Genomic DNA, 70,342 nt, shown 5'->3' with positions numbered 1-70,342 from the left:
ATTATTAAACACACAAAATGAAAATACTAAGTATTTATTACCTATACTTAACAGAAAATACTTATAACATTACAGAATAACCATAAATTAGGAGAGTTTGATACATGGACAAATTATATGCCCCTAACATAAAATAAACTTAAAGGAAAACATTTAATGTTAAAATTAATGTTATACTTAACAATTGGGTACTTTTCAATTATTCAAGTATTAAGATTATCACTCTAGTAGAAAAAGGAGTTATAAACATGATGAGAACAAATTTTAAGCAAAACAACCTCTTATCTAAGATCAGTCGGTGTCACTCATTATGTTTCTGCTACATGGAAGAATCCTCAAAGTTCAAACTCATGACTCATAAACCATGACTATGCTTTCATAAACCTACAACAATAAAGGCACAAATTATGTATAATTGAAGCACTGACAAATGATATTGAAATACACTTTTTATGCTGTGCAATGAATAATTTCAAAGGTTGAATTCAAAACAAAGCTCTGAATACCAGTATGGAGCAACAAATGAAAATTTAACTTGTTCCAATACCACATATCATTAGATGAATAAAAAAATCTTGGTCCAAAAAACATGAAAAAAAAAACCATATTTAAAATCAAGTAACAAAGGACAAACCTCATAAGAGAGTAGTTTGTTGGATACTCATGGAGCAAAAATAGACCTTGAAGTACAATGTCATAAAAAACAGGGGCTTGGTTAGGACAATGAGGGCCATGGCTTGAATTCATCATTTTCTAGAGTTGGTCTTCTAAGGAAGCTGGTAACAAGAAAATGCTCATGCAATGAGATGGAATAGCTTGAGCACAGGATTTGATAAGAATTTCTTTACCAGCTTTTGATAGATGCTTCGTTGACCAATGGTTGATGCATTTCTTGAGTCTTTCCTTCAAAAATCCAAATACCGATTTCTTGCTTCTCCCAATAATAGAAGGGAGACCAAGATATTTGTCCTAGCCCATCTGGTTGGTAACACCCAAAAAAAGAGGAGATACTTTGCTTGTTAGAGTGAGGGGTGTTAGTTCTAAAGAAGATTTTTGATTTTTGAAAATTTATGAGTTAACCTGAAGCTTTCCCATAAATATCCAGAATATTTTTTTAAGATAATGGATATATTCCTTCTCATCAATCATTCGAATAGAAAACAACCATCAACAAATAAGAGGTGTGAAAGGAAAAGGACCCTCTACACACCTTGATACCATGAATGCGTTAACAAGTTATATTATTAATGTATTTTAAGATATTCATTAATTATACTTTATTAATAAATTTATACTATAAAACAAAAATATATGTTAACAAACTCTACTAGTATTTATTATCATATATAATTTTATTCTGTAGTATCATATATTATTGTATTTTAAGATAATATCTAACTATAACTTATTACCATATTAATGCTACAAAAATAATAGAGTGTAAATTAGCGAATTTACGGGGGTTCATATAATACTTTTCCTTGCTACCCCTGAATGATCTGATGGGGATGCATTGAAAATCAAAATTGGGGGCTTCAAGATTCTTAGTTCTAGTCATAAATAACCACTCCAACCACTCTGCCATCTCTCCTACATAATGATGTCCACAAATTGGGTGAATAGTGAATCATTATTCATATTTTTATGGGATTTTCTAAAGATTTTAAGAATCCCACAAATTTGGGAATAATTAATTCTTTGTTTTAGTCATATATGTGAATTGTGAAACTATCTGTTGCTTGTTATCTGAGTCCCGATCCTCTCCATTTCCCTTCCAAAATGGAGATCCCCAGTCTAAAGAATATGAGCATGACACAAGCATCAAAATTATTTAATGGCTGAGATTCAATATTTTTTATTCAGTTTAAAAATGAATGAAATGTCTTACTTTGTGTCCACCCCACTGTGCTAATTGAAATTCATTATCACTCTTGGAAGTTTTGGTGAATGTGTGGCATTGCCTTAGATTTTTCCCTTGTGTTTCGTCTCCCCTATTGTGACACCTCCCCTTCAACTCAAACAAAAAAAATGAGCAAGAGAAAATCAAAAGAAGCATGAAAAGAAAGTATAAGAAACCTTTATAAATCCCAAATCTCTATAAGCTAACTTGGTTACCTACATGCTACCTGAATCCAAACCCATTAAATTCTATAGCTTTGCAACTAACTAATTAATACCAAATTAATAAAAAAAATTGAGCTTCCAATAATCCTGACAAGGATAGGTATTCCATTAAGATCCTTGTTCTTATCAGATTTGGCAGAACTTTCTCACGGTGATAATCCTCCGTGAGTTCCTCCACAAATAAGGGTAGGGACACCTGCAAAGGTACTCCGATGCTCAAGTCAAAAGCATAGATATAAACAAGTAGGTAAGTATATGAGTTAGAATGCGGATGAATATGTGGGCTTTGATCATCATCCTTTTATAGAAGGGAAATTGGATATACAAATCTCAATTTCCCTTAAAGATAATGATAAAGATATAAACTTTATCTTATCTTTCCATGAATAATAATGATAACATATATCTCCTAAATTTAGAGATTATATGTTACCATTTAACTAATAGATAGTTTTCCTTCTTTCCTTATTTAAAACCTTGTTAGACTCTTCTTAAGTTATGGACTCGATTGAATGCGGGATACAATACCCTTCCGAGTCCAAGTGATGAACTACCGAGACCAAGTTAAAGGACTTGTCGAGTCCGAGTAGGACCTAAGCCCCTCAAGCTCTAAAGCAGACTATAAGAGCCTTAAATCTTTGTTGTGGACATACGTGGTGTCGAGCCTGAGTAATGAGATACTTGAAACATCATTCTATCAAGTGTTGTAGCTGTTTCAAACACATTTAATATTTTTGCGTGTTTTCAAAAAAGGCGTAATGATAGCATCCCTTGAATTTCGAAACGATGGATGGGACAACCAAGGGTTGTGTCTCTTCCCAACCGTTGATTTGGATTTTTGGAAGAGATTTATCATACCAGACTGGTGCATCTCTTTGCTTGCTAGAAGCTTCTAGAACACTATATAAAGGTGAGGAATTTCATCTCATTTCCACTAATCCTCTTTTTGGTCATCTTCCTTTTCTCTAATCTCTTATCTCTGATCAAACCTTTTCTCTCTGATGTCCCTTCCATTTATTTCTTCTTCCAAGTACATTGTCATCAACCCTCTAATATGTCCTTTTCTAGGGAGGGTTTTGTTCGCTTCGATCGAATGTTGTCGTGGGAGGTTCACCCTATAGAGAAAGTTCCAACAATGAGCCCACCCATCTTCATGGTGGTTCTGACGTTGCTAGGGACCAAGTCTCTGACATTCGCATGGGTGACGTCATCGTTGGTGGTGTCGTGGTCCCTCTTAATGCTGGTGTTTTCACCCATTTGGGTGGCATTATCACTGGAATAAGGCCTCGTCCCTAGCCTGGTGTGTGTTCAACACTTTTGGAGGATGAGGCCGAATCCCCTCAGCTAAATCCTCCTCCAAATGTTATAGATTTGGATTTGGAGGCAATAATTATCCAAGTGCTTCCTCGTCGGTTGTTCGTGCCACCTCCTCCCCTCTCCAAAAACATGTTTCAGGTAAGGGGTTTCCTCTTATTGTTCTCCTGGGCTACTCCTCGATTAATGATGAAGTTGGATTCTACACAAGTAGTTTCCTATCTTATGATTCTATTGTCGAGTTCCTTGAGTCGGTTGAATTTTTTCATATTGATCGCTCAGATTTCATGTTTGTCAAGTCTTGTCGGGAAAGTGAACGTGTATTTATGCGTACTTTTCTATGTGAGACTCATTTTATGTATATGTACTCATCTTTTTTCTCCACACTTCATCATATTGTCCCCTTTGACAAGTTTGAGGTTGATGTGTTAAGTGAATTAAACATTGCTCCTACCCAGTTGCATCTAAAAGCTTGGGCGGCCTTGTGTACCTGTAAGGTGTTATGCGATGTGTTTTCTATTATCCCAATTGCCCCCAAATTCATTTATCATTATATTATGAAGGAAAATAAGAAGGGTGGTTGGATTTCCCTTATCGGCATCATCGATAAGGCAATCATTACTAACTCGTATAAAAAATTTAAGGGTCATTTCTTTCAAGTATGCCTTAGCCCCGAATCAATGCCCATTTACTTTAGTTGACACGGGGTTCCAAGGTTTCCTTTCTACTAGACTTTGTCCCTTATGAAGTTCATAAAAAAGCATGTTGTTTACATGTCTAACTCAAATTAGGAGGACATGGTTATCCTCCACAAGCTTCCTAGAGGCCTTCATCGCAAACCTTGGTGGACCTCTTTTTTTCCAAGACTCCAGATACGGACAGGAATTGTGAGTTTTCATTCGGCCTTTTATCATTATTTTCCATTTACTTTTGCTAATGAATATTGCTCTTTTTCTTTGGTGATAATAGGCAAGTTTGACTATTGTTCCATTAGGAAGGCTCAGATTGAAAAGGTTAAGAATGTCCTTGTGGAAAAGGATAAGGAGAATTAGAAGGAAAATCCCCAAGATGACTTGGTGCCTCCTCCTCCTCCTATTGCTGCCAGTGTCATCATTCGGGGCGAGCATGGGCCTTCCAGTAGTGGTCCTTCATAAAGGCAGAGGTTGGAGTTGGTGCCTGTGGTTGTACCTTCAGTCGTTGAGAGCATCCCTACTTTTTTGCTAATAAAGGAAAGGGTTTCTTCTTTGTGGAGGAAGGACTTTAACACTAAGGCTCTCATTCAGGCCTCCATGCTTGGCCAATCCTACAAGGATATGCTAAGGGAGGTTGGTCCTCTTGTGTCGATGCATTCCATCATTTGCTTTGTTGCAAGGTCTTGGGGTATTGTTGAATTCTGGGGTAATGAGTTCGAAAGGGCTGAAGCCGAGTCCCAAAAGGCATAAGTCGATTGTGCTAAGGCTAAACGAGCTTTAGTAGAGGTCATCCGTGCCAACAAGACTTTGTTGCTATCAGCTGAGGAGTCTCGGGAGTCTCTTACTCATGTTGAGACCAAATTAAAGGAGTATAAGCCCCGAGAGAAGGCACTAAATATCAACCTCACTACTGCTAAGAACTTGGCTAAAGCTCTTCAAGAAAAGGTTGAGCATCTTAACAAATAGTTTGCTCTTTCTAAAGCTACTACTGAGAAGATGGAGGAAAAATTAAAGATTGATCTCAGTGAAGCCGAAGCCAAGATTATGAAGACTAATGAGGTCGGGTTCAATAAGGCACTTCTTCAAGTTAAGTATTTTTCAAAGATGCTGACACTTCCCTTTTTAATGTTGACAAGGATGTTACTTGTCAAGGGGAGTTAGTCATTGAAGTTGACATGCCTGCAAAGGAGGTGTTCGATTTGTCTTAATTTATTTTTTGTTTCCTTTTTGTAAAGGCGTAGGACTCAACCCATCAAATAGGGTTCCTTTATTTTAGGAATAAAAAATGCTTTCTACATTTTGCTTTTGTCCTTTGATTTTGTTTGGAGTTTTCGATTTTGTTTTTGAACGAGTGCTTTACATTTTAAGTTCTATAGCTTAGTTTCGCGTCGGTTTTTTAGCCGAGTAACTTAGTTCTTTTCAGTCAATTGTTAGCCACTTGAATTAAGTTATCCCTGGTCTAGTTTAACCGAGTAACTTGTGTTTTCAGTCTTCTCTTAGCCAAATTTCTAAGTTATCTACGATCTATGTTTAGCTGATTTTGATAGTTGGTCCATTGATAGCAAGGCAAACATTTGGTCTTATGCTTCAAGTTTTGGTCTTTAGTTGAAGGAATTTAATTCTACTCGAATTTATAAAGCCAATAATTCATGATTAAAAAAATACTTTTATTGATTGTGTAGAATAGGTGTGCCTCATTTAAACCTCTCTAACAAAAAACCTCTTGGCAAAAATGTTAGAGTAGGAAAAAGAGTATATTACCATTTATAGGCTTAACTATAATAAAACTTGAGATGAGTGATATTCCAAGTTATTGGAATTTCTTTCCCGGATAAGTGTTCTAGTTGGTATGCCCCATTTTTTATTACTTCGATAACCCTAAAGGGACCTTCCCAGTTCACTACTAGTTTGCTTTCTCTGGGATCTTTTGGGCTTTTCCACATTTTCTTAGTACCAAGCCACCTTTAAGGAATCTTCTTCGTTTGACTCTGTTGTTGCATCTTTTTTCTACCCTTCTCTTGTATAATTTGGCCCTTATATGGACTTTTTTAATGATCTCTTCAACTACATCCAAAGCTTCCTTTAGTATCTCATTGTTTTCTTCTTCTACGAAGTCCACATTTTGAAGTGACGGTTCACCCACTTTTATCAGTATAATTGCATTTGATTCGTATGATAAGCGAAAATGGGTTTCTCTTGTTGTTGATTGTGGGGAGAAATGGTAGGCCCATAAGATGACTGGTAGTTCTTTAGCCCAATTATCTTTAGCCTTTTTTACTTGCTTCTTTAGATCTTCGAGTATGACTTTATAGGCTGCCTCAGTCTGCCCATTACTTTGCGGGTGTTCTACAAAGGTTGCTCTGTGTTTGATCTCTAGGCTCTTGAGGAATTTTTCAACCCCTTTGTCAACAAATTGTGTTCCATTGACTGAGATCAAAGTGTTAGGGATTCTAAAGTGGTATACAATGTTCTTCCAAATGAACTTCCAGACATTGGCTACCGAGATAGTGGTGATGGGATCGACCTCTATCCATTTGGTGAAGTGATCAATGCCCACTAGGAGGTATTTCACTTGCCCATTTGATATGGGAAAAGGACCGATTATGTCTACTCCCCAAATGGAAAAGGGCCATAGTGTTATTATGTTGTGTAACTCTTTGGCAAACAAGTGGGAGACATTGTTGAATTTATGGCATTCTTCACACTTTATCACATAATCTGTGCAATCTTTTCTCATTGTCGGTTAGTAGTATCCAACCTTGAGGAATTGGGTTGCCAACTACCGCGACCCTAACTGCATTCCACATATTCCTCTATGCATCTCTTCTATCACATACTCAGATTAATCTCTGGTTATACACTTTAATAAGGGTATCATGAAGCCTCTTCTGTATAGGTCTTCGCCTTCTATTACATAGTACCTAGCTTTTCTTTTGAGCTTTTCTGATGCCATTGGATTATCTGGGAGTGAGCCTTTCTCCAGGAAGTCCTAAATTTTAATTATTCATTCTTGGTTGGCAGGAGTCACACTAGTCACTACTAGGCTTGATTATGAGATGGTTTCTTGGTTGATTATCCTATGTTGTCCTTTCTTCTTCGTACTAGCAAGCTTTGATAGTAAGACGGCTCGCTCGTTGTTTTCTTGGGAAATATGCTGAATTTTGACTTAAACAAAGGCCTCTTTGAGCTGAGTAGCTATGTGGTAGTATCTTGTCATCTATGAATCTTTGGTTTGGTATTCTCTGTTTAACTTACCAGTGACAAGTTTGAAATCCCTCCAACATCTTAAATATTTGGCCCTTACTTCCTTGGCCAATCTCAATCCGGTTAACAGAGCTCCATACTCGGCTTGGTTATTTGTGGTTTCAAATTTGAACCTTAAAGTCTGCTCTAGGATAACTTCATCTAAGCTTTCCAGAATGACTCCAGTCCCACTCCCTTTTTTGTTAAACGAACTAACTACACAACCTCCACCATTTGGATTCTGCTACTATGTTGGTTGATCGTCTGGCTACGAAGTAGGCTAGGTATTATGTGTAACGCCTTTAAATTTAGATAATTGAAAATAAATGTTTAATGTATTTCTTATATTTTTTTATTACTTGATTAATTTGGATTAGTTGAACTGTTGTGTCCTTGTGCGACTACTTGGTGTGGATGTTAGATTATGTGAAGTTTGATTGTGCTATGTTGGAACTGAGTGATTATGAGATTGACCAAAACCTATTTTGGTAAAACAACAATTCTGGACTCGTTAACCATTGGATCGCCTTTAAACTTGGATTGCAGGTTTATAACCCACATCTTCATGTTTTGACCATTGGGATTTGTGAAATAACACCTTTGGACATCTCGCTTAGGGAGACAAGTGTGCTAAGCGCAATTCCACATAGAGCAAATAATTCGGTCAGCGTGAAAATGTCTCACTCATCTCCAAAAATTGAATTTCATCTCGCTAAGTGAAATCTATGATTATAAATACGTTCTTCAACGTCAAAAATATGATTTTCACCTATCTCTTTTTCTAAACCCTCACTCAAACCCTAGAAACCCCTCATCCACCACCCACGACCACCAGTGATTGCCACGAGCCGTCGTTGCTTGCCACTAGATCACCGCACATAGAGGAACACTTTAATCGAAGCAGAATCTTCAAAACCCACCTTGAGGATTCGGTAGAGAACGAAGCTCTCAACCCTCCTTTCGTGGTTTCTTCGAGGTAACCATGATTTCCTTGCCTTTTCCTAGTTAGTTTGAGTCTCTCTTATTATCTCTTATGATTTGGGTACTGTTATTGGATGGTTTTACTCTTTCTTTGAAAAACCATTGAAAATGAGACGTTGTAAAAGTTGTCTTTTTATAAAATAGACTTTATTTTTGTGACCTTCATTGAACCTTAATCAATTGGCGTGATTGGAATTTTGAAATGACATCTCTTTGATGTAAACCCCAAAAACACCATTGTGTTCCCTTTTAAAATTGAATGGGTATTTAACCCCAAAAATTGATATTGACCATATATTTGGAATCTATACTGAATTATCTTCGATTTGGTATATAGAACTTTGTGTTAGGATCAAAGGACACAAACCTAAGGGATCTCAGAATTCCAATGAATGTGTCAAGGACGCAAACCTGAGAGATCGAAGATTTGATATATTGATCATATCTTTGGAATCTATAGTTCCTTGCTTATTCCCCAACCTTCATAACTTCTTGCTTGCCAACCAAATTTTTGAATTCCAATGCTCTTTCTAAAATAACTTGTGTTAAGGACAATGGTGTCAAGGACTCAGACCTCTCTTATCATATCCAATGACAAGTCTGTTATGTGAAAGTCAAACATGGGAACAACTTGTAATTCCCTACCATATAGTTTTTCCAGGATCTTAAAGCAGTTTTTAATTATTGGTTGGCATTAAGAGTTTAAACAAAAAGGGAGGCTAAATAAGAATTAGGGTAAATAGTCATTTTTGTCCCTAAATGTGTAATTCGCTCATAAATGCACCCCTAAAAGATGAAAATACAAAATTTAGTCCCCGAAAGTGTAAAAAGTGCGACAAATATATCTGACCGTTAACTTCCGTCTGTCACTATTAATAAAATAGTATACGTGGCACAGAAGAACGAATGTGTCTCTGAAATGATTGCTAACGTGGTCATGCTGACAAGATTAGACAAAAATGTCAGTAAGATACCATTTTTGGATGTAAATGTCAGTAATTTTTTGTTGGACGAAAATGTCAATATTTTTTTATTGGAGGAAAATATCAGTAATTTTTTTAACCTAATATCAGTATGTTTCTATTGCACTAATTTTAAGGGTAAAATATAATTTTAGGATAAATTTTCGTCATTTTTTATCATTACAAACATAACATTACAATAATCACTTAAAAAAATATATTGACAAACATAATTTAAAACAAACATAATAATAATGATAATATTGATTATCAACCATAATTTATCTGTCACAATAAAAATTATCTTAAATAAATATTGTACAAGTTTACCAAAATAAAAATTGTAACATTGTATCAATCATTACAATAAAAATGAAGAGAGAGATCCTATTTATTGATCCCAGCAAATAAAAAAGCCAATGAAATCCTTAAATACCCAAAGAGACTTAATATGCTTTTTATAGTTCTTTGATATATATATATATATATATATATATATATATATATATATAAGGACTAAAAATATATTTAAGGCTTAATTGCATATTTTATTTCATATCTTTTAATTTTTTGACAAATTTTACCTTCAACAAATTAATTTGACATATTCAAACAAATTAATTTAGCATATTTTACCCCATCTTTTAAGAAAATTGTAAATTTTATCCTCCATCATTTATTTATTAATAAACACAAAAATTGGGATAAAATTTGTCAAAAAGGGTTAAAATTTACCAAAAAAATTAAAAAGTTGAGTGTAAAATTTGTCAAAAAAAATAAGGATAAAAAGTGTAATTGTGTTAAGAGTAAAATAACGGAGAGTTATTCGTAAGTTTCTTAAGAGTTGAGTGTAAAATATACTAAATTAATATGTTGGGTGTAACATTCATCAAAAATTAAAAAATTAATGATAAAAAGTGCAATTAACTATTTTAAATGAATACTAGCAGTTTTATAAACAACCATAAATGATCTCTTAAAAATTTAACTATCTTGTAACTACTTAATTGAGAAATCTTAATGGCAAGGACCTAAAGCAAAAGACTTAATATATCATGGAACCAAAAAAAATTAGAAACTCAAAATAAAATCCTTTAATTTATCATGCACCTAAAATATACTTTAGTCATTAAAATATTATATGAACATATTATTGTTTGTGCATTATTTTTAATTTTGAATTTGTGTAGAAGTCAAATGACTCTAGTTAGTTTGAGCCAATTTTGATTTTTTGATAAGAGCTAATGTTCGCTACATCTAACAATTATTCTTTTAATGTTTCGTGAACTATAATCTCTATTTTGGTGCTTTAAATCCTAGTGGATTTGAGAGTGTTGTTGGCTTCTTGTTATGTAATATATGCTAGGTGCATATACTACCTTTTTTACTCCAATTTTATCCTCCTTTTTAATTTATTCTTCACATTTTCTCTTTCATTTCAATTTTTTTATTTAAAAATCAATTCTCCTTTTGCACGTATCTCCTTACAAAATAGAATAAAGATTATCAAATCACCTCTTTTAAAATCAAAGACTTCGAGAAAAATGAAGACTTTGTCATAAAATGAGATGCATAAAAAAAAGGAAGTTTCTTGGATATGTCACTTATTTGAGTATAATGGATATCTTTTTAGGCAATTGATGACACTAAGTTGTTGGCTTTTTTGTTGCCTCATCACACAATATAATGAGAAGATGGACCAAAGATATTAGAAACTATTAGTATAGAGCAATAAAAAGAAAAAGGAATAAGGAAAAGAGAGAAAACAAAAAGTTTAACGTGGTTCAGCACACAATGTATATGCTTACATCCACGGCTACACTAGGAGAACTTTTTATTACTTGTACACATATAAAAGCTTACAAGGTGTCTCTATATATAACACTAATGAGATACAAGTTTTTACAGACCAAGCGATGTGGGACTAAGACCACACAAGTTTTACAGACCAAGCGATGTGGGACAAAGGAACTAAGACCACAAACTCTAACAATTCTCCCACTTGGGGTCTAAGTTCCAAACTCTAGCAGCTCCTTGTAAGCAATGAGTTCATCGACTCTTTACCTAGTGTAGTGCCTTCATCTTCAATTATCCTTGAAGGCCAACTGAGGCAATGCAAAGCCTCAGCTTGTCAGTTGTAACAGCTTTAGTCAACATATCTGCTAGATTCTCTGATCCTAAGATCTTCAACAAAGATAAGTCTCCATCATTTATCAACTCCCTGATAAAATGGTATCTTAATTGAATATGCTTGCATCTAGAATGGAAGACTGGATTCTTAGTAAGACTTATAGCACTTTGACTATCACTAAACATTGAAGCATTATCTTGTTCTTTCCCTAATTCATCGAAAAAAATTCTTTAGCCAAATCATCTCCTTAGTTGCTTCTGAGATAACTATGTACTTGGCTTCCGTGGTTGAGAGAGCAACTCTATATTGAAGTTTAGACTTCCAACTCACAGCAGTTCCTCGCAAAGTAAAAATGTAGCCTGTGGTGCTTTTCTTGGTATCAAAATCTCTTCCCAGGTTTGCATCTAAAAATCCCTGTAAAGTGAGATTGCTTTTTCTGAAGCACAAACACATCTTTGAAGTACCCTTTAGATATCTGAGTATCCACTTTATGTCTTCCCAATGCTCCTTTGCTGGATTTGATAGGAACCTACTGACAACTCCCACTGCATGTGCTATGTCTGGTCTGGTACACACCATAACATACATCAAACTCCCAACTGCTGATGCATATGGTACTCTTGACATGTAACATTTTTCTTCATCTGTCTGCAAAGATTGCTTCTTTGAAAACTTCAAATGAGATCCCAAAGGGGTATTCCTGGTCTTAGAATCTTCAAGGTAAAACCTGTCAAGCAACTTGTGTATATATTTCTCTTGAGACAGCTTCAAAATTCCCTCTGATCCGTTTCTAAGAATTCTCATACCAAGGATTTGTTTAGCTGGACCAAGATCCTTCATTTCAAATTTTTTTTGCCAACTGCTGCTTCAACCTGTTAATTTCTGCCATACTAGATCTTGCAATCAACATGTCATCAACATACACGACAAGGATAACATAACTATTAGCATATTTCTTAACATAGCAGCAATGGTCCATGTCACATCTGTTGAATCCTGAGTTTCTCATAAACTCATTAAACTTCTTGTACCATTGCCTCGATGCTTGTTTCAAGCCATATAAACTTTTATGAAGCTTGCACACAAGATTCTCCTTGCCTGGCACTTCAAAACCTTCTAGTTGGGTCATATAGATGTCTTCCTCTAAATCTCCATGCAAGAATGCAGTTTTAACATCTAACTACTCCAAGTGAAGATTCTCTGTAACTACAATACTCAAAATAACTCTGATGGTAGTCATCTTTACAACTGGAGAGAAGATCTCTGTGAAATAAATTCCTTGTTTATGTTGAAACCCTTTCACCATAAGTCTCGCCTTGTATCTTCTTCTACCGTTAGATTCTTCCTTTAGCCTATAGACCCACCTATTCTGTAACGCTTTCTTTCCTTTTGGCAATTTAGTTAGAGACCACGTCTTATTCTTTTGAAGGCATGTCATCTCATCTTTCATTGCTAGCTCTCACTCAATAAAGTCATTCCCCTGCGTAGTCTCACTGAAACATTATGGCTCACCAACATCAGTTAACAACAAATAATGCAATGAAGGGGAATACCTATCTGGTGGTACTGAAATTCTGCTAGATTTTCTTGGAGGAGTTAATGGTTCTGGTTTTGACTCAACCTTTACACCTGTACTCTGGTTTCTGTTGGGTACATCACTTTCTGAAATTTCTTCAAGTGTTGCTTTCTCAGAAATTTCTGACAATTTACCTGCACATGTAGATTCTGCAGAAAATTTGTCCTTATAAAATAGGTTCTCATTAAAAGTAACATTCCTGCTTTTGATAACTTTCTTGGTTTGGTCATCCCAAAACCTGTAGCCATACATTTCAAATCCATAACCAATAAAATAACACTTCCTCGCCTTCGGATCCAATTTATCTCTACTATTAGAGACTGTCAGTATATATGAAACACAACCAAAAATTCTCAAATGTGAAAGTTTTACCTCTTTTCCAGACCATACTTCTTCGGGCAACTGATAATTTAAAGGAACTGATGGTCCTCTATTGATGAGATATGTTGTTGTGTTTATTGCTTCTGCCCAGAATGCTTTAGGTAAGCCAGATTGGATCTACATACACCTCGCTCTCTCATTCAAGGTTCTATTCATCCTTTCTGTAACACCATTTTGCTCAAGTGTTCCTGGTATTGTCTTGATCATTCTGATCCCATGTTTTGAACAGAAGTCTTTAAACTCCTGACTATCATACTCCCCGCCATTGTTAGATTTCAGACTTTTAACCTTTAGACCTATCTGATTTTCAACTTCTATTTTCCACCTTTTAAACACAGAAAACACATCAGATTTATTTTTAAGAAAATAAACCCATACCTTTCTAGTAGAGTCATCGATAAAGGTGACATAATAGCGTGAGTTTCCAATAGATTTCACTGGGGCTGGTCCCCAAACATCTGTGTGCACCAATTCTAGCCTTGCAACTTTAGGAGTCTTCCCTGCCCTTGAGAAGCTAACCTTTTTCTGCTTTCCAAGGATACAGTGTTCACAAACACCAACATCAACATGCTTCAGGCTTGGTAGCTTACCCTTTGTCGCCATAAGCTTCATTCCCTTTTCACTCATGTGTCCAAGTCTTTGATGCCACATGGTTGAATTATTGACAGCCTTAGTAACTGCTACCATATCCTCATTTGCAATTATGTAAAGATATCCTCGCTTCTTTCCACGAGCCACAATGAGATTGCCTTTTGTTACCTTCCAAGCTCCATCTCCAAAAGTGGTGTGATGCCCCTCATCATCCAACTGCCCTATAGATATTAAATTTCTCTTTAAGGCAGGAATATGTCTGACATTGTGAAATGTCCATAGGGATCCACTGGAGGTCTTGATGTCAATATCACCTCTTCCGACAATGTCCAGAGATTTTCCATCTGCAAGGTAAACTTTCCCAAATCTTCCAAAAATATAGTTAGACAATAAATCTTTACAGGGAGTGGTGTGGAACGACACACCTGAGTCCATGATCCATGAATCAACAAGACTATCCAAACTGCAAATTAATGCATCATCAAATTCATCAGTTGCTGCATTTGCGGATTCATCATCATCGCACTTCTTGTTTTTTTTAGACTTGTTCTTTGGTTCCTTGCACTGATTGCTAAAGTGACCTCTCTTGTCACAATTCCAACAAGTAATGTTACTTTGAAATTTTTTTTGACCTTTCCCTCTTGACTTTGATCTGCCTCGACCATTTTGACCCTTCTGGGTAGTCCTTCCCCTACCTTCAGTATTCAATGCTGAATTGGAAACATGACTGAAAGATTCTCCTGAATCTCTCTTGCGAACATCTTCGCTTAAGATCAAGTCACGAATGTCACTAAGCTTTAATGCGTTCTCCCTTGTAGAACTACTAACTGCAGTAACAGTTGCAGCCCAACTATCCGGTAGTGATGACAATAGAATCAATGCCTTCACCTCATCCTCAAATTTAATCTGCACTGATTTCAACTGGGCAAGAATAGTATTAAATTCATTAATATGATCAGTTATAGAGATACCTTCTCCCATCTTGAGGTTGAAAAACCGGTGCATCAAGTATACTTTGTTGGTTGCCGACGGCTTCTCGTACATATCTGATAACACCTTCATTAAGCCTACAGTAGTCTTCTCGTTTACGATGTTGAACGTGACGTTCTTGGCTAATGTCAATCTGATCACGCCAAGAGCTTATCGATCTAGCAAGTTCCATTCTTCTTGTTTCATCTCATTTGGCTTAACCCCTGATAAGGGCTGATACAACTTCTTCTGATATAGATAATCCTTTATCTGCATCTTCCAAAAGCTAAAATCTCTGCCATCGAACTTCTCGATCTTCACCTCCCCCTCTTTTAATGCCATTGCTCCCATTGCCTCCTCTAAACTGAGAAGACTCCCACTAATTCCTTTAAACTAAGGAAATCCTGTGGAGTAACCTAAAGCTCTTGATACCAGTTGTTAGTATAGAGCAATAAAAAGAAAAAGGAATAAGGAGAAGAGAGAAAACACAAAGTTTAACGTGGTTCAACATACAATGTATATGCCTACGTCCACGACTACACTAGGATAACTTTTTATTACTTGCACACATATAAAAGCTTACAAGGTGTCTCTATATATAACACTAATGAGACACAAGCTTTTACAAACTTAGCAATATGGGACTAAGACCACACAAGTTTTATAGACCAAGCGATGTGGGACAAAGGAACTAAGACCACAAACTCTAACAAGAAGCAAGCATCACAAAAGAAACACAAATGAAGATGTATGCTCTAACAACAAGAGAGATATGATTACTTATATCAAAAGGCCATTGATTTGCTTGAGGAAGGATCATTATCTAATGAGAGCTTCCATATTGCAAGTCATGCACTTGAAGAAGCCTTGAAACAATGTGCCGGCCTTAATTGATCTTTGAAAATTAACAAAGAAAGCACTGAAAATAGCATTTTACTTGAAAAACCACTCCTTGATCCTCCGGTGTCAAAAACAAAAGGAGTTCCAAGAAGAATAAAGAATGGACCGGATTGAGACAAGTAGTAAGAGAACATATAGAGGAAAAGTCAAGAAGGTTAGACATCTCTAGTTAAATATCATTTCAATTTAGCAACTTTTTTACACTATAATTATTTTAGTGTGATTTCTCATTTTTGTGTTCCTTGTTGTTGTGATTTGATCAATGAAATTGAAGTCTGAACTTGTTCAAAAAGAAGTAAGCAATGCACTTGATGTTCTCAATGATGAAGTGGTGACTATACCAACAAACTTGGTACGGAAATACATTTATTTCATTCTTTTGAAAATAACAATTTTGATTGGTAAACAACCTTAACATCTTGTGATGAAGATCAATTAAACAAGCTTGCAGGGTGAGTCAGAGAGGAAAAAACAAGATAACTTTGGCCATTAAGGTAGAGGAAGGTAATTTGGTTCTCTTTTGTGATAGTTGTGTGATATTTTCAGAGATAATTTACAAGGTGTCTTGTGGCTTAAGAGAGAACGGTTAATTATCCGTAATAATAATAATTAATAAAATATAACAAGAATATTAAATAGAGGTTAAACCTGTTAAACCAGTAAATAAGCAGTGTTTTAAAAAATATGGGAATATGAACCAATAAAAAAGAAAGTTCATGTCTAAGAGAGTCTTTCTAACACTTTTCATGACGGTAAACATATAAAATTTCAAAAGCCTTTTCTTTTGACCAATTTTGAACCCACAATCTACGCACCTTTTTCTTTCCTTGCACATATACAGCTAAAGAAATCCAAATACCAATAATATATATATATATATATTATATGGGTTGTTACAGTAACGAAAGATTTTAAAATTATGGTTATGAAATTATGAAGGAAAACACTTCTCAATGTTAATGCTTTAGTGTAACTGGTTTGGCAATGCTTTAGTTCTTTAGATATGGTATTTTATTTTTAAAATAAAAATAATAACTTGACAACATAACCTGTCGGAGTTGCTTGGGGCATCCAACGTTTTTGCTGGGGCACCCAGCAACTTTCTAAAATACCAAAAATACCCTTACAAATAGCAGCTTCATTTTTCATTTTTGTATTGCTATTTTTTATCGTAAATTTTCCGTAACTTAGTGTTAGTTGCTTCCATTAAGCATGGTTTGAAAGCGTATTTGATCTCCGGTGGTATATGTGTGTTTGTGAGGAGTATATGGTGAATTTTGGTCAATTTCCGTCATTGGAAAAGGAGAGGAGTGCAAAAAAAAATCAACGTATGTACAGATTGGTAATCCGTATGGTCATACAGATTGTCAATCCGTATGTACTTTAATTTTTTTTTTTGCTTAATCTTGCCTTTTTTTATATGAATTAGAATTTTTTTTTCTTTTAAATTTTACAATGATAAAACAAATCAATTAAATTTTGTAATGATAAAAGAAAACAATTCAAAAAATATTTTAATGATTAATTTTAATTCAGTTGTTGCTTAAATTTAGTTATTACTTTTACTATACTAATTGGATAAATTTAACAATGATAAAAAATTTCATTTAGTCATTAATTAAAAATACTTATTTTCAAAAACATGACTAGATTTTTTCAAAAACAATGGGATGATATTATACATGACAAAACAACTATTATGTATAAGAACATTGTTGCAACAAATTTAAAATCAACACATTATAAAACAACTAATATATAAATAAATTGTTCACAGTTAATTAAAATGTTCATAATAATAAAATTGTTCAAAGTAATAAAAATGTTCACAATCCTAAGGCAGTTCATAAACACGGCCAATAAAGCACACAATTAACATCGGGATCAATGAATTCGAAAACTATTTCCATGTTAGCGGTGAACGACAAGGTCTCGCATAAATGTTTTCATCTAACTCCAATTTTTGGTGTCTTCCTCCAATGATTGAATACGAGCCGGCATTTTGCAACGTCCTCCAAGTGCAAATGAGTTCAAACTTTGTCTTTCAAAAAATAATACATAGTACTTGAAACGTCCTGACAAATAAAGAAATGTTATGTCAACAATTTATGTTATGAAATTTAAAACTTCAAAAATAAAGAAATGAAATTAGGAAGTTGCTTACCAGACTGCTACAAGAAACTTTCTGCTCAGTGAGATAAACCTTGAAGGTCACAAAACCTGACACTTGATGATATAAGGAGTGTCATCTTGGAAATGATCTGGGTAGGCAAGGGGTCTTGAATATAGTAAGAAAAAATGCACTCTTACCATAATGATGCAAGGATACTAGATGATCTTCGGTCAACTGGTAAAAATCGCGCAATGTTGTCCACCCTGCTACAATGGCTGGTTGGTCCAAATCTTGGTTGTACACAATGTTATGATAATTTTCGTCTTTGTCAACCAAATGCCATACACTGTCAAGTACGTCCTTCCACTTGACAGCATATACCTTACCAACTTCACCGAAAATCTACATGTCATATCACAAAATAAGGTTGGTTAGTTACACGAAATAACAGAAAAATCAAATGTTAATTAAATCAAAATGAACATGACCTAGTCCCTGGCGCTAACGGTTTGGAAAAAAGCCTCTGGTGGAGCTGTGACATCTTGCATCATGTTTGCCAATTTCTTTCATTCCTCATACTCTTCAATTGTTAATTCTTATATGATTAACATTCAAGCAATTAACAGACATTCAAGCACAAAACAAAATTAACATTCAAGTAATTATATGTTAATTCTTACTGGGCATATTTGCAAGAAGGTGTTCAACTTCCTAATTCATGCTGGTCCAACATGATGATGACGCATGAGAGCATGACATTCTGAAATATATTTGACAAAAGAATATTTTATTATTTTTGTTCTACTTTTCCTATTTCTAATCTAATGTTTGTGTTAAAAAACTAATATAATCTAATGTAAACTGTAATCTAATCCTACTAACATTTTCCTATTTCTAATCTAATGTTGTTTGTGTTAAAAAAATAATCTAATCTAAATTGTAATGTAATCCTACAAACATTTCTTAGATAACCTAAATAATAAATAAATCATTGATAAAATCAATAATAAACAAACAAAAATCAATATAAATATCCTTCGTTTTTTCCTATTTTTTCTAATAAAAAACATTTTAAAAATTAAAAAACTTTTTTTTAAAAGAAAGGCCATACGGATTGGCAGTCCGTATGGCGTAAAAACATTTTTAAAAAAAAAGCTATACTGATTGTCAATCCGTATAGCCTTTTTTTTTTAAAAAAAAAAAAAGCCATATGGATTGGCAATCCATATAGCATAAAAAACATTTTTTTAAAAAAGCTATACGGATTGATAATCCATATGGTTGTTTTCCTTAAAATATTTTTTTTAAAAAAAAAACCATTGGCAATTCCTATGGCTTAAAACTATTTTTTTTTAATAAAAAATCATATGAATTGTCAATCCCGTATGGTTGTTTTCCTTAAAATATTTTTTTTTAAAAAAAAGCCATACGACAATCCGTATGGTGTAAAAACTTTTTTTTTTAAAAAAAAAGCCATACGGATTGCCAATCCAATCCGTATGGCGTAAAAATATTCTTTAAAAAAAAAGGCCATACGGATTAGCAATTCGTATGGCGTAAAAAACATTTTTTTAAAAGTCATACGGATTGTCAATCCGTATGGCTATTTTCCTTAAAATAATTTTTAAAAAAAACCATACGGATTGACAATCTGTATGGCTTAAAACAATTTTTTTTTAAAATCATATGGATTGTCAATCTGTATGACTTAAAATAGTTTTTTTAAAAAAAATCATATGGATTGTCAATCCGTATGACTATTTTCCTTAAAATATTTTTTTTAAAAAAAGTCATATGCATATGGCTTAAAATAGTTTTTTTTTTAAAAAAAAAAACCATAATCCGTATGGCTATTTCAATAAAGGAAAAATATTTTTTTTTTTTAAAAAAAAAACCATCCAGATTGACAATCCGTATGATTATTTCAGTAAAAGAAAAATATTTTTTAAAAAAAACCCATACAGATTGCCCATCCGTATGACCTATACGGATCAACAATTCGTATAGACCATACGGTAATCCGTATGACTCGTTTTTGCAAAACACCAAGAAAAATGCACTGAACACACGCAGAAAATGCCAATGAAGGAGAAGACAAACACAATGAACACCGAGAAAAACACAGTCAATAAGGAGAACAAGCACTAACAACCACAAACAAACAACAACAACAGAAAAAGAAGGATAACTAACCTCGAGGGAGAAGAAGAAGGAAGAAGCAGCAACAACACAACACGGTCACGACAACAACAGCAGCGGAACCACGAAAGGCATGGTCACAGAGGAAAGAGAACAAAGGAAGGAGGAAGGAAGGAGAGCGCAGAAAAAAAAAAGTTGAATAGTGACTCACCCGTACGAGTCACTATTTGGCTTTTATAGGAAAAGGTGAAGGATATTTTTGCCCTTTCACCTGGGTTTTTGGATGCCCCAGCAAAAATGCTGGGTGCCCCAAGCAACACCCCATAATCTACCTTCCTTACCCATGGATGAACCACTGGATTGGCTATATATAGGGGTTCTTACATAAATCCACTTAAAAATTATAATATGTATTTCAACATTCAACACCCTTTCATCTGTTATCATTCTTTTGTTACTTATCTCACTGTCACCCCATAATGAAAGGGGCGATCTCGTAGTTCTTGGTCTATGAAGATACGTTATTAGATGTTCCATTTTTTTCCATTGAGGTCAAACCGAATCAACATAAAATTAAAGGATAATTATGTATTTTTTTTAACCTTTTGGAAATAACTTTAAATCCTTTTTCTTCTTTCCCACCTCTCATTCTCTCTTTTATTGAATTGTCATCTTCTCTCTCTTTTCCGATTAATAACATGCTTACTGGGCCAAAAGAACAGAACAACAAAACTACCTGATAAAAGCAGTTGCTTTTGAATCACAGCAAACGAGAGTTTACTGACGTGCACACAACAAAACTACCTGATGAAATTGTACTTCAAAATATAATTTATTATTTATATAATTTTTTTAAAATACATTCATTATAGAATTTTTTTATAAAAAAAATTATCCCATTATGATAAAAAGTCAGATCATTTCTACGAAATTTTACTCCCACAAACCAAATTATGTTCACTTTTCACAATTAAACACCTCGAAAGTAAAATAAAATATTTCATCCAACACAACACACATTATCATTCCCTTTCACTTCCTTGCAATTTTCATTTCTGGAAAAAAAAAAAGTCAAACTAAAAGCAATTTAAGCAACCTTGAAGCTCAAATATTTTAACTAACAAATTTTGAATTTAGAAACTCATCTAATAATAAAAAAAACAAATAAATGGAAATAAAAAAGAATTTGTCTCTACAAAAATACGATCATACCAAACAACAACACATGTATAAATAATAATTTCCACATAATTTTACTCCCACCCTCCAAATAAGCAAAATTAAACACTTGTAACTATTTCATCCAACAACACAGATCATCATTCCACTTCATTTGCACAAAATTTCCTTCATATTTCGAGGAGCAAAATAAACAGTGTTGGACCTTGTGGCCTCAATAATCTTAAGAGGGATAGACTTAGAATGCAGAAGAAACAACAACAATCAATTTAATAATGTTCTATAAACATGCAAGGCAAAATTGATTGCTATAACATAAATGAGATAAGGGAAGAGAGAATGCAAACACAATTTTATACTGGTTCGGCCATTTCCCGTGCCTACATCCAGTACTCAAGCAACCCACTTGAGTTTTCCACTATCTTTGTAAAATCCATTACAAAGTCTGAACCACACAGGGACAACCCATCCCTTGTGTTCAGGAATCCTTTACAACAAGAGACTCACAGTCTCTTAACCAATCTCATTGAATAAGAAGAATTCTCTTTTCAAGAGAAGAATATTACAATGAAGATCCATGGATGAACTCTTAATGGATTTGCAAGTGTTTGCCCAAGAGTTCTTGAGAGAGCATTTGACAATGAAGTTCTCTTGGAATCTCTCTCATTTTCTTTTGAGAGGATAAGACATTTTGGACCAGCAAAACTCTCTATATAATTCGTGCCCAAGTCACCTATTTATAGGCCTTTGATGGTCATTCACAAATCTAATGAAAAGATGTGACTGTTGGCAGATTTTCTGAAAACTTTCCACTGGTAATCGATTACAATGTTTGTGTAATCGATTACACAGTTATAATTTGAAGGGTTATGACTTTTGAATTTGAATTTCCAAAGTTCCGTTGCTGGTAATCGATTGCAAACATATGGTAATCGATTACATGTTGAAAATTCAAATTCAGAACCTTTTTCAACAACTATTTCTCAACCCTGTCTTCTGGTAATCGATTACACTTCCTGGTAATCGATTACCAGAGCCTTGCATGTCTTGAAAGCACTTTGTTTTAAGGCAAGGCTTGGTCTTTAGTGAATCTTGAAACAAGGCTTTGTTTGTTGAAGCAATCTTGAATTATTCTTGCTTCAAATGCTCATCATTTGAAGCAGCCTTGTTAGATTCTTCTTTGACATCATCAAAATCATGTATACATACATTCACATTCTCCCCCTTTTTGATGATGACAAACATGTGATTTCTTCTCGACACCATCAAAGCTTGCATGATTTACATTCTCCCCCTTTCTCAAGCAAATTCTTCTTGATATCATCAAAATCTTCATGATTTACATTCTCCCCCTTTTTGATGATGACAACCACCTGTAGGTTAGGAGCAACAACAAAGAAAATATCTATTTGCATATAGTTTACTCCCCCTTGGTTTTACAATGATTGCTTATATGAGACAATTGAAGATTTCATATTTTTCATATATAAAAAGTTGTCTCATAAAAAATAGATAATTTTTTTTTTATTATTTTATCTTTTATTTTTCTCTCCCCCTTTGTCAACATCGAAAACAAATCATGAATAGAGAGGAGAAAAATTTTACCACTTGTTGTAATGCATGAGAATCAAGTGATACCAAAAAAGGCATTAAGACAATCATTCAATATTAATCAAGCAAAAACAAGTACAATAACACATCAATCAAACACAATCAAATACAATCAATCAATCATCAAACACAGTCAATCAAATTCAATCACAATCATCAAGAACAGTCTAAACTTCATGTAGAAAACAAGCATCAAAAGTAATCAATCAAAGACAAGTGACCTGTTGGTATCATTTGATATTACTTGTTGGGGTTGTTGATCAAGTGACCTTTGTTTGTTGTCTCCATATATCACATATTCACTTTTCTTGGGGAGAAATGTGGCCTTCGTTTGCTGTCTCCATAAATCACATATTCATTTATCTTGGAGAGAAATATGAATAAACTTTGATGCATGCCATGTGTTTGGAGAAATTGCTATCAATGTATCGACTTTGCTCTTCTCCATTTTCATAGTCTTTCATCATGATATCCAGACTTATGATTTTCTTCTCTGAATCACTTGAATAATTTATGACATTATCTTCCCAAGTGATATATCCTTTCTTTTCTTTCTTCTCTTTGAAATTCATCTTGTCGGATTTTTCCATTCTTCTTTTAAACACAGGACAATTGAATCTCATGTGTCCAAGTTGATCGCACTCAGCATTTTGGGGCTAAAGAGGAACCTTCTTCTTTCTTCTTTCATCATCATCTTCTTTCTTCTCTAGTTTTTTTTATGTAGTTGCATTTCTCTCTACCATTGTAGGAATAAATGAATCGAATTTAATGGCTTCCCATATCTTTAGATCTATGGCTTCAATAAAGATCTGCATTCGGGTTTTTCAATAATGATAACCCTCGCCATTGAACATAAGAGCCTATTGATAGAATTTTCCTCAGAAAATGGAAATTTGGATGAGGCCATATCTATTCTTGAAGTTTTTAAACTTTATACAAGAATCCCGCTCTGATACCACTTGTTGGACCTTGTGGCCTCAATAATCTTAAGAGGGATAGACTTAGAATGCAGAAGAAACAACAACAATCAATTTAATAATGTTCTATAAACATGCAAGGCAAAATTGATTGCAATAACATAAATGAGATAAGGGAAGAGAGAATGCAAATACAATTTTATATTGGTTCGGCCACTTCCCGTGCCTACATCCAGTACTCAAGCAACCCACTTGAGTTTTCCACTATCTTTGTAAAATCCATTACAAAGTCTGAACCACACAGGGACAACCCATCCCTTGTGTTCAGGAATCCTTTACAACAAGAGACTCACAGTCTCTTAACCAATCTCATTGAATAAGAAGAATGAAAGAAGAATTCTATTTTCAAGAGAAGAATATTACAATGAAGATCCATGGATGAACTCTTAATGGATTTGCAAGTGTTTGCCCAAGAGTTCTTGAGAGAGAATTTGACAATGAAGTTCTCTTGGAATCTCTCTCATTTTCTTTTGAGAGGATAAGACATTTTGGACCAGCAAAACTCTCTATATAATTCGTGCCCAAGTCACCTATTTATAGGCCTTTGATGACCATTCACAAATCTAATGAAAAGATGTGACTGTTGGCAGATTTTCTGAAAACTTTCAACTGGTAATCGATTACAATGTTTGTGTAATCGATTACACAATTATAATTTGAAGGGTTATGACTTTTGAATTTGAATTTCCAAAGTTCTGTTGCTGGTAATCGATTACAAACATATGGTAATCGATTCTCAACTCTGTCTTCTGGTAATCGATTACCAGAGCCTTGCATGTCTTGAAAGCACTTTATTTTAAGGCAAAGCTTGGTCTTTAGTGAATCTTGAAACAAGGGTTTGTTTGTTGAAACAATTTTAAATTATTCTTGCTTCAAATGCTTATCATTTGAAGCAGCCTTGTTAGATTCTTCTTTGACATCATCAAAATAATGTATACATACATTCACAAACAGTGTTAATAAATAAGCATTACTCCCTCAGCAAGCCAACCTTGAATCTCAAAACCTTTTATAATTAAGAAGATAAATAGTGATTTTCATCTCATAAAATGCTTATAAATTAATCACGATTAAAATTCAAATTTTAGTAAAAAAAAATACTATAAATTCATCTATTAGTTAAAAGTTAAACTTTCCATTAATTACCGTTAATAAGCCTAAGAGTATTAAAGAAAAAAAAACTATTTACTCAATTAACAATGAGAACCCCAAAACTAAACCCCAACAAAACCTAAAACCCTCTCTCATTTCCAATCCCCTAAACCCTAACCTCTCCTCAATGGGTAGAAACGAAGCCGCCATTTCCTTCCTCACCAACGTCGCCCGCACTGCCTTCGGCCTGGGCGCGGCGGCCACCGCCGTCTCCTCTTCCCTCTACACCGTCGACGGCGGCCAGCGCGCCGTCCTCTTCGACCGCTTCCGCGGCATCCTGGACTCCACCGTCGGCGAAGGGACCCACTTCCTCATCCCCTGGGTCCAGAAACCCTACATCTTCGACATCCGCACTCGTCCCCACACCTTCTCCTCCGTCTCCGGCACCAAGGACCTCCAGATGGTTAACCTAACCCTCCGCGTCCTCTCCCGCCCCGACACCGAGAAGCTCCCCACCATCGTCCAGAACCTCGGCCTCGAATACGATGAAAAGGTCCTCCCTTCCATCGGCAACGAGGTCCTCAAGGCCGTCGTCGCGCAGTTCAACGCCGATCAGCTGCTCACGGAGCGGTCACAGGTCTCCGCCCTCGTCCGTGACAGCCTCATTCGTCGCGCCAAAGACTTCAACATCGTTCTCGATGACGTCGCGATTACTCACCTCTCCTACGGCGGGGAATTCTCCCGCGCAGTGGAGCAGAAGCAGGTGGCGCAGCAGGAGGCGGAGAGATCGAAGTTTGTGGTGATGAAGGCTGAGCAGGAGCGGAGGGCCGCCATTATTAGGGCTGAGGGTGAGAGCGATGCGGCCAAGCTGATCTCGGACGCCACTGCCTCGGCCGGGATGGGGCTGATCGAGCTAAGGAGGATTGAGGCGTCCAGGGAGGTGGCGGCCACGCTGGCGAAGTCGCCCAACGTCTCGTATTTGCCCGGTGGACAGAACTTGCTCATGGCTCTCGGTCCTTCGCGGTGATCATTGTGGCGGTGATGGTAATCTGTTTGTTGAATTGATTTTGAAGTTATGTGATTTATGTTTGAATGTTTTTTTTTTTTTTTATCTAAATGCAAGTTAGTAGTAAAACTCAAGTATAAAATATGGTAATTGCATTGTTGGATTTTTGGGTTTTAATTTTTTTGCATTTGAGTTAATTAAGTGCGAGTCCTAACTTCGAGGAATCGTTGTGATTAGTGTGTTATGCAAATCCAATGCACATGGATGACAATGACATTGCACTTTTCGACACATTTTTAGTTGAGTGATGACTGCAATTTTGTTGTGCTCCTTGGTATTGTAGAAAATTGCCGACAAATGCGGCTGATGCAGCTTCAATTGCGATCGCAGACACATACAAAACCTTGATGTTGTGGACAAAATCATTGTGTCACTGATTAGTTTTTTAAAACCTCGTTGAAAGTACATAGAATTTAAACTCTTTAGTATTGAGTGTAAGGGTTTATAAATCATTGTGGCCACAACATCAAGGTTTTTGTGGTCTATAATTTTTTGCAATAGCAAGAATTTCAACTTGGAGGGATTATTGGAAATGTTGTCTAATGCATGCTAACAATTGCTTGATGAGGAATTTTATCAGTGCACTTCTTGATATTGTCTTTATTATTGGGTGGAATTTAATGCTGATCTTATTAATAAAGAGTAGACTTAGATTATTTTGTAGCGTCAACATGAGATTGCAGCTAGTAGAGAATCTCTTATTGATATAGATAGGTTGCAAGTTGGATAGGTTTATCTTAATACTAATGGAGTGGATTTTTTTTCTTACTGTTGCACTGCCTTGTCTTATTCATTGGAGGTAGTGGCTTCCTTTGATGTATTTAAATTAGTCGTAAGGGCTGGCTTAGTGTTCCACAACATTAACTTTTTAGTGGGCGTGGCAAAAGATAATTCATTAAGAGGGAAAAGAAATACAAGGATGGGTAATCAGAAATTCATGAACTGTGATCCAATTACAAGAGCACATTTCAATAGATCATATTGTCGCCTGTTTTTGCTCCATAAAAACTTGAAGAAGATGGTCATTGGACATGTCCAAATGCCCAAACAACACAGTACCCTAGCTACTACACTGTGCAAGAAGGGCCTTATTTGGTTGGTGCACCTACAACAAATCATTAGTGTTCACTCTGTTAAATATCATAGTCCAAATAATTTTTTAAAAGTAGCTTGAAACCTTTCAAAACAAATCTACAGCTAAATTGTCTGCAGACATTGTCGCACTTTTGCATACACTACCACACCCAGTCACCCATTAACATTTGAACTCAATTCTGTGCCTGTTTTTGCTTTTCTAATTAACAATATCTCTGCAAGTTTAGTTAAGTGTTTGCAGACTTTGTTCTGTGAAGTTAATGTCCAACCCTTTTTCTTCTGATATAATGCCTGGATGTTATGAAATTTATCTGGGATGCATTGGCTGACACTGTTCACTCAACTCTGCTAAGTTATTTTGGTTATATGTTAAGAGATAAACTTCCTGCTGCTTCCATTTTAAATTATTGGGATTATTTAGCTGTTACTTTTTGAGATTAATTTGCCCCTTCTGCCTCTCCAGATTAAAAAAAAGAAGACATTTTTGATGTCCAACTGTAGTTGATTCAAGTCTTTCACCATTGCCAAGCCCCCTAACACATTTCCTTCTCCATTTCAGGGCTCAAAGATGCTGTGTGATGACATGCTTGGATCATCATTGTCTTTAGTTTTTCCGTTGTTGGAAATATTTTTCTTGTGTTTTCACTTGTAGACTCTCTCATTTGAGCATAGTTCATAATGATTTTAGGAAGGTAATAAGTTAGAAATGAATTTGGACCTTCGTTTTTTCATGGTGAAAGGGTCTGTTTAGTTGCAGAGTAATAACTATCTCCAAAGTATATAAGGTGAGAGAGGAACTTGAATACTTGATTGTGTGGTTAATGTTGGTTCTTTGACCTTATCATCAATTTACCGAAGTATTTCAATACAGTCGGTGCCTTCGGTTCAATTTTATTTGTCAATTTGGCTATTTTTGCTTGGAAATCAGATAAACTTGTTTTGGTTGTGAATCAGGCAATGTAACTGTATATGTCCTTGAGCCCCCCAAAAAATTGAAAAACATTCTTCCCTGCCACCCTAAGCTATTGATTTACCTTTTTAATTACAGATAATCTTTTAATTACAAGTCATTGAATAAGGTGTGTTTAGAAACCTGTTAAGACTCGGTTGAACTGAGATTTCCCACTTTCCAATGCGCAAACTGAGAAGAGGAGAGTTGGAGTCACATTCAGTTCAACTGAACGGAAAAACAATAATGCACTAAGATAGTTAATGTGTCATTAATTGATGTGTCTGTATCTTTGGAAGCAAGGCTTTTATTTGGGATGCTAGGAATAAAAAAATATAACATATTTAGAAATTAGTGAAGAGCCGAATTTATGATGATTTTGTGGATTAAATGAAGTTGAGCAAACAAAAGTCCCATTATTTTTTTTGGGATCTTTGGTTTTTTTTTTTTTAAAGATGTCTTTAATCCTTCATTCACATCCATCATCAATTTTTTCCGCCTATGAACATATATTAAGTACGTGAATTTTAAATTAGAAATTGCATTAGAAAATGAAGTATATCAAATAATAAAATACATGTGTTATTTATACTTACATTGATTTGGATGTAAAATGTTAAACAATAATATTAAGTTTATAAAACATTATATAAAAGAAGCCATTCTTTTTTATTTGAAACCGCTTTTCTTGAAAAAGTAACCAACTACGTAGTGTTTATTCAATTTGTGCAATGGTTTTTTATATTTTATATTATTTTAAAATCATAATGTATCAATAATAACTTGTGCCACACGAGTTCAACCAAACTAATTTTTAAATGTTTTTTTTTTCATTTTACCAAAAAAAAAGACATTCATTAAATATGACATTTCATAGGTAACATTTGATAAATTGATTAAATTCATTATCTAGTGACATCTTTATATGACATTTCTATAATAATTCATTATTTGAATAATATTATAAAAGATGACATTCCACAGTTAACTTTATTTTTTTGCTTTCTAACTACGACTTTCACTATTTTAAGTTTCTTTTTTTCCAAAGCTATAAAATGAAATTAATATAATAAAATGTCTCTCTTTTTATATAATATCAGTTTTGATCTAGTGATGAGAATTTAACTAGGTTGTAAATAGTTTTAAATTCAAACTTGATTGCTGCACAAGAAAAAAAAAACTATCACTGTCGTAAAAAATGAATATATGTTATATTTTCTTCCCATTTAGAGAGTGGAATGGGACCAATTTTTTCTTATTTCAATTTATAATTATTCAAATAATAGAATGATAAAATTATTTTGAATTAAACATATTTTAATCCATGAAAGTATGTGATATTGATATATTGATATCTAACAGGTGAAAAATTAAAATTTAATCATCTAATGTGAAAAAATATGATAAATTTATCCCATCGAACATTCATGCTTACCTTACACTTCTAGACCCAATTATCATAAAAAAATGTGTTGGTTACTCAGTGGAACTAATTTTTCCGCATATATGATATGAAATAATATAAAATATAGAAAACTATTACACAAATTGAATAAACACTACGCAGTTGTTTTTTTTAAGAAAAATAATTTCAAATAAAAAGAATGACTTCTAAATAATATTTTATAAACTTAATATTATTGTTTAACATTTTACATCCAAATCAATGTATAAGTATAAATAACACATGTATTTATTATTTGATATACTTCCTTTTCTAACTTAAATTTTGAATTGTGGTATGTTAATAAAGAATACAAAATTTTAGTATAAAATTCACGTATATGTTCAAAGGTGGACAAAAATTGGTGATGGATGTGAATGAAGGATTGAGGACATCTTTCAAGAAACAAAAGATCCCAAAGAAAATACTGGGACTTTTGTTTGCACAACTTCATTAACTCCTCAAAATCATCATAAATTAGGCTCTTCACTAATTTCTAAACATGTTATTAAATTTGTTATTCCTAGCTTCCCAAATAAAAGCCTTACTACCCAAGGTACAGACTCAATTTTATATATACAATGGCCTTCCACTTCCATTGGAATCTGCATCAGCATGCAATGGTGATTGAAGCTCCCCAGAATGGGAGGACTTTTTCGACTTAGGGTACTTCGAAAAAGCTGCATAATAGTCTCCTGAACTGCTTGCAGAGTACATGGATGACGTTGGTAATCCATTAATTTTAGGTAAACCAGTTTTTTCAGGCAAACCATATCCTCTTTCAACTGTGTCAGCTTCCAGAGGCAGCTCCTCCAAGTCCTACCAAGATGAAATACAATTACCAGACAGTGGCTATATATTTTGTTGCACGAGTTATTAGGTAGAGAGGCTAGATAAAATAAATAAATCTTGGACCATATACATCTGGAAGTAATGAGAAGAGAATCAACTAGGCAATTGTGACAAGACAAAAGCATGCATGTAGAAAAGAAGCATCATGTCATATTGAAACCATAAACATGCATTAAGAAAAAGTGTTGTAACATGTTGCAACCTTGTCCTTTGAAATTGACTAACAATTTACGAAAAAAAAAAAAAACTTGGACCACATACATCTAGAGAAGTAATGAAAGGATCAACTCAACATTGACGACAAGTCAAAAAGCATCACGTCATCTTGAAACCATACACGTGCATTAAGAAAAGAAGTGTTGCATCAAGTTGCAACCTTGTCCCTTGCAATTGACATACAATTCACAAAAAACTAATTATGGTTGAGTACACTACGTGAGAACCAAATATAGTCAAAAATAGCTGATTAGAATCAATAAACAAATTTTTCTTTAGAGCAGTGGTTTATTGGGAAAGTGGGGAACAAATCTTGACTATTAGATTTTACACGAATTATTAAGATTAAAACACAATATCAGATAACTTTTTCATAGGGACAACTTTTAATTTTGACCATTTGTGTGTCGTTTAAGGGTTAGCATTTGTTTTTCTCACCTCTTACCATAGTTGTCAATCAAGTGCTATCACACAATGATTGCCGGTTGCAGAGCTGAACGGCCACCCCCGCTCATGAGGACTTCATTGCGGAGTGGCTCACTGTAGCTGCCAATCACGACTGATTGTGGAAATCACAGCCAAAAGTAGGCCACTCCTGTGTTTGGACCATTAAAAAACAGGTGGCAGCTTTCTATTTTTCTGAAAGAGAGGAAGGTGATGGTTGATGGGATGGGAGAAACAGATTAGTGTCTTTTAGGTTTTTTGGACCAGGGGATGTTTAGCCAAAAGTAGGCTGCTCCGGTGTTTGGGCCATTAAAAAAAAATCTTTAGAGCAGTGGTTTATTGGGAAAGTGGAGAACAAATCCTGACTATTAGATGTTACATGGATTGTTAAGATTAAACACATAATGTCAAGTAACTTTTAATTTTGACCATTCGTTTATGGTTTAAGGGTTAGGCTATGTTTTTCTCACCTCTTACAATAATAACCTACTGCTCTAACTAACCAAGCAACATAGATTGCAAACATCTCTACCATGATAAAGCAACCAATTTAAATGAAGTATAACTAAACATGCCATGTAAAGTAACACAGAAACTCGGTAAGTCTTAGCCATTAAAAGGTATTAGGACTGTCAACCTTAAAAGCCTGCTGATAAGCTCGGAGAAGTTCTCGACAGCGCTTTCTTTTTAGGGCTATCTCATCTGGTTCTCGCAACATCTCTTCAAACAGGTTGTCTCTGGTTTGAATTTTAACAAAGTACAATAAGCAATCAACATCAGAATCAATTACCACGTCACTGTCACAACCACTATGTTACCTGTATAGCTTTTTAATAAAGACATTGTGCAGCTCTCCCTTGGCCTTGTCTACCTGATAAGATTTAGTAAAAGTCACTCACTAGTATATGTTGAATGCATGAAAATTCAAGTATTCTCAACGACTACAAAATCAATAGCAGAGAGTATATAATGAAATATTATGAATGTTAGCAAAAGAACACCACCAACCCCAATCTCCCTCTAAAGAATAGCTTCCTACCAAAGAAAACCTAATAGATTTGAACTTATTGAGCAGACTCACCATTTTCCATAGGAGACAATATGCATATCTAGTAGACAATGTCACTTAGGTTAAGACGTAGAAATTCTTGTGAAGAATTTAGGTGGAAAAGAGAAAGAAACAGAAAGACAGAAAGAAAGAGGGAAAGAGAGAAGAAAACAGAATAAAGAGGATAGAGGATAGAGGAAAGAGGAGGAAAACAGAGGTCAAAGGATTGTGCACTGCACTTCTATGTAAAGTCTCAGTCTACATTCAGTCTGTCTAAATTACAACAGACCTACCTTATTTATAGACAGCTAACCAACAGCCATAAAATCTAACTAACAGTAGATGACTTCCTGACTAATAACTATCTAACATCCCTTTTACTTATTATATTTACATATCAAAATCAGTTTTTGAAAATATATTATTTCTCTTTGGATTTTCGCCTACTGTATCTTTCTCAATTATTTAGGATGGGTGACAGCTGTCACAGTAAGACAGTTGCCAGTTAGATTAGTTATATCAATTTCACCTGTCAAATCATCTGAGTTCTCTGCATGTATATATATGAATTAATCTAATTACTCATTGGTCTCAATAATTACAATAACTTTCCTTTTTAGTCTCTACTTAAAAACCCTATTAGTCCCTACACACACACACACACACACACACACACACACACACACACACACACACACACACACACACACACACACACACACATATATATATATATATATTCTTCTCTCTTTCACAAATTCCTATAATACATTTTAGGCTTAAATACATTTTCCGTCCCTGCAATTTAGTGCTTTTTTCATTTTTGTCCCTGCAATTTTTTTTTTTTCATTTTAGTCCTAGCAAAATGTGTTTGTTTTGTTTTTCGCCCTTGCACTTTGAACAATGAGAAAAATGCTTTAAGGATGAAAAAAAAAGAAATACATTTTGCAAGGACTAAAACGAAAAAAATATTTTGTAGGGACGAAAATGAAAAAAACGCTAAATTGCAAGGATGAAAAATGTATTTAAACCTACATTTTATATTAATACTTACATGAATTTTTGTACCATAATTGCTTTACATTTAAAGTTATTTGTGTTAGTTGTTTAAGGTTTAGTCCACACAACTTGTATAGACACCTGTCTACAAAATCTTTTCATTACAAAACAAATAAAGAAAAGCAAAATATAAGGGCATGTTGATTTCTGCTGTTTAAAACTGTTTTTGTTTTTAAAAACAAAAAACAAGAAAACTTGTTTGGTAACTCTAATTTTTGGAAACTTTTTTCAATAACAATCTATTATAATTTAAAAAAAAAAATCAGAACATCTTTAAGTAATTTTCGTTTTCTACCACTCATGCTCTTCCTTACAGTCACATCTTTCCCCACTTCTACAATCTACTCTATAAAAAATAGTTTCTGAAATTTGTTTTATAAAACAGTTCTTGAAAACTAAGAAACAAAAACACAATCAAACACACACACTCTAATTTCTGTATGCAGCACAAAAGACAAGAGATTGCTACTTTGAAATTTATAATTGCAATACTTCACAAATCCTACAAGGAAGATGAGGTAAAGTACCAAGAAATACATAATTGCTTTAGGGACCAAATCCTCAACATTTTTTCTGACAATGTCATAGTATGATCTCAAAAGCAACTTTGTTACTGTTATGTCAATAGCTTCTGTCTCTGAATAGCTCTCTGATGACCTCAAGACAGGAGGTGGCTACAAAAACCAAAGCACAATATGAAATTTACACCTAAGGAACATATTGATAAAGCTGATGATAAAAAACAGGTCACACATATATACCTCTCTCAAATGGATCATAGAGAATGATTGCTCCACACTGTGAACTGGTTCAGTATGTGGTTTACTAGCTACATTCTCCTTCACAATCGTATGGCTATCACCTCCACCAAAAATGGATGAGATACCCCAACTTGATCCACCAGTGTTTCCTGAAAAAATACCCAAGGACTAATAGAAGCAAATATCTCAAAATAATACATTGATACCTAAAAATCACTTGACTAAGATTGGACAACCAAAAGAAAAGCTCAAAAAATAAATAATAAATAAATGCAACAAACCAAAACATTAAATAGAATATACAAATTACCAGAGGATACAACTTTTTCAGCATCTGATGCAGCATGGACACCCTGTTTCACATTTATATCAAAATAATTGAGTAATAACAGTGAGATGCTAAATTTCATAGCCCTTACTTTTATCACTAAGATATTAAGGAAAAATTCTTGTCAATTAATCAGTACACAATTACAAACCGGTTCAGTAACTACTCCATTAGCTTGTCTCGCAAGAATGGCCCGAGACTTCACACTTCTTTCAGAGACTGATCCCTTGTCAGATTCCAGAACCTCCTGTAGAAGATTAATAAGAAAATTTTAAAAGAAAAGAAAGGCTAGCATAATACATATTTCAAATGAAAAACATGAAGCATATTTGGAATTAGATCTCAATAAGTATACCTTCTGCCGAGAAACAGGTATAGAAACCATAGAAGACTTGGTCTGTTGCGAGGCAATTTCTAATGCTTTGCTTCCACCAATAAAATTATGGTGGGAAGTGTTTATGTAGTTCAACTGTATAATTGAGCAGCATAAATAACTAAATAAGAAACCATGGACAAGAAATTGATGATTCACTTAAATAGATTGATCATTGCAATTGACACAAATAAGCTGACTGACTGCCTTATGGCATGCCAATGGTTTCTACTAGACAACAAAATTTTATGAATATCTTTAATTGAGATGATTTTTCTATTTTATTTGAAGAGAGAGAACACCATTCACCAATGCTCTAAGACAGCATTCCAACTTCCCAAGCCATGCTCAGAAAACTAAACAAGCATTAAGTAAACTTATTTCAATTTGTCACAGCTGGAAAAATTAGATTATTTCAATAATCAATTATTTTTATGATCGATTATAATTAGAATCAATTTTTATTTGGGTAAGTTCGCTGGAAAGTGCTTTGAAGATGATTAATTTCATTCGGATGCAACCAAAAAATCAGCTTTGACATAACAGCTGAAAGAAAAGATAAGTTTTTGGGAAATAATCATAAGCTACAAACTTCCAGATTCATAAAAACAGCTTACTTTTAGGATTAAAAAAAAAGCTTTCTACAAATTTCAGCCGATGTCCCAAACATCCAGCTTATTTTATGAACAACTTTTTTTTCCATAAAAACAGCTGAAATTTGGGATCATAATCTTTCCCAAAGATGATCGAATTTTCAGAAATCCCAACCCCATCAGTTAAAACTTAAAAGAGAGATACATTCTAAGAAATGAAGCCTCCACATACCCACTAACAGCATAACTTCATAACAACTCCATTGGAATTGTCTCATTCTGTTTATGTGGAACAATATTAAGGAAATCAAGGAGTTAACTACAAGATTACAGTTGAAAATTGAAAGGAATATCAAGAATGAAACTTTTATCAGTTTCTGACTAGAAATTCAAATGACATAAAACACAATTTGGCAATAACTTAATTGAATTTGAAACCAAGTTTTGGCCCAGCAACCAAATTTTGATGAGCTCTTTTGATGCAATAGAAGATAGGTAGAGGATGGAGGAAATATACATTTATACTTCAGACAAGTTAAATTTCAGCATACCTCCATTGCTATTAAGTGTGCAATCATGTTCTCCAAGGCTTCTAGGCCTTCTCGTAAAAAGTTCCCTAGAGCTTCATCCATGCGCTTCCACAAGAAAGGGAATCGCTGCAGATCAATCACCATACAGCGATGGCTGATCTGCAGAGAAGGGATATTGTTTAGGCACATACTTGATAAAGCAAGACAACAGAGATGAAAATCTTTAAAGCCCTGTTCCTACCTTTATTAATTCATCATATATAAACCTGGCACACTGAAGACTTGGATCCAATAGACAGGATATTTGCCTTCGCACAAGGACTTTAAATGGCACCTGATTATATGGAAATAAATAGATAACATTGTTTTAGATTTGGATTCACAAAGTATGGCAAAACATTTACAATCAACTGAGAAAATTTCAAAATATAATTTCTGTCTCCATTGTTTTTTAAGTAACAAGACCTACAGATGGAGCAAACACTGCTGATTTAGGTCCAGTAGCATTTTGTATGGCAGTACGAATGTCGTCATCAGTCAGGTCTTCACACGGATCCACCTCCTTCATGATAGCATTAAGTTACACAACAAGGCAAGGAATTAGCACATTTTGCCTATCACATAAAACTCAACACCATAAAACCATACAAGCAATAACAAAATTATATTTTCCTTTCCCTTGAAAAACATTGAATTATAATCCCTGTGAATTCAAAATGGAGCATTTAACATTTATAAAATTGTTTTGAAACAAAAAGGAAATTACTTATTTTCATAGTTCAAAAAAATCAAACATGATTAGGAATATTCAATAGTATTATTTGTTTAACAATATTTGATTAATATCAAATCAAATAAATAATAATAATAATAATAATAATAATAATAATAATAATAATAATAATAATAATAATAATAATAATAAATGATTGGGTAATTGCGCATGTATCCATGAAATGAAATAAAATTGAGGGGCTAATGCGTTAATTATAGCCTGCTTATTTCCCATCTTTAAATGTAGCATGAGAGCAGGCATATTTTTAACATCCATACATAAATAAGGGATTATATACCTCTAAACTTCTGACAAAGATAGATTGAAAAATGTAATGGATTCGTGCTCCACCAAATAGTTCAGATGTAGAAATCTCCTCATTATTTCCCTCAACCATGGAGGAGAAAGCTGTTATCAAAAAGAAAATGGAGATAGCATTTGCTTAATCGGGAAAGGTAACAATATGTAGAATACCAGTTAACAAATACAAAAGCAAAAGAAAATACAAGTTCGTGAATAAAAGATAAGAAACCACACAGTTGGGATAGTTAGGTACCTTCACAATATTTTGAAAGAATATTCAGAAGAAGTGCAGCCTGACCAGCCTGTCAGAGACGAACAATGATAAATAACACGGAAAAATTCCAGCCAAGGAGAAAAATGTTTTTTTTTTATCACAATAAGGAGAATAGTTATACAGTGCATTAAGTGTTTAACAAGTATGGGGATTGGAGATATATCCAAGATACATATCCCAGTATTAACACATGCCTTGGACTCAGTGATTTCCCCATAGCTCGCATACTCCTTCGCAACAGCAACTAGTGAAGTGCTTATACGTGCTCTCAGCCCAGGTAGCACAGCCATTATATGTTGAGCTAGAATCTGCAAAAAGTCGGACAGGCAAATGTGCATGCCATATTGGTGTGCATTAGTCCAGAAACCTCTGTCTTGTATGAATTCATAAAGGATTAATCTTTTACAAAATTTGAAGAATTCAATTACATGCAAGAACTATCAAAAAAATTTCCCTCTCCAATGTTGACATGGTATGCATTTACTCTGAGAAAGTTATAATTTGGTTATATTCATACACTCTTCAAATTTATCCCTAACAGACCCATCACCCACAACAAATCATTATTTCAGCTCTCCTTCCTCCTCTCCCTTTCTAGAGAATGATAAAAATTATTCAAAGCAAAATTCCAAAGCCATCACAAAATCAGCATTGAAGGTCAAACAATTAAGTGCATTTCTTTGAAACCTCCGTCTTATAGGTAAAGGATATAATTCAATGATTTTGACCAACTTCATAAAAAGGAAAAATGCTAGGATCCAATTGTAAGATATACATGGAGTCCCACATTGGAAGTAACGTGGGGTTTATACGTTGGGCTCTCAAACTACAATAGCTAGCTTTTGTGGTGGTGTTCTCCAAAGGTTCTTATAAAAAAGAACCTAAATATTATAGTGTTGGGTAAAGAAGGAAAAAATGTGAAGATTACTCTGCATGAAGAAGGGAGACTGACAGCCCTAAATAAGGCTAACACTTTTAAGAGTATATAACAAAAAACAATGTGTTTTCAATGTCACGAAGATTCTACCTGGTTCAACCTCTTTGCTAGCTGAGGAATACCGCAACTATCTGCTAGACTGTTGTATACCTATCCATAAAATAAATAGATAAAAATAAGTATATATAAGCAGAAACACTAGATGATAACTATGAATAGGAACTTCCTTACAGAACGACTGCAGAAAAATTTCTCTTCAGCAGCAAGAGCATCCTTTATACTCCGGTTCATTTGAATATCCTAATTTGGTGAAACAATAGACAAATTATATTTCAGCATAAATATTGACTTGACCACCATGTTAATCAACAAGTTTATATTTATTTGCATTTGCATAGTACAAATATGCATGGTGTGTGTATACAATGACCTGTGGTATAACATCTAATAGGACATGTGTAAAGGTTAAAGTAGTTTAATACTGCCTTTATCACCGTAGTATAAAATCACTACCTCCTGGCAACGATTTACAACACCTACATAACCAAGTCGGAGGGGAATAACTTTTCCTAGTAACAGATTCCGAGCATCAGTACCTCTGTCCATGATATCCAACTACATTCCAAATTACAAGTGCCTAACATTGTCAGAACATGGCAACAGCTTAACCAATTTCACAAATATACGTGTCAGTTAAAATGTTAGTAGAATATACCGAACCTTTGTGATAACACCGATTGTTCTATTACCTGCAACAGATACAAGAACCTTTAGAAACCAACTAGAGAGATGTGAAAAGATTAAAATTTGAGACACATGAAGCAAAAATCCACCATCAGGATCAGCAATCCCTGCCATCTGAAGAGCATCAGAATTAGCCAAATCTGAATTTGCCGGTGTGACAGCTAAAATGAGACAGGTGGGAGTTTTGATATACGACATGATCATTGTTCTGATTCGAGCTTCAATATCAGAAGGCTGGTCACCAACGGGAACCTTCGTAATGCCTGGGAGATCAACAAGTGTGATATCAAGAACATTTGGTGAAAAAATCTTGAGTCGAATCTGCTTGTCAGAGACACCTTTGTTCCCTCCTGCTTCCCTATCAGTTTCAATCTGCAGAAAGAGAGAGAATACATATACAAGCCAACAGCAGAGATTAAAAAAGGTTTAAATGCGGGTTTGATTTACTGTTGGGAGGCCACCAAACAGCCGTTTAATCAAAAGCTATGAATTCCTACTTCTCACAAAACATGCATGGGAAAGTGTGCCCGTTCAATCTAACATTAAACCAAAACACACTTAACTAGTACGCTGAGTACCTTATATGTAATGAGTATTACATTCTGTAAGGACGCTAATAATGAAAATCTCAAATTCAATCACTTTTCAAGCTTGCAGCATGAAAACTAGTTCCAATGGATAATGGACCCTCAACCAAGAAGACAGTATAACTTGTCCATACGGTAGTAATGTCGATGGTACACTGAAAGCTATAGTGTCGAATGAGAAAACAATATTCCTCAAAGTTCATTTAACTAATCTACGTTCAATTATAATCCATTTCACTAATGTCAAAGGATCAACTTACTTAATAGAAAAAAGAGGTTGAAGTGAAGAACCTGAATTTCCCTGCGAATCTCGGAGAAATCGTGGAATTTGCGGCCGGGGAAGTGGAGGAACTCGCCGTACTCGTCGTCTTCAGGGGCCTTGGTCTGGACGAGCTGGAGGACGAGGGGGCGGCGCGTACAGATTTCGTTGCCGCGGGGGAGAAAGTCGCGGCCAACGAGTGCTTCAAGGACGCTGGACTTGCCGCTGCTCTGGCTTCCGACGACGGCGACTTGGGGGAGGTCGATGGTGGATTGGGAGCCGACGCGGGCGAATATGTCCTGAAGACGATTCACTAAGGAGATCACACTCGAACCCAAAGGAGCAGTATCTGATGCTGCTATTGGAGGAGAAGAAGAAGGAATATCCTCCGCCATAACCAATGGATGGAACCCTAGTTAGGGTTCTGAATTGATTGAATTTGAATTGGAGTGGGCACTTGGGTTCGCGTTGCTGTGCAGTGGCGCTGCCTCCTTCCCTCCCTCACCGTCTAACGTCTATTCTTGCCCTTTGGAGAACTGGCCAATCGCGTGACCACCGATTTCTAATTTGATTTGCGATTTTTTGTCTTCTAATTTTATTTTTCGTGATTTTAATCTTCAAACTTTAAAAAATCCAAAATTTTAATCCAATTTTTAATTTTTAAGTACGTTAATTTCGTTTCATTCTTAAAATATTGATTAATTAAATTATTTATTGATGGTATCTTACGTAAACATGCCGGATGTTATAGAGTTCAATTGAATAAAAATAAATAAAACACATACAAAATTAAGAATTGGATTAATGTTGTAATTTTTTTTAAAAAAAATTTACAGAGTGAAATCGCGAGAAAAAAAAAAATAAAGAAGACTAAAATCTCATAGATATGAAAGAGGATCAAAATCATAGATAAATATTATTAAAGGGAATCAAAATTACAATTTTGTTGAAAACAAAAACATGAAAATGTCAACTTCTAAGTAAAAACCTCATGATTTTGATGACAAAAATGGTTAATAAACTTTAATCGACTAAACAAGTTATTTGAGTTATTTAGATTGATCTTTGGGTCCAACAAGGAAAAACATTCTCTCTTAGATGTGTTGGATCAAGTGGCCTCAGAATAATTAAGAAGGGGGTTGAATTAATTATTCCTAAACCTTTATTAATTAAAAATTACTCTTCTAAGGCTTTTACTAAATTGTTAAGAGAATGAAGAGTAGAAGAAAAACTTAACAGAAAGTAAAAACGGAAATTAAAATGCACAGCGAAAAGTAAAAGAGTAGGGAAGAAGGAGACAAACACACAAGAGTTTTTATACTGGTTCGGCAACAACCCGTGCCTACATCCAGTCCCCAAGCGACCTGCGGTCCTTGAGATTTCTTTCAACCTTGTAAAAATCCTTTTACAAGCAAAGATCCACAAGGGATGTACCCTCCCTTGTTCTCTTTGAACCTAGTTGATGTACCCTCCACTAGAACTGATCCACAAGAGATGTACCCTCTCTTGTTCTCAGTCAAACCCAAGTAGATGTACCCTCTACTTGTATCACAAAGAATGTACCCTCCAATGTGTTAAGACAAAGGTCTCAGGTTGTTAAACCTTTGATACTTTGTGAATGGGGATACAAAAGAATTCTCAGGCGGTTAGTCCTTTGAATACTTTTGTATTAGGGAATGTGAAGAATCAAAAGAATTCTCAGACTGTGTTGTTTTGAATTCTTTGACAAAGGAGAAGGGAGACACAAAAGAATTCTGGCGGTTAGTCCTTCGTTCTTTTGGAAAAGGGAGAAGAGAGACACAAAAAGAATTCAGGCGGTTAGTCCTTGGCGAATTCTTTTTGGCAAAGGGAGAAGAGAATGAAAAGATGAATAACACAAGTTTTCAAGGTTTAGAAAACCAGAAAACTTCAGAAAGCTTTTGGTACAAAGAAGAAGAAGAAGTTCAAAGAGATTCAAGGCTTGTAAAAGATTGATTGAATAAGTGTAAAAGTATATTGAAAAGCAAATCAAAGCCTTGCTTTTATAGACTCTTCATGTCTGGCCAAGAGGACCATTTAGAAGAGTTATAACTTTTAGAAAAAACTTAAACCAATTTGAAAAAGTCAAAAACCTTTTGAAGAGTTACATCTTTTGATTTATTCAGAAACAGTCACTGGTAATCGATTACCAAATCAGTGTAATCGATTACACAAAGCTTTTATGTGAAAAGATGTGACTCTTCACATTTGAATTTGAATTTCAACGTTCAAAGGCATTGTTAATCGATTACCAAAATATTGTAATCGATTACAGCTTTTTGAAAATAATTGGAACGTTGTAAATTCAATTTAAAAACTTTTTCAAATTCATTTTACTACTGGTAATCGATTACCAGAGAGTAAAAACTCTTTGGTAAACATGTTTTGAGAAAAACCATGTGCTATTCAATTTTTGAGAAAACCTTTTCATACTTATCTTGATTAAGCCTTCTCTTGATTCTTGAATCTTGAGTCTTGAATCTTGATCTTGATTCTTTGGATCTTGAATCTTGATTCTTGACTCTAAACTTTCTTCTTGAGTCTTGAATTCTTCTTGATTCTTATCTTAAACTCTTGAACTGTTCTTGATTCACTTGAGTTGTTCTTTGATTAATCTTTGAGCTTTTTGTCATCTCCTTTGTCATCATCTTTTGTTATCATCATTGTTATCATCAAAACATCGTTGAATCACCTTTGATTCACCATGAAGCTTTGCTTCTACAAGATGCGCTATAAACTATGTTTTAAACATAGCGTCCTCTATCAAAATCTTCTATCTAGAGAGGCTTTGATAAAAGTTAGTGTCTAACGTGGTATTAACAAGTATCGTCCAAACATGCGTCCAACATGCTTCACAATCATCACATAAATTTTCAAGCGTCCAAATTGAATGTGCATAAGCTCCTTATTCAAAGTGTTTGTTTCGTTAATGTTTCCTTCACAACACTCTTAGTCGGTGGAACTAGCAGATCGACCCTTCCCGGCAATCGCAGCCACTAACACCAACCGTCCGGCACACTACGGGGTCCTATACTGCTAGAATCTTGATCTTTCTCGCCGGAGAATACGATCTCTGTTCTCTTTCACCGTTTCCCTTGTCGTCGACGACATAAGAATGCTTCTAGTTCCGAGTTCTGTTGCTTCACGGTGGCAAAGAAGCTCTCACCGTTGCTGCATGTTTCAGAATTCCTATACGTGAGAGATGTCCATTGGTTCAAATGATTTTTTGATGGGTACCTTTGGGGGTTGAATAATGGGCAATTGGGTTTTCATCTGTGGCTTCAAATCTAAAACTTTGTCGGGGTTTGGAGATGGGTTTTTTTCCGAGAGAAACTTTGTAACAGTGAAAGGAAGGGTAGAAAGGACATTGGATAAGGAAGAGGGTCAAGAGCACGTGATGGAAGAAGCAAGGGAATTAAGGAGAGGGGCCCGACCCAAAATACCAAATTCCAAATTGAAGGATTTCTATTGACATAAGGAGTAGTATTTATATTAGGCAATTATAGCAGAGTGGGTGTGGAAGAATTATCGTGTGATCCCATTCTCTCTCTGGATCTTTCTTCTTTTTAGCATTTTGTTCCCTTTTGGTGCGGTTACTATTTTCTTTCTTTTGGTGGCTGTAAACCGTGGTTTCTTATTTTAACGAAGGATAATTCCTAACTATCTCTTGCATTTGTTTTCCTCTGCTACTAAATTCCTTCCATTCTTGTCGTCATTAATTTCCTTCATTACATTGGTGCTTTCATTGCTTCACGGCGAACAACACACGCATGAATGAGCTTATAGGGGATGTTAAAAGGATCCTGGAGATGATGGAAAACCACAATAAAGAATATGCTGCTCGGTTTGAGACCTTAGAAACAACACTGGAGATGACACTCAAGGATAAAATTGGAGATCCTGGGAGTACATCACTGGCTATGAACAATCACCCTTTTCAGGTTAGGAATGTTAAGATTGATTTTCCCAGATTTGATGGATTAGATGTTTTACAATGGATATCCAAGGCTGAACAGTTTTTTAACTATTATAAAACACAGGATGAACAACGATTGATTATTGCTTCAATTCACTTGGATAAAGAGGTTGTGCCCTGGTACCAAACGATGACTCGTGAAAATTCATTCAAAACATGGATTGCTTTTACGCAAACCTTAGAGACAGAATTTGGCCCCTCACCGTATGAATGTCCTAGATCTCAATTGTTTAAACTCACTTAACTTGGTTCAGTTCAGTCATATTACGTGCAGTTCACGGCTTTAGCTAATCGAGTACAAGGAATTACACAAGAAGCTCTATTAGATTGCTTTGTGGGAGGATTAAAACCTGATATCAGAAGGGATGTCATTGTGCAATCACCTACATCACTCCTCAGAACAGTTTCGTTGGCCAAACTCTATGAAGAGAAATATACACCTAAACCCAAACCTTTTTCTTCCAGTTTTTCTTCCAAAACACAAACCTCAAACGCAAACTCAAACCAAAACAGACCTCAATCCCTAAAATCCACAAGCTTACCCCCACTATTACCCACACCACCCACCAAACCTATCAATGTTAAGAAAATGACATCGGCAGAAATGCAGTTGAGAAGAGAAAGGGGCCTATGCTTTACTTGTGATGACAAGTTTTCCCCTAGCCATCATTGTCCTAATAAGAAATATTTTGTTCTACAGTGGGAAGAAGAGGATGAACCTGCATTACAACCAGGTCCACCAGACGAGGTTGAGACAGTTGGTGACCCCAGTTTGTAAGATCATCATTTGTCTTATAATGCTTTAAAAGGCTCATCAGGTCTTGGAACAATGAAGTTTCAAGGATCAATAAATGGATTGGGAGTGCAGATTCTACTAGATAGTGGGAGTTCAAATAACTTCCTCCAGCCTAGACTAGCTCAATGCCTGAAGTTACCTATATAACCAATTCCTAATTTGCAGGTTCTGGTTGGAAATGGAAATGCCTTGACTGTTGAAGGATTAATTCAAGACTTGGAGGTGAAAATCCAAGGTCATACACTGAAGCTACCAGTGCACCTACTTCCAGTTTCTGGTGCTGATCTAGTGCTTGGGGCTGCATGGTTGGCAATAATTGGGCCTCATCTTTCTAATTATAGTACTCTGACATTGAAGTTTTACTTGGGTAATCAATTTATCACCTTACATGGCGAGAGACCCTCCCTACCACAACAGGCTCAATTTAATCACATGAGAAGAATGCAGCATACGCATGCCATTGCGAAATTGCTTACTTTACAATACTCACGGTTGGATGGTCCACAAGATCCATTATTAGATATACCGGTTGATATGGAACCAGAACTGGTCATGATACTTTACACTTATAGATTAGTCTTTGATGTGCCATCAGGATTACCCCCTAGCAGAACTCACAATCATTCGATCCTATTGGTTGAAGGTGTTGGACCAGTAAAAGTCAAGCCATATAGGTATCCTCACAGCCGGAAGAATCAGATTGAAGTAATGATAGTTGACATGCTCAAGGAAGGGATTATTGCTCCTAGCGCAAGCTCTTTTTCATCTCCAATCATTCTTGTCAAGAAGAAGGATGACACTTGGAGATTTTACACAGATTGTAGGGCCTTGAATGCCATCACAATCAAAGATAGCTTTCCTATTCCCACTGTTGATGAACTAATTGATGAACTACATGGGGCAGTATATTTCTCAAAGCTTGATTTGAGATCTGGTTATCACTAAATACTAGTAAATGAGGAGGACAAGCATAAAACAACTTTCAGGACACATCAAGGGCATTATGAATGGCTTGTCATGCCATTTGGGCTCACTAATGCCCCTGCTACATTTCAGTCTCTCATGAATGAGGTATTTTAGTGCTATTTAAGGAAATTTTTACTAGTCTTTTTTTATGACATACTTATATACAGTCCAAACTGGTTAGCTCATTTTCAACATTTGGAAACAGTGCTGAAAGTGTTACAACAACATAAGTTGTATGCCAAATTATCCAAATGCTCATTTGGGTTACAAGAGGTGGATTACTTGGGCCACATAGTATCAGGCAAGGGAGTACCAATGGATCAAGAAAAGGTTCAAGCAGTCCTGAATTGGCCATATCCTACAAATCTGAAGCAATTGAGAGGCTTCCTCGGTCTGACTGGATACTACAGGAAATTTATCAAAGGTTATGCGTCAATCGCAACTCCTTTATCAAATCTGTTGAAGAAGCAAAACTTTCATTGGAATGACCACACTTCCATGGCTTTTGACAATTTGAAAGCCGTAATTACCAAGGCACCAGTACTAGCATTGCCTGATTTTTCCAAAGCCTTTACATTGGAACTGATGCCTCTGGTATAGGCATTGGGGCTGTATTGAGTCAGGAACAACACCCAATAGCTTTTTTCTCTAAGAAGCTCACACCTAGGATGCACAGACAGTCAACTTATATAAGGGAGTTCTATGCCATCACATAAGCAGTTGCAAAATTCAGACATTATTTACTTGGGCACCGATTTGTGATCAAAGCTGACCAAAGAAGCCTTAAGTCACTCACTGAGCTAGCAATCCAAACACCGGAACAACAGAAATGGCTACATAAATTGCTAGGATATGACTTCTCTATTGAATACAAACCGGGAAAAGAGAATTTAGCTGCAGATTCCTTGTCTAGATCATTTTTCATGGCATGGTCTGAACCAAAACTCAAGTTAATTCAGTTGTTGAAAGAGGCAATACAAGCTGATTCTCAGTTGTAGGCCTTAAGGGAGCTATGCTTATAGAACAAAGCACCTGATCCTCACTATTCAGTTCAGGATCAACTGCTGTATTGGAAGGGCAGGTTGGTGATTCCTAGTAATCATGAGTTGGTGAAGCGGATTTTGCATGAATTTCACACTTCTTTGATTGGGGGACATGCTGGAGTGGCCAGGACCTTGTCTAGAATAGCCTCGCAATTCTATTGGAAATGTATGCATAAATATTTAAAGGAATTTGTGCAACAATGTTTAACTTGTCAACAAGCTAAAAGTGACACTATGCTGCCATCGGGGTTATTACAACCTCTCCTTATTCCTATGCAAATTTGGGAAGACCTAGCAATGGATTTCATCACCAGACTTCCTCCTTCCAATGGCTTCACAGTGATATTAGTGGTGATAGATAGACTATCTAAGTATGCCCATTTTTTCACTCTTAAGTCTGATTATAATAGTAAACAAGTTGCTGAAGTGTTTGTCAAAAACATAGTCAAATTGCATGGTTTTCCCAAGTCAATTGTATCAGACAGAGACAAGGCTTTCACTAGTCCGTTTTGGCAACAAATGTTCAAACTCAGTGGCACTACAATCAACTTAACAACTGCTTACCACCCCCAGCCGGATGGTCAATCTGAAGCCTTAAACAAATGCCTTGAAATGTACCTGAGATGCTTTACCCACGATTCCCCTAAGGAGTGGGCCAAATTACTACCTTGGGCAGAATTTTGGTACAACACTGCCTACCATAATAACAGTGGCATGACACCTTTTAAAGTAGTGTACAGAAGAGATCTGCCAAAGTTGACAAGGGATATAGCTGATCAGTCATGTTCAATGTCAATAAAAGAGCAACTTATGTTAAGGGACCTCACACGAAGTAAACTCAAACAGAATCTGATCAAAGCTCAGGCACACATGAAAAAATATGCAGATATGAAAAGGAGACAGGTGGAGTTTAACGTGGGTGATTTAGTTTTGGTAAAGTTACAGCCTTACAGACAACACTCAGTTGCTTTAAGGAAGAATCAAAAGCTCAGCCTGAGGTATTTTGGTCCTTTTCCAGTTATTGAAAGGATTGGACTAGTTGCGTACAAACTCTTACTTCCTCCTACAACCAAGATACACCCAGGGTTTCATGCTTCTCAACTTAAGCCATGTAAAGGAGACCATCCTCAGCTGTATATTTCGTTGCCAATTACAAATGATGAGGTAGATTTAGTGATCCAACCAGCGAGGTTTTTGAAAGAAAGAGTGGTAATTAAAGGACAACAATAGGTGCAGCAGAAGTTGGTGCAATGGCAAGGATTTGAAGAGAATTAAGCAACTTGGGAGGACAATGCAGCTCTGCAGCAAGCTTTTCCTGATCTTAACCTTGAGGACAAGGTTGGTTTTAAAGGGGGAGGCATTGTAACAATGAAAGGAAGGGCAGAAAGGACATTGGACAAGGAAGAGGGTGAAGAGCACGTGATGGAAGAAGCAAGGGAATTAAGGAGAGGGGCTCGGCCCAAAATACCAAATTCCAAATTGAAGGATTTCTATTGGCATAAGGAGTAATATTTATATTAGGTAGTTATAGCAGAGTGGGTGTGGAAGAATTATCGTGTGATCCCATTCTTTCTCTGGATCTTCCTTCTTTTTTGCATTTTGTTCCCTTTTGGTGCGATTACTGTTTTTTTTTTCTTTTGGTGGCTGTAAATCGTGGTTTCTTATTTTAATGGAGGATAATTCCTAACTATCTCTTACATTTGTTTTCCTCTTGCTACTAAATTCCTTTCATTCTTGCCTTCATTAATTTCCTCCATTACAAACTTCTTCACCGATTCTTGAGTCTTTTGGTTCAAGCGACAACCAAAATGTAACTGAGGGGCAAGTTTGGAACATAAAAAAATTAAAGATTAATATCAATTAATATTTTATAGTGGAAAGAATCGACAGATGTCACCTTGTGAATGGTTCGGCCTTGGATCTTCCGACGATTTAGCATTTCTCTATTTTAGATTTTTTTTTATCGGTAGAGCTTCAATTATGCTCTCTTCATTTCAGGACAAAGGCCTTCAAGAACAGTGGTAGAACCTCCATGGCTACAAAGCCCTTCAACATTATCTTCGTCCTCATCCCTTTAGCTTTGGTACTGCCCAACACACTCAAAATTCAGCAACTTAGGCTAAAGTCTTAATCTTTTCCTCTTTATGCAAGTTTTGATGTGATGGGTGTTGTTTGTTTGTGATTAGGTGGTGGGGTATGAAACCGTGGAATTGGAACAGTACCCATTGGTTGTGAGCACGTGGCCCTTTGTTGAGGCTGTCAAGGCTACATGGAGGGTTGTTGATGCTGCTGGCTCTTCAGCTGTGGATTTTGTTGTTGAAGGCTGCTCTGCCTGTGAGGAACTGAGATGTGATGGAACAGGTTGGAACTTGAATGGTTGGAACATAACAAGGATTGTTCAATAACAATGTTGGAACTTGAATGGTTGGAACATAACTGTGTATGTGTGAACTTATCTCCATATCGTGATTTTGAAGTACTATTTCATAATTGATTTTGACTAAGGCCCAGTTTGGATAACTCAAGAAGTATTTATAGGGGTAAAATAAAGTAAGATTATAATTATAAATTGAATTAAACTTTTCCCACAAGTTAAAATCAAATTTATCCCCTTCAACTTTGAAGTATTTGATTGATGATTTTGACTAAGCTTCTTCCATTCTTGCTTAGTGCTTATTGGAATGATACTAACACTGGGTTCATAAAATAATATTTACTTGACTTTATGGACAGGATCTTGTTATATCATTGATATGCTTTAGTATTATAGAAACTTGTATATTATACTTGGCAACTTAACAAAATTTTTGTTCAAGTGTGACTTTGTTTTGTTGTGGTTTATGAACAACTTATTTGGAAGATAGGCATTGGTAATAAAGCTTGGTTGGTAGGAAGTGGAGAGTTGTGTAAATTTCTCTTTAAGTGGGGATGGGGTAACTACCATCCGTGCTCTGCATCTACTGTCATTATTTTGGGCCTTGCTTTATACTTTTTCATGTATTGGCATGATTTTTGGTCCTATCTTCTGCTAAGGGGATGCATAGGTGACAATGGAAGTAGGGGATGCAACATACTTAACACACTTTGTTGGTAGGAGAGAAAGCATCAAAATTTGTGGTCCTTATTGTTGGGGAATTAAGGGAAGTAAACACCTTACTTTAAGCCAAAACCTCAAGGCTTAAATTTGAGTCTTCTCCTCAGTTATATGGTACTCAACTTTTTTACTTTTACTCGATATGAGACTTTACCTTACACTTGTACTCCAATAATATTGTCAATGCAAATGACACTTTTTATTTGACATAGATGGGACACATTGTTGTTGGCACATCAACTAATGAAGCAATATTCAAGATTCCTGGCAGGTAACCTTGTGGGTGCCACCGTGCTAGTGCCAGTGCCAGTATTAGAAGTGGACTGATCTTTAGATTTCTTGAATGGGCAAAATTTTCTTCCTTTTCAAGCAATTTTATAAAAGCCACATGCAATTATTTTTTTAATAGTTGTTGTTGCAAAAAATACGCTTTAACTCTCGTGGCCGAAATTTTCCTCCTTTTCAAGCAATTTTATAAAAGCCACATGCAATTATACTTAGAATGAGAAGGGATGAGTTTTGCAATTAGAGTGTCCTATCTTTATATCTCACTGGCTGGAGTGGTTCCATTTAGCCCATCACAAATTGCTTTTATCAATTCCCAAGTACATATACTCAGATATACAACGCACATTGTTGATGCAACATATATCGATTACTCTTAGTATGTTCTCTTGATGTCTTTTATAATTTTCTTTGAATTTTTTTTTCTTTGATGACAGGGTAGGTGATGGTCCCATTGTTGGATCCTCAGCATATGTTGTTGATGAAGTTGGTGCATGTTCTGCAACTGGGGATGGTGACATCAGGATACGCTTCCTTCCATGGTAGTGCCTAAATTCTCTAGTTTCTCTAGTTTACATTATGAGATGCTTTTTGTTTGATTGTCTTCAGAAAGTTATTATTCATAATGGCATATACACAAAATCAGTTTTATATTGAATGTCTTATCATTCACGACTACTATGACTTGATTATGTATCTATTGCCTGTTAAAGCTTGGTAATCTTCAGGAGAAATACCTGATTCATCATGTTATGTTTCTTAGTTAATAGCTAAATAGTAATCCTTTTGCAACTGTAGTGTATGGAAACTTAATTTTTTTCTTGGTGCATTAACCTGTGAAGACGCATTCTCTACCTTGGTGGTTTCAAGCAGTTGCTCTCTTGTATGGTTACAAATTTACTACCTATTCTTATTTGTTTTCTCTTACGAATATCAAGATTAACACTTTTATTCAATTTCAGCTATCTAGTTGTGGAAAGTATGAGGTTGGGAATGGAACGCAAACTTGCTGCTAAAGATGCAATAGCACGAATAGCAAGAAAATATCCAGATTTTTTGGGAGCCATTGTTGCCCTCAATAAAAAAGGGGAACATGCCGGTGCCTGCCATGGTTGGACATTTAAATACTCAGTTAGGAGCCTCAATGAAAGATGTGGAAGTTTTTACTGAGCTACCTTGAGAGATAGACTGTTCAAGCAATGAGTATGTTCCATGTTCCAACAATTAATTCAAATCAGCACGCTAATTTTGTTGGTCGAGGAAAATTAATGGCACATAAATGTGCTTATATTGTAATATTATGCTTGTGTCTGATATTAACCGAGCAATTAACATTGATTGTGCAAGATTGTTTGCAATATCAACTATGCTTGCATGAAGATTTCACTATTTCAGACTGCGGGATTTCAATGTTGTCTGCCTAAGAAGTAAGAATTAATAACAAGTCTTATAACACCTTACTATTATTTTTGTGATTGTTATAATGCACAAGGATAGAGTGCTTGAATTGAATATGGATGGACATGTCTCCGCCACATTGAAATTTTCTTAGTGTTCCACACTTTCTGTCCTGAGATTAAATGGTTAAAGCATAAGCTTGTTTTTCGCATAGATATATTGATTAAGATGAATCTCTACAAATGCAAGCAGAGTAAATCTCTTATTTAAGCCATCTTGTGATCATTTTTGCTACAAACCAATCTAAGGAAAAATAACATCACGACTGATTTGAAAATCACCTTGTTTCATTGCATAAGATTATCAACATAGTACTTCCATGTTCGAACATGATCATTGAATTCATGTCAGTTACCAACATGGTTAGGGTGGTGATATATAGACAAATGCTTGTGCTAACATCCGTAGAGCATTTGATTAAGATCTTCCTTGAAGTATCATATTCATATCTCACCTTTATGTTGTCTATCACTCATTTCACCCACTATTCTCTTCCAAAACCAATGTTCTTGCCACACTTTCTGATGCAATCCTACTCCCCAAGGGCATTGGATAGAAGACTCCAAGAAGATTGGGCCAAAGATGCAACAGAAGGCCCTAGGGTTCTCATGAGCCTTAGGGTATATTTCGGGCCCATGGGCTAAGTATGAGCCCACTTATCTTTGTACATATTAGATTAAGGTTTCATTAATTTTGGTCCTTATATTTAGGGCTCCATAATGTAGGTAGGGTACCCTAGAAGTATAGGATTTTTCAGCCCTTGTATTTTAGGGCACCTAGACTAGTTTTTGTATTAGGGGTAGTTTTGTAATTTCACATGCACTAAGTGAATATTTGATGTGTGTGGCTGGAAATAAATTTAATTGAATTGGTAGAAGCCCAATCCAATTAAATTTTAGAGGGGGAGGTGAGCATTTGCTTACCACACCCCATTGCCACATCATATAGTCACACTTTGTGTATGTCCTTCATGCTTTACATGCCTCATGACACCTAAGCACACTTAGTGGAGAATCTTGGAATTGATCTTGGATTAGTGGACTGAACCATAACTAAAATTCACTAATCATAATTAGTGAAATTTTGGCTCCAAAGTTTGGCTCCACAAATTCAATTTCAAATTCAAGTGAAATTTGAATTGAAATTCAAATTTCCCTCCAATTTTGTGTGACACTTAGGCTATAAATAACGGTCATGTGTGTGCATTTTTTTAACTTTGATCATTTGAAAATTAAACTTCAGATTTCAGAGCTCTTTTAGAGCACAAAATTTCGTGCTCTTCTCTTCCTCTCCCTTCATTCATCTCATTATTCCTCCAAGCTCTTATCCATGACCTCCTATGGTGGTGAGCTTCTTCTAGACTCATCTTTTCCTTGAAGTAGTGTCTCCTCTCTCTCTTCCTTCTCCATTCCGCTGCCATTCATCTTCCAAGAAGCAAAGGAATCCATTGATGAAGAATATCCTAGGCCTACAAGCTCTAATGGAGCTTACATCATGTGGTATCAAGAGCATCTTCATCTAGGTAATGCTCTTTTGCTTCCTCTATCTTTTTGTTCGGTGAATTCTCTTTAATTCCTTGTTCTTCATCTTATTCTCCATGTATATCCTCCATTGTCTTGTGGTTTGGTTCTGTTTAGAGTAGATTGAAAAAAAAATAAACCGATTAAATCTTAGATCTACACTTGTTCTTGCATTTCTATGGTTCAAATTTTGTAGATCTACTCTTGAATCATATTTTTGTGTTGATTTTAGGTTCTATCCTTTTTCATTCATAATATTCGTGAGCTGAACCTTAGATCTAAATTTTCTTCCAAAATATTGATTAGAAAAAAAGACACAAAAATCTAAGTGTAAATCACTTAATCCATGTTGTCTTAGAGTCATGTTTAGTCATAGTATTTGTCACATTATGTTCTAAGTTTGTGTTGAATTTTTATTTTGTTTATTGAACTCTAGATACATTTGTTCATGTATTCTTGTCATTCTTAGCCTATCTTTTGAATTTTGAGTCAAATTCATGCATGTTATTTAGTTCATAACATGTTCTAAATCAATTCCTAGAAGTAGTCTTGTTGTTAAACTCTTTTTTGTTTTCTAAGATTCCTACATGATGCCTATGATGAAGTTGAGTTGTGGGGCTGAGTTGTTGCTAGATTTGTGAATCAAATAAGTCTTAAGCTCTCTTGAATTGTGTTATTCAAGATAATTGAGCATAAGGAAACATAAATTGTAACTATCCAAGCCTTAAGCAACATAAACACTACTCTTGATTTCTAGGTTGAAATCGTTGGTGTGGCAGCTTGAACATATGAACTTGTATAAATTACTGGGAATTGGTCACTACGTGTTTTGAGTTGAAATGTTTACTGAATTTTCTAGACATCTGGACCAAAATTATAAAAAAAGAACCAAGCTATTTGGATTAAAGGAAAAAAATAAGAAAAATCAGTGTCCAGGAAAAAAAAAGTGAAAGGGAAGTGTGCTTGTTGTTTTGACTCAAAATTTGTTCTATAATTGGTGCCTATTTTATACCAATCCTAGTTCTAAAATTTCAATTGAAAATTATTGTGAAAAAAGTGCCAAAACTAGAGGTTTCTTGAGTCTTTTTTTTTTAGTTTTTCTACTCTACTCTAGAGCCATTCTAGGTTTCTCTTTGAGTCCTAGCTTGCTTTTGTGTGCTTTTCATTACTTTAATTGTTGAATAATCCTTGAAAAATTGTCTTGTTAAAACTCTATTGGTTTAGCTTTCATTTGATTTTTTTTGTCTTTGGTTATTGCTTGTCTCTTTGTTTCCTTGCTTGTGAGTTGCCATATAGGGAATTGGAAAGGAGGATTGGTGTCATAGCTTGAAGAATTTGAGTCAAGAAGCAAGGGGTCAACCACCTTAAGAGCTATTGGACTAAGAAGCACTCCAAATTGAGTGAAACACCAAAGAGAGAATAGCCACCACAATTAAGGACTTTTTTTTTAATTTTGTAATTGGCAATTTGCTTTGCTTTCAAATTTTGTAACAAAAAGGCCTTTCATTGGAAGTAAGTTGGGAGCCTCCAATAGGTCACACTACTTCCATTTGTGTGTAATAATTTTAGGCAATTTTCCCTTAGTATAGTGAGTGTTTTGTTGGGAACCTTAAATGAGGTCATCCAAACACTCTTAGGATCCGCCTAGTTTGCATTTCTTGCACTTTAATTTCTTGCTTACTTTCATAGCTTATTTCCTTTACTCTCCATTGTCAAACCCCTAGGTAGCTTGCCTTTTACCAATTAGTTTTTACCTTATCTTTCACACCTCTTTTAGTGTTTATTTTGACTAGTTTCAACCATAGTTTCTTTTACCTTTTGTTTTCAAACCCCCAACAAGAAAGAACCATAACTTAGGAACCAACATGAGTCTTCATTCTTCATCTAGTCTTAATGGTGAGGGTTCTACTCCTAAGGACCTCTTGTATAAGATATTAGATGAGTTGAGATCCCTTAAGTTGTGGAAAGAAAAACAAGAGAGCAAAGAAAAAGGTAAAAAAAGAGTGGAAGAAATAAGTCAAGATGAAAGAGAGAAAATAAGAGAGGAAGAAAGAAGAAAAATAATGAAAGAAATGAAAAGAGAAAACATGTCTCCTATAGTAGTCATGACTCTTGCAAAAGTTTAAGTGAAGAACTTAGCAACTATTATAGAGGGCGCCATAGTTCACATACTTAAAATCACTCCCAAAGAAGAGAAAAGGATAGAAGGCCTCAAGAGGTTAACATTAGCCTCCCATATTTCCATGGAAAAGATAATGTTGAGGCCTACTTAGATTGGGAAATGAAGGTTGAACAACTCTTTGCTTGCCATCATATTAGCGAAGAGAGAAAAGTTCCATTGGCTACCCTTAGCTTTCAAGGGTATGCTCTCTATTGGTGGACTTCCCTTGTTAGGGAACGAAGGATTCATGGGGATCCTTTAGTAGAGTATTGGAATGATCTTAAGAGTGCCCTTAGGAAGAGGCACATTCCCTCCTACTACAAAAGGGAGCTTATGGACAAGCTCTAAAGGCTTAGACAAGGGAGTATGAGTGTTGAAGAATATGGACAACAAATAGAACTACTCCTTTTAAGAGCTGGACTTAGGGAGGAGGAAAGAACAAGCATAGCTAGGTTCCTTAGTGGGCTTAATATGGAAGTGAGGGACAAGGTTGACCTCCTTCCATATAGGGACCTAGATGAGCTAGTCCAACTTTGTATAAGAATGGAACAACAACTTAAAAGAAAGCCTTCTTCAAAATCTAATGGCTCTCACTCTTATCCAAGGAAGGACCAAGCCCATGGAATTTTGGGGGTTGCACCTTCAAAACCCAAGGAAGATAAGGGTAAGACCATAGAGAAATACACCCCTAAGACTAGTTCCCAAGAAAGGACTAGCTGTTAGACAAGTGGCCTCAGATATCTTAAGAAGGGGGGGTTGAATTAAGATATTCCAAACTACTTCCCCTAATTAAAAATCTATTTCACTTTTTATTCAAGTTATGAATTCCCTTAATGACAATCTTCTTAAATATTAATTCAAATAAAACAATTTGAATATGAATATAAAGCAATAATAAATAAAGGAGATTAAGGGAAGAGAGAATGCAAACTCAGTTTTATACTGGTTCGGCCACACCCTTGTGCCTACGTCCAGTCCCCAAGCAACCCGCTTGAGAGTTCCACTATCTTGTAAATTCCTTTTACAAGTTCTAAACACACAAGGACAATCCTTCCTTTGTGTTTAGAATTCCTTTACAACAAGAGACTCACAGTCTCTTAATCCCTTAGAGAATGAGAAGAAGAAGAAGAATAAATCTCTCTAGAAAGAGATGGATTTTACAGATTGAGCACTCAAATAATTCCTTAATGAATTGCAATTTGAATTGGCCAAGGAATTCTTAAGAGGATAAAATGAATTTGCTCTTTGAGAGGATAAACACTTGTTGTTCTTAAAATCTCTGAGCAATTTCGTGTTTAAGTCACATATATATAGACCATTGGTGGTCATGAATAAAGCCTTTGAAAAATTGTGACTCTTAAAATTATTTTTCTGAAAATCCTGTCTGATAATCGATTACAGTAATTGTGTAATCGATTACAGCTTTTAAAATTTGAATTAAAATGTTTACTAACTGCTGGTAATCGATTATTAAAATTGTGTAATCGATTACACAGTCTAAAATTTCGAATTCAAATTTTAGTAGCTGTTATAAAATATATTTGGCCACTGGTAATCGATTACATCCTCTGGTAATCGATTACCAGAGAGTAAAACCTCTGTAAAACACTTTTTAACTTAAATTACTTGGCCAAACCTTTTGCTAATTCAATTAGGAATTCCCTTCCTAATATACTAGTGATCATCTTGATGCTGTGACTTGTAATCTTGAAGTATCTTGAAGTATTGTCTTGAATTTAATCTTGAAAAGCCCATTTACATCATATCATCATGATCATCATCAAAACATCAAAAGCAATTGCATCTACAATCTCCCCCTTTTTGATGATGACAATACAATACCTGAAGTCAAGATTAAAGCAAGCAACAACCAATTGTATATGCGTTTACTCCCCCTATATTTCGGAATTTATGATCACTTGATTGCTAAGGTTGTTAAGCTTTTTCTACAACCAACATTTTATGATCACTTGATTGCTAAGGTTGTTAAGCTTTTTCTTTTCCTACAACCAACCTTTTCTCCCCCTTTGGCAACATCAAAAAACCAAAGAACTCGGGAATCAACACAGATATAATAATGGAGTAGAACGATTTAAATATCAGAGTATAAAACACAATAATCCAAACTCACAAACAAGAAATAATCAAACCAGAATCCAAATAACTTAAAATGTCAACAACCACAAAATATCCAAGACTGAAAATTAAAAAACCACAAGATAAATAAGCAAAGTACTTAGCATAATAATGTAAACTCTAAGAAACTAAAAGCCAAAATACACGGCTTATAGAAGACATATAATCAGAAACTAAAATCTAAGAAGACGGAGGTGGTGGTGGAAGATCGAAACTCTGACGAATGTATCCAACATCCTCTTCAAGCTGTGTAAGGCGAATGTCCATACCGGCAAAGCGTGAATCTAACGAATCGAAGCGGTCACCAACATAAGAACGAAGACCTCGTAATTCGGAGATAACTTCATTCATGAGTGCAGAATCTTCACGTTGAGGGGGAGGTGAAGGAGTACGTTCATCTTGAGGAGGGAGTGCATCCTTCTTCAGCCATTGTCCATTCCAATCTTTACGATACCCAAAGGATGTCACTGCACCAGCACCAATTGCAATGGAACGCTTGACTTGAACAAAGGGTTCATCATCAAGCGGAATTTGAAAATGACGCAAAAACAGAGTAATCAAATGTGGATAAGGAAGAGGTGCATTGGCCCGTAATGCCTTATGCATTCGGTACCGAACCAAATGGGCCCAGTCGATCTGACGACTGGTAAGAAAAGCCCACATAAGAATCAAATCCTCCTCAGAGGCTTGTGCTAAATTTGAAGACCGAGGAAGCAAAATTCTAACAATGATATAATACATGATGCGATTATCAAATGTTAATGACCCGGCCAACAATCTACCGGTCATTTCAGCTTGATCATTGCAGACCATGCGACGAGCATCATGACTCGAATAATCGAATTTCCAGTCATCAACAATGGTGCCCTCAAAAGGTGCACCTTGACTGGGTAAATGAGTCAAAGAAAAGAAAAGTAAATGACCATAGAAGTACCATGCACCTCAGACATAATAATACCATCCTGAATTTGTAAATTGCAGTAGAAGACCTTTAAAAGTTCAGGATAATATGGCAATTTTAATGTCATGAAATCAACAAGACCAGAATTTTGAAACACTTGATAGCAATCAAACGTTTCATCATTAAAGAATTCTACGTCTAGGTACTTAGGGTCTAAGATTATTCTAGAAGAAAACTGAGAAAGGTACCGTAGACGTTGATCATCGGATGAAAACAATGTTGATGATCTTGGAGATGACAAAGAAGGAGGAATAGGTGTTGTGGGTGCTCCGGATGGGCCGTGGCGGCGATAGGCAGCGGCGGTAGCGGTGGAGGATGATCCCTTTCTCTTCTTTGATGGCTCTGCCATTTGATGAAGTTTTTATGGATTTTGATCGGTGGAAGTGAAAGAGGAGTGAAAAAGAGGAAGATTGGGCTTTACGGGACATGATTTGGTGAAGAATTGAGTGAGAATCGAAGATTTGAAGTTTTAGGTATGGAGAAAAACGTGGAGGAAGCTTTGGCTGCGCAGCAGCTCTGATTTCGTGAATATTTATAGAAGATGACGTATTGTAATCGATTACAGGTATTGGTAATCGATTATAGGCCCAATAAGCCTTCTGGTAATCGATTACAGGATGTTGTAATCGATTACAGGCTGCCTGTTCATGTGTAATCGATTACACTGGATGGTAATCGATTACCAGAGCCTATCCTAGGCTAGTTTCTTAAGAGAATATCTATGTTTATGCTCAAATACATCCAATATGACTAATTTTCACTACTAATACACTAAATTCAATCATTCAATTATTATATACACAAGAAATCATAAATTCTATCATAAAAACAAGATTTCAAACAAGATCAAACAAACAAAATAATCTACAATCAATAAGTAAGAGTAAATCAACCAATCAATCAACCAATCAATCCCTATTTTTCTAAATCTCTTACATCTAAGAGACCTAATTCTCTTCTAATAGAGAAGAACACTTCCTTGGGGAGAGGTTTAGTGAAAATATCAGCAAGTTGATTCTTAGTATCAACAAATTCTAATACACAATCTCCCTTTAGCACATGATCTCTAAGAAAGTGGTGTCTAATCTCTATGTGTTTAGTTCTAGAGTGTTGAACTGGGTTTTTGGATAGATTTATGGCACTAGTATTATCACACTTAATAGGTATGTGATCAAGAATGATGCCATAGTCAGATAATTGTTGCTTCATCCATAAAATCTGTGCACAACAACTACCGGCAGAGATATACTCCGCTTCAACAGTAGATAAAGCAACACTGTTTTGTTTCTTACTATGCCATGAGACAAGAGCCGATCCAATAAATTGACAAGTTCCACTTGTACTTTTTCTATCAGTTTTAGATCCGGCAAAATTAGAATCAGAATATCCTATTAAGTTACATGGTAAATTCTTAGGATACCATAATCCTAAATTGATTGTTCCTAATAGATATCTCATGATTCTCTTTACTGCACTTAAATGTGATTGTTTGGGGTTGGATTGAAACCTAGCACACATGCATACACTAAACATAATATCAGGTCTACTAGCAGATAAATAAAGAAGAGATCCGATCATACCTCGATATTGTTTTATGTCTATAGACTGACCAGATTCATCTTTATCTAAGTAACAATTAGTGCTCATCGGTGTAGACATGTGTTTTGCACTATCCATCCCAAATCTTTTGATCAATTCCTTGCAATACTTGGATTGATTGATGAATATACCTTCTTGAGTTTGCTTGATTTGTAATCCCAGAAAGTACTTTAGTTCTCCCATCATTGACATTTCAAATTCACTTTGCATATCAAGGGAAAACTCCTTGCACAATGAATCATTAGTGGATCCAAAAATTATATCATCAACATATATTTGAACCAACAAAATATCATTATGCTTTCTCTTTATGAACAATGTGGTATCCACTTTACCTCTGGAGAAATCTTTTTCTAGAAGAAAATTGCTTAAGCATTCATACCATGCTCTAGGGGCTTGTTTCAAACCATAAAAAGCCTTTTGTAATTTATAAACATGGTTTGGTTTATCAGAAATTTCAAAACCAGGGGGTTGTTCAACATATACCTCTTCGTGAATTAAACCATTTAGAAAGGCACTCTTAACATCCATTTGATAAAGTTTAAAGTCCATTATGGATGCATATGCCAAAAGCATTCTAATGGCTTCTAATCTTGCAAAAGGAACATATGTTTCTTCATAGTCTATTCCCTCTTCTTGATTATACCCTTTTGCTACTAACCTGGCTTTATTTCTAATAATTATACCATGTTCATCTAATTTATTTCTAAAAATCCATTTTGTTCCTATGACAGGATAATTTTCAGGTTTTTCTACTAATTTCCCCACATTGTTTCTTTCAAATTGGTTTAGTTCTTCTTGGATTGAAGATGAGGCTTAAAGAGCAATTCCCTTCTTCTTATTATCATTTTCTTCATGTTGATTTAGTCTTTGCAACTCCATCTCATGTTCCTGTAATTTTCCAAATAGTGTAGCAAGAGACATAATAGACAAATCTCTAGATTTTACAATGGCTGTTACCTTTGGTTGCCACTCTCTACTTAGACATCTTAACACTTTATTTATGAGATCCTCATTTGGAAATATTCTTCCTAATGATGCAAGATGATTAACTATATGTGTGAATCTTTTTTGCATATCTTGTATACTTTCATTTGTCTTCATCCTAAACAATTCATACTCATAAGTTAAAGTATTTATCCTAGATCGTTTAACATCAGTTGTGCCCTCATGTGTAACTTGTAGAGTGTCCCACATATCCTTAGCACTCTTACAATTTGAAACCCTAAAATATTTATCCATTCCTAGGGCAGAAGTAATGATGTTTTTAGCCTTTAAATTGTACCGCACTAATCTTCTTTCATCTTCAGTCCATTCTTCTCTAGGTTTTTCTATTGTTGCATTTCAAGCCACCATGGTGGGTACATAAAGTCCTACTTCTATGGCTTCCCAAATGTTTAAGTCTATTGCCTCAATGAATATTTGCATTTGGGTTTTCCAGTAGTGGTAACCCTCTCCATTAAAAATATGAGGCCTATTTATTGAATTTCCTTCTGGGAATAAGAAGTTTGTTGAGGCCATTATTCTTAAAGCTTCTAAACTTTAAACAAGAATGAAGCTCTAATACCACTTGTTAGACAAGTGGCCTCAGATATCTTAAGAGGGGGGGGGGGGGGTTGAATTAAGATATCACAAACTATTCCCCAATTAAAAATTCTACTTTGATTTTAACCCAAGTCCCAAGATTCCTTTTAAAATGAATTCCTACATAATAATTCAAATTAAACTTACTAAATAAAAACAATAAGCAACAATAAATAAAAGAGTTTAAGGGAAGAGAAAGTGCAAACACAGTTTTTATACTGGTTTGGCAAAGTCCGTTGCCTACGTCCAATCCCCAAGAAACCCGCTTGGGAGTTCCACTATCTCACAAATCCTTTACATCTTCTGAAACACACAAGGACAACCCTTCCTTTGTGTTCAAATGCTTTAGAACAAGAGACTCACAGTCTCTTAGCCCTTTTTCAGAAGTAAGAAGGAGAAGAAGAAATGATCTCTCTTGAAAGAGACAAATGTTACAATGAAGCCCTCAATTCCTTATTGAGTAACACAAGTGTTTGGCCAAGGAATTTTTGAAGATAAGAGATTTTTGTTTGAGAGGATTATGCCTTTTGTGAACAGGGAAAACTCTGAAGAAAATTTGTGCCCAAGTCACCTATTTAAATGCCTTTGATGGCCATTCAAAAATCCAATGAAAAGTTGTGACTATTGGCAGATTTTCTCAAAAATCCTCTCTGGTAATCGATTACAGCATTGGCGTAATCGATTACACAGTTATTTTTATTCAAAATTCAAATGTCCGACGTTCAAAAGCTCTGGTAATCGATTACATATGATGTGTAATCGATTACACACTTACAAAATCATTTTTAATCATTTTAAAGCATTGGTAATCGATTACATAGTTTTGGTAATCGATTACAGCTTTGAAAACTTTGAAAATAACTTTGAAAACATTTCCAGAAAGCTTTGTGGCCACTGGTAATCGATTACAACCTCTGGTAATCGATTACCAGAGAGAAATCTTTAGAATAAAAAGGTTTTGAAAGAAAATCCTCTTGGCCAAAAATTTGTGCTTTTCAAAATCTTTTCTAATAGTCTATCTAAATTCTTATCTTGATCTCTTTGCTTTTGCTTGATATCTTGCTTTCTTCATCCTTGAAATACATCTTGAAAGATCTTTGAAATTCCTTGAAATTCCTTGGCATCATCAAAATAATTCTTGAAGCTTTGATTCTACATTATGTAATCATACTTGACTGTACTCTAGATATAAGTCACCAAGAGCAAATTTCTTTTGTATTAAGGTGTGTGGATATTTCATCAACTCCAATACAAGTTAATGAGTATTTTTTAGAATTTTTAAAAGTAGATGATACAAGTGGAAAAGGTCTTTTTGATGCTATTATAGATGAATTAAAAATTTTTGGACATGATATTAATGACCTTAGGGAACAAGGATATGATAATGGATGTAATATGAAAGGAAAACATCAGGGTGTGCCAAAAAGATTCATTGATATTAATTCTAGATCATTTTATACTCCTTGTGGTTGTCATAATTTAAACTTAGTACTTTGTGATATGGCTAACTCTTGTCCTAAAGCTACATCTTTCTTTGGTGTGTTACAATGTGTATACACTTTATTTTCTTTTTCTACAAAAAGGTGGAAAATTTTACAAAACCATATACATAGCTTAACTCTTAAATCATTGTCACAAACACGTTGGGAAAGCCGTATTTAAAGTGTGAAAGCAACAAGATTTCAAACTTTACAAATAAGAGATGCTTTATTTGAATTAGCTAAAGTTTATGATGATCCTAAAATAAAAAGTGAAGCTGATTGTTTAGCAAATTATGAGCTTAAAAACTTTGAATTTTTATTAGGCATGACTATTTGATATGACATTTTATTTGCAGTTAACTTAGTAAGAATTTACAATCAAAAGATATGTGCATTGATAAAGCTATTGAACAATTAAAAGGTCTTCTTTCATTTTTGAAAAGTATAAGGAAAATGGATTTGAAAATACATTGATTTCTACCAAGGAAATTGCTTTTGAAATGGATATAGAGCCTAAGTTTCGTGAAAAATGTATTAGTCGTAGAAAGAAACAATTTGATGAAAATGCTGAGGATAAAATTGTAAAATCTCTTCAAGAATCATTTAGAATTGATTACTTGTTGTACATTGTAGATAAAGCAATTACCACACTTCAAAGTAGATTTGAACAATTTAAAATATATGAAGATATTTTTGGTTTTTTATTTAGTGTTAAAAAAAATTAAAGTTACTAGATTGTATACTTTTGAAAGAGAAATGTCTAAACCTTGAAAAATCTTTGAAACATGATAATTTGTTGGATGTTGATGGATTAGATTTATTTTCAGAATTAAATATCTTAAAGGAAATTATAGGATTGGAAAATGATAAACCAATTGACATTCTTAATTATATAAAAAGAATAAATTCTTTTCCAAATGCGTATATAGCTTATAGAATAATGTTAACAATATAAGTATCAGTTGCTTCAGCTGAAAGAAGTTTTTCAAAGCTAAAAATAATAAAAACTTACTTAAAATCAACAATGTCTCAACAAAGATTGAACGGATTGACGTTATTGTGTATTGAAAAAGAAATGTTAAATGAAATTAATTACGACAATTTAATTGATAATTTTACATCACAAAAAGTTCAAAAAATTAATTTTAAATAAAGCAATGATAATTTTAATAAACTATTTTATGAGTAAATAAAAAGTCTTATTATTAAATTTATTTTAGACCTATCAATTCCTTTAAATTTCGACATTAAGTGTCACTGTTGAAATTTGATTAGCTTTGATCTTAAGGCCTACAAAAATCCTTACTGCATACTTGAGACGTGTTTTTTTCAAATCAAAGTGAGACAAACTTGCTACCTAGACAAGTCAAACTTGCATTGCCTCTATAATTGGAGAAGAATCATTTTATATAGCGCTGTGAAGGAGATGAGACAAAATTGACAGCTTAAATAGTGATTTCTCCCAAAAATAATAATTGCAACTTGGTTAACTACAACATGTGCATGGGACCAATTGTACCAAGGATTACGTGCAGTGTTTTCATAATTGTGCTCAAGAACCACTACTAAAAAAAAGGCCTTCTACATCGGTTCTAATGACCTTTCTACATCGGTTATGACGCGTAGTGATAACACAGTGTCGTTGAATACCGACATCGGTTGGAGAACCGTCCTTGAAGGGCGACCTTTCTACATCGGTTGTGTAGCTTAACCGATGTAGAATGTCTACATCGGTTCTAAGGTTGAAACCGATGTTGAATGATAGGGTTTCTACATCGGTTATCAGTCAACCGATGTAGAATTTGAAGGATTTCTACATCGTTTATTACTGAACCGATGTAGAATGGATAGGAATGGCAAGGTTTCTACATCGGTTATAAGTCAACCGATGTAGAATTTGAAGGGTTTCTACATCGTTTATCACTCAACTGATGTAGAATAATGAATTTTTTATTATTATTTTTGCGAAATTTATAATTTCCCCTTCAAATATTGATGTGATGTTAAAGTGCATGATTGTGGTATACTAAATGTAAAAATACACATATTTGAGCCAGTAATAGAAAAATCACAAACTACATGCTAATTTAACTTACTAGAGCTAATTACTATCTTAAATTGTATTAGTATTTAACTATTATATATATATATATATATATATATATATATATATATATATATATATATATATATATATATTGTGCATTCTTCCTAATATTTCAACTTTTCAACTCAGTGCTAATTTAAAAATTAAAATTTTATACTAGGAAATAATAGCCACGTACATTATCTAACTTTCAAACCAAACTATTGTATGAATAAATTTATTAACCTAAAAATTCAGCATCTTCACATAATAATAAATTAAACTACCAAATCACCAATAGTCTTCAAACACTAGTTAATAGGAAACTAGCAAGGGGTCTAGCTCACTCAAATAATACCATTAACTAATGACGTAACAATTATAATTCATTGACTAACCATAAGATAACTTTGAAATTGACTAACCATAAGATAACTTTGAAATATTACCTTACGTGGTTTTAAGTAAATATTTACTTATTTAATTTCACGTTCAAAAATTAATTTTGAATTGATTTTGAGCTGATACAATGCAATTTTAGATAACTTTTACAGTGGATAAAATAAATTTATATTTAGTTTTACTACTTTTTTATTTTTATAATACAAAAGTAAATTAAATCTCTTTAGATTAACTAAAATTAATTCTCTTTAAAATCATACTTTTATTTTAATAACCTATGATGATTTTTAATGTAAATTTTTACTGCATGGATTTTTTGGAATAAAACTCTAATTATGATTACATAATAATATAAAAAAAAACTTGAAGAACTATATTAAAGTTTTTTTTTTATCATGTACAGGATGATCACAGTCTTTAACAGCTATAGTTATTTATTAGAAGCTTTTTCTCGGGAGTAACATGACCACAAGAAGGTTGCAGGAATTCTTTTCTCAACAAAAAGCTGACTAACTATTTTATTATCAATAGAAATCAAGACGCCCTTTGTGAGGCATTCATCAGCTGCTAAACTACAAAGCAACCATATTTGGTAGAACCACTGACCCAGAGGCAAAATATCTTAGGTGATGACTTTTAGAGAGGAAAATAACAAAGGTAATTAAGTTTGAGTTATTTATTGAAAGAGGTGTAAATTTGTGAAATGAAATATTGATGTAATTTGTCCAAATTACGGAGGGAGGGCTTTGAGTCTGTAATAGTGCTACTAACTATCTGAATTAAGTAGGATTGTATCTTATGAAGTATATGTTTAAGTGTACCAAAAAAATGAAGAAATACACGTAATTGTTTTTTTGGAAGCAAAAAGTTTAGGAGAATTAAGTTATGAGACTTATTAAAATCAGGACATGTTTTATAAATTTAAAGAGTGTTAACAGAGATACTTAAAGATCATCCTAAAAAATAATATCCTCATGTGGCCAACAAAATTGTATAAAAACTATATTAATACTTTTGATAATGAAGTTATGTATATTTTCTTTTAAATAAAGAATAAATACCAAAATAACTTGCTATATTTGAAATATTTTGTCATATCTTATAAATAATTGAGACATGTTATTAATTATTAGTCATTAACTATCCCTTTTGTCGTATCAAAATAAGTTACTGGTGAAGAATTTGGCTAATTCTTTTTTTGTAAGTCATAAGTTCAAATATCCTTACCATTCTCAAAAAAGAGGTCCTTACCAATATTATACTGAAAAAAAATCAATATTACTTGTCTTTTTTATGGGAAAAAGTCATTGTTAAAGCATATCAGTGAGATAATAAAAATCAAAAGAAAGTTTAATTCAGTTGATCGAATAGAGTGTGGGTTATTATAAATTTTTCATATTATTTTTAATTTTTTACAAATAAAAAAAGTGACTTAAAAAAACAATAACAGTGACCAATTAAGTGTGAGATAAAATATGAAATGTAACACAAGATTTCCTAAATTTTAGGTTTTTCACTTTGTTTGTGGTAAATTATCCATAACATAAATACGTGATTGACATTTCATTCATTATTGCATTCTAATTGTCATCTACCACTAGTTCCAAAATCGATTATGATTTAGATGGGATGACTATGACAAGGAGAGTAACAACCTACTGGGATTTTCTTACCTATAGTGCTGTGAGATAAAGCCTAATTGGATAACGGTATAGTGCTGTGAGATAATGTTAGTTATTGAATGGAGATCAAAGCAAGTCCATTAAGACATGCAATGATAGTGGCCAAAGGAAGTAAGAAACTTAATAAGTATAAAGCATAGAAATATGTTGTCCTGAAATTGGAATGTTAATCCATAAAAGGTATATATTGAACAGTGGAGAATAGCTCCTCTCGTTGTATATTTATTTGCACATAACCACTAAAATTTAATCTAGTTTCACGAAAATTTGCTTTCAATACATTTAAAGAAGCTGAATGACATTGTATCAATAAGAGGTATCCACCAAATGAGGAATAGCTACTTTGATCTTCAGAAAGAAAGCAGAAGTGGAGAAAATAAATGAAAAGCAAAAGTTGTCAGAAAGAAGCACTTTTTGAGTTTCACAAAAGGGTGGACATTGGATTTTAGATTTTCCCAAACTTCAATTATTAAACTCAACACATATGTATTCTTATATAGATATAGATAGTGAATCCAACCATGCACCCATGCAGATAGTGACACCAAACATTCATACACATCAGAGAAAGAGAAGAGGTTACCTGGAAGAAGAATTAACCCATAGATTGCTGGAAGTGTAGCCCATATCATTATCTATAGATGCATTTGGAGTTCCTCTCTGATTGGGTAAAAAATTCTTATTTTGATCATTTGGTACTGTTAGGGACATGAAATCCTCATCCCGATCTGTTATATTGCATTACATAATTAAGCATTAATATAATCCATAATCATATTCATAGCATTATAAACATATATACTTCAAACTTGAAATTATATTAATCAATCTTCCTTTTTAACTTTGTACTACATACATGTTATAACTTTAATTGATGGATAAATTAAGAGAGTCTGAGTCATAAAGGGGTGTTAGGGAATCTTCATAGGAATTCAAAAAATTAAGTTTAAAAAACTTGGAGCGGAGACAAAAGTTGTAAGAGATGTTACTGACTAGTCCGTGTTAATTATTTCTTTGATTTGATGAGACAAAAGTTGTAAGAGATGTTACTGACTAGTCTTACAATTAGAACAGGTTTAAGAATATAAACCCAACAAAAAACCTCTTTTGTCTGTTACCACCCCTGACAAGCAAAGATTTCTTAGCAACCTAATGTAAGCTTAACAAACCTAATAAGGATAATATAATCTTATAATGTATGGCAGAAAATTCAAAGTCAATTTTCATTCAGCTATCAAATTTTAAAATGGAAAAAAATAAAAATAAACTAACATATCATCATGTAATCAAATAAAATTGGATTCTTTTTTTCATAAAATTAACACCAGTATTGCATATTCCTGCTAGCCTATATCAAGGCAGACTGCACACATATATCAAAATAGCAGTAGGAAAGCAAAGAGGCATCCTTAATACCTTGAAGGTGAAAAATGCTCCACACCTAGATCCTCATCCCAGAGAAAGATATAATCATAAATAGAGACTATATTTGGATGTAGAAACCTTTTTGCAAACCACCTGACAAAAAACTCATGAATTAATATGTAAGTTTGAAAAAAAAATCAACTACATATATAAGTGAGTATGCATACAAAAGAATATAAAATTAGTAATAAAACTACAAATCTTGGGAAACTATCACAAGAGAACCAGCAGTCTGATATGTGCAGAGTTACAACATACCGAATACAGATACCATAACAAAACCATGTTAAAAGAGCCTGGGGTGAAGCAATGATACATTGCCCAATTCATCATATATAACCAGAAGATAGCTAATCCCATAGCCTTTCCTAGGCATTAACATGATACTGTTAAATGATACATTTTCAGTTTCAGTGGTGGTTCCCAACAGAAAAATGGGAAAAAAAACTAAGACTTTGATTTTAATACATTGAGAGCAGCCAAAATGTTTACCAAATTTCCTTGGCACTTACATAGCCTAATCAGCTCATCCTGAGTCAAAGAGACATTTTGATTTTCAAAAAATCATTTACTTAATGAAGATATAATATGCCTCATTTATTTATTATTACAGTTTCCTCAAAATAATTAAAGCAAACTCCCTTAAATGAACATACTTGAGAGTAAAAAAAAAGCATTAGGATGACAGGTCTCATACTTACCACTTTGTTTGATTCCGAGCAATAATGACTAGATTACTTACTCAAAACCAAAATACATGGATCAACAGAAAATAATAAGCATATAGTTCAAGATACATAACACCAATCATGAAAATGTAACCATGTAAGATGGCAATTAATAATTAATAGCCATGTGAGATTAATTGCCATAAGGTACAACTAGGAAAATTTTGAAACTTGTAAACCCCCTAAGTAAGATTAATATTAGTATCTTTGTATAACTGCATCTGATAATCCAAACTGCCAAGTACCAAATCTAATACAATCCTTAGGCAAGATCCCGTTAATCCTGGGTGTGTACAAAGCAAAAACACTCCTACCTTGTGCTGAAATTCAATTGGCAGCAAGTTTAAAATTCCTGGCCTTTTCACAGAAATCTCAATCAGTTAGCACAATGATTTGTAATGACTTAATTTATGTTATGAGCAGCAGAGGAAAACTAAACCAAGCCTTAAGATCACCATATAATTTTGTTCATAAACATTAGCAAGACTAAAAATTAACAAAAATTGAACAAATTTGTCTTGAGTCTGATTATTTTGAATTACTAGTAGAGAAATTTTAAAACTAATCAAACTCAATCAAGCATAACATAATTACCATAGATTACTAATAATGTTATCAAGCTGAATGTCAACCCAAATTATATGGATAAATAATCACTATGGAAACAACAATCACCATGACCCATTATCCTGGAAAACAAGATTCTCAAATCAAAAGCTCCTTAAAACACATAATACAATGTAAAGCCGAGAAGGAAATAAGGGAAGCCTTATCTCCCTTGAATGAAAACGGGGGAGAAGTGGAGAAAAAACCCCATCAAAACATCAACATATATTAATTAAACTAATCACATCCAACTTCACCTAAGTGTTTTATCCAATATTTAAGTTAAGACACTGATAACTAGTTTAATCTTTTGAGAGGAGGGGAGGCCATATTCAATGCATGCAAATATCTTGATATAAAATCACAAAACAAATATCAAAAGAATGCAGAATTGTGAGCATTAATATAAAAACTATACTAAACAGATAAACACCAATGATATCTGAACTTTAAAATTGTAAAAATTTTCAGCATAAGCATGTATAGTCAAACAAACCTGATTCATGACTTCCTTTATCAATTCTTGTGCAATTTGAATTTGCCTCTTATCACCAGTAACTTGGACAGTCCTTTCTTTGGAATCATCCCCTTCTGAAAGATGTTGAGGTATCAACTAAAACATGAAAAAAAAAACGTTGTCAAAATACACAAGCCAAATCCAAAACAGGAGAATGAAAGGAGAAAATCTACAAGAATCTCATCAATCAACTCTGTCCCACAAGT

General features: G+C 34.5%; 3 protein-coding genes and 1 non-coding gene across 5 annotated transcripts in view; 2 read left to right on the top strand and 2 right to left on the bottom strand.

Annotated features, from left to right (window-relative positions):
• Positions 1-25,080: 25,080 nt before the first annotated feature.
• Positions 25,081-28,006, top strand: LOC100777248 (prohibitin-3, mitochondrial). 2 transcript variants are annotated; one of them, XM_014774660.3, is made up of 2 exons: positions 25,081-26,048; positions 27,696-28,006. In XM_014774660.3, the coding sequence occupies exon 1, from the start codon at positions 25,163-25,165 to the stop codon at positions 26,000-26,002; it is 840 nt and encodes a 279-aa protein (XP_014630146.1). In that variant the 5' UTR covers positions 25,081-25,162; the 3' UTR covers positions 26,003-26,048; positions 27,696-28,006. The 2 variants fall into 2 exon arrangements, with proteins under 2 accessions (XP_014630146.1, XP_003522886.1); XM_003522838.5 differs by having other exon boundaries at positions 25,083-26,019.
• Positions 28,007-29,925: 1,919 nt separating this feature from the next.
• Positions 29,926-40,193, bottom strand: LOC100776709 (dynamin-related protein 3A). Its single transcript, XM_003522837.5, has 20 exons — positions 39,645-40,193; positions 38,856-39,138; positions 38,743-38,771; positions 38,536-38,637; positions 38,254-38,322; positions 38,113-38,172; positions 37,280-37,393; positions 37,065-37,113; positions 36,807-36,916; positions 36,203-36,295; positions 35,975-36,067; positions 35,755-35,892; positions 34,593-34,706; positions 34,389-34,484; positions 34,220-34,262; positions 33,910-34,058; positions 33,676-33,822; positions 31,860-31,912; positions 31,679-31,778; positions 29,926-30,348 (listed from the first exon to the last, which is right to left on the bottom strand). Exons 1-20 carry the CDS (start codon positions 40,005-40,007, stop codon positions 30,100-30,102), a joined length of 2,454 nt encoding a protein of 817 aa, XP_003522885.1. The 5' UTR covers positions 40,008-40,193; the 3' UTR covers positions 29,926-30,099.
• A 9,524-nt stretch (positions 40,194-49,717) lies between these two features.
• LOC100776552 (probable isoaspartyl peptidase/L-asparaginase 3) lies at positions 49,718-50,960 on the top strand. Its single transcript, XM_041014638.1, has 3 exons — positions 49,718-49,776; positions 50,228-50,332; positions 50,753-50,960. Exons 1-3 carry the CDS (start codon positions 49,718-49,720, stop codon positions 50,958-50,960), a joined length of 372 nt encoding a protein of 123 aa, XP_040870572.1.
• A 19,146-nt stretch (positions 50,961-70,106) lies between these two features.
• Positions 70,107-70,342, bottom strand: part of LOC102663294 (uncharacterized) — a 695-nt gene continuing 459 nt past the window's right edge. The window contains exon 3 of the transcript XR_005891156.1: positions 70,107-70,232. This is a non-coding gene — a transcript (uncharacterized protein). The remainder of the gene's footprint in view (positions 70,233-70,342) is intronic.

This window comes from Glycine max, chromosome 4, assembly GCF_000004515.6.
Source record: "Glycine max cultivar Williams 82 chromosome 4, Glycine_max_v4.0, whole genome shotgun sequence".
Classification (NCBI taxonomy): domain Eukaryota; kingdom Viridiplantae; phylum Streptophyta; class Magnoliopsida; order Fabales; family Fabaceae; genus Glycine; species Glycine max.
The sequence above is the reverse complement of the archived record's forward strand: the minus strand, read 5'-3'. Positions and strand labels throughout refer to the sequence as shown.

Bases quoted from the DNA above. Each gene is read 5' to 3' on its own strand.
- LOC100777248 (XM_014774660.3), top strand. From the start codon at position 25,163: ATGGGTAGAAACGAAGCCGCCATTTCCTTCCTCACCAACGTCGCCCGC.
- LOC100776709 (XM_003522837.5), bottom strand. From the start codon at position 40,007: ATGGCGGAGGATATTCCTTCTTCTTCTCCTCCAATAGCAGCATCAGAT. The intron at 38,323-38,535 runs GTAGTGATTTTA...TCACCAAATTAG, and splicing joins TTGTAAATCGTTGCCAGGAG to GATATTCAAATGAACCGGAG. The intron at 34,263-34,388 runs GTTTGTAATTGT...AATGTGAAACAG, and splicing joins ATGGAGTAGTTACTGAACCG to GGTGTCCATGCTGCATCAGA.
- LOC100776552 (XM_041014638.1), top strand. From the start codon at position 49,718: ATGGGACACATTGTTGTTGGCACATCAACTAATGAAGCAATATTCAAG. The intron at 49,777-50,227 runs GTAACCTTGTGG...CTTTGATGACAG, and splicing joins ATATTCAAGATTCCTGGCAG to GGTAGGTGATGGTCCCATTG. The intron at 50,333-50,752 runs GTAGTGCCTAAA...ATTCAATTTCAG, and splicing joins AGGATACGCTTCCTTCCATG to CTATCTAGTTGTGGAAAGTA.